The 72089-nt window shown below is 37.4% G+C and overlaps 2 protein-coding genes across 2 annotated transcripts; both read left to right on the top strand.

Annotated features, from left to right (window-relative positions):
- Positions 1-42150: 42150 nt before the first annotated feature.
- LOC141629560 (protein FAR-RED ELONGATED HYPOCOTYL 3-like) lies at positions 42151-46311 on the top strand. Its single transcript, XM_074442540.1, has 6 exons — positions 42151-42377; positions 43007-43141; positions 43720-43990; positions 44096-44818; positions 45420-45681; positions 45763-46311. Exons 1-6 carry the CDS (start codon positions 42221-42223, stop codon positions 46309-46311), a joined length of 2097 nt encoding a protein of 698 aa, XP_074298641.1. The 5' UTR covers positions 42151-42220.
- Positions 46312-49071: 2760 nt separating this feature from the next.
- On the top strand, positions 49072-51746 carry LOC141629558 (protein FAR1-RELATED SEQUENCE 1-like). Its single transcript, XM_074442539.1, has 5 exons — positions 49072-49078; positions 49122-49392; positions 49498-49860; positions 50824-51031; positions 51147-51746. Exons 1-5 carry the CDS (start codon positions 49072-49074, stop codon positions 51744-51746), a joined length of 1449 nt encoding a protein of 482 aa, XP_074298640.1.
- Positions 51747-72089: the final 20343 nt, after the last annotated feature.

Raw genomic sequence — 72089 nt, 5'->3', positions numbered from 1 at the left:
AGTTGCTTGTTATCTCTTTTACACAAAGTGAGGTCAGCTAGCAGAGAGTCACGTTCCTTAGTTAGTGAGGACACATGTTTTGTGAGAGTCTCAATTTCCCTTTTAGACTCAGATGCAACAGTTGCATCATCTGTTGCATGGATTTGTTCAGCCTTTTTCAGAGTTTCAATTTGAACAAGAAGGTCATCGTTTGATTCTTACACTCGATCTAAAGCACTTTTAACATGACTTGACTCGTCGTTCAACATTTCAGCAAATTTGACAAGATCATCTTTTTGAATTTCGCATGTTGCAAGATCAATCAAGAGTTGGTCACGTTCTTTTGTTAGTGAGGACACAGTTTTGACGAGGGACTCATCTCCTTTGTTGGACACAGATGCAACAGTGCAGTGCTCTGTTGCATGCGTTTCATCAACCCTTTTAGCAAGAAACAAATTCTGTTTTCGGAGCTTTTTAATCTCCTTTTCAAGACTCAATGATGTACAAGGTTGATCAACCTCATTTAGACATTCTTTCAAACCAACATTTTCTTCGGCTATGTCTTCAATTTCAGTTTGCATAGCCTCTAATTTATTGTTTTGGACACGACACTTATCAATGAATTGGTCTAAGAGGAGACAAACTTTGTCTTTAGAGAAAGATCGAACTTTTTTCTTGATCTTATTTACCTCATTGTCTGAATCTGAATTCGAGTTCACGGAGTGAGCCATAAGACATTTAACATTTTGTTTCTTTGTTGACTTTGGAGCATCATTGATTGATTGAGAAGAGATGCACATTTTGGCGTCTAATTCTTCCTCAAGGACATCATCCTCATCGGAATCGGACATGCCCCAAATGGCTGTCATTACTTCATTCTTGTATTCTCTTTTAGCAAAATCACGCTATTCTTTAGATTTGATGTCATTCCACTTAGGACGTTCTTTTATTTGGTGACCGTTGTCACCACATTTGAAGCAATCCATAGTGGAACTAGATCATCTTTTGGGAAAACGTCTTTTTCTAGTATAGTTGTTTGACCTTTTTGAGTTTCGACCATTAATCATGCCAACAATGTTTTTAGTGAACATTGCAAACTCGTCATCTTCATCCTCCTCATCACTTGAGAGAGCACTGAGAGCGAGTCCTTTACCTTTAGAGCTTTCACTAGAGCGCTTCATGAGAGTTAACTCATGAGCCATGAGTGAGCCCATAAGTTCATCAAGGGACAGCAAAGAAAGGACTTTAACTTCCTCAATAGCCGTAACTTCGGTTGCCATTTTTCAGATAGGCTACGAAGGATTTTACGGACTAAATCCTCGTATTCAAAGTTTCTACCTAGACTCTTGAGGTCATTAATAATACTAGAGAAGCGTGAAGACAAACTATTAATTGACTCATCTCTTCCCATGTTGAACATCTCATATTGTTGCATGAGAAGATCAACACGGTACTTTTTGACTTGTGACGTTCCCTCATAAGCAAGATTAAGGGTGTCCCAAATTTCCTTTGCCGAGTCATATCCGGATCTCCGGTTAATCTTTTGTTCACCGATGCCATATTGAAGGATGGACATGGCCTTAGAGTTTTTCTCGACTTTCCTATAATCGGCTTCAACATATTTGTCCTCACTTTTGAGGGACTTAGTGCCATCGACATTAGTCACCTCAATTTTGAGGGACCCTTTTGAATGATCAACCAACATTCGTAGTCCGCACTTTTGACATAGTGCTCCATGCGGTGTTTCCACCAAGCATAGTTTTCCCCCTTAAAGATGGGAAACTTAGTATGTTTTGAATCGTCCATAACTATAGGATCAACTCTTTGGTTTTAACCAATATCAAGAGCACGAGGCTCTGATACCAATTGAAGAGTCAAGAACGATTGAACACCTAAGAGGGGGAGGGGGTGAATTAGGTGTACCTTTTAAAAATTTTCTCGTTTACTTGGTTAAAAAGAAACACAAGTAAAAACTATTAAGTACTAACTTGAGAAACTTAATGGATAGTAAATTCACAAGAGGTATAGCAGGTCTATGCAACAGTATGATGGACTATTGCACAGCACTGGCAACTAGATAGGTAGATAAAAATGCAAAGGATAAATGAATGCAAAAGTAAATAAACAAACAAGATGATGTTTAAAAATTGGTTCAGCTCCTGCTCCGGAGCCTACGTCCAACCGTTATTTTATTGCTTGTTTAGAAATTTACTCAAAATTAACTAAACCCCTTACAATGAAAATAACTCGTCAACCTACTCCGGTTGCAATTGCTTAAAGCTACTCCGCTTCAAGACTTTCTCTTGCTCAAAGCTACTCCGCTTCAAGACTTAAAGTTCTATCTCAACGGTTTATAGAGTCAGAATCTCAGTGGTTCACTTAAGAACATGGAGATTACGATTAAGACCTAAACACGAGAATCATTGAACATATTCTTTATGCAACAGTTAAGAGAACTGATACTTGGAGATTTTACAGCTTTGAAAAACAATTGAAGACTTTTGAAAACAGAAAACGGTTTTGCAAATATTTGAAGAACAAAGCTTAAAATGCTGAAATGATTTTGCAAATGTTTTACAATGAGTGTTCTGAAAAGTCTTGCAATAAATGAAAAATGAAGTGGCTATTTATAGAGAAAGGTAGTGTGTAAGAGAATGATCTTAACACTACATTAATCTAATATCCACAAGTTTGTAGTATGCATTTTCATTTAAAAATATAAAAGAACAATCAGGTTTGAGAGGCTCAAGGTGGCTGCATTTTTCCAAAGCAAAGGAGTGTTTCCCATAAAATATGGGAACTCACAATTTTGCCACAAATGGAAAAAGCATAAGACCTATTTTTAGCATGAAAAAGAACTTGCACAAATGGGATTGGCATGTTTTAAATTATTGTGCAAGCATATTCTTTTTGTTCTTTTTGTTCTTCAGTTTTGAAATAATGTTCCTCTTGAACATAGACAAGCTTTTTAAAGGATTTCAAACACTTGTGAATTTTTTGGAAAATTCTCCATACGTTAGTACTAGAAACCTTGGTGCAACAGTCACAGGAACTGTTGCACGGTTTTGCCATAACTTATGCATAAATGGAATATGTTGGACTACCTCGTTTACAACATTTGTTCTAGACTATGGGCATGCTTGACTTGTCCTTCATCTTGATTATCTTTGAACTTCTTTGATCTATCATTGGATGCTTCAATTTGCTAAACATTTAACTAAGAGGCAAACAATTAAATCATAATGAAACTTGACATCATCAACCAAGTGTGTTCTAACAAGTAGTATAAGCTATGGCTCGGAATTCGGCCTCTGTTGACGACCTCGATATAGCACGTTGTTTGCATGAGCTCCATGATATGGGGTTCCTGCCAACATAAATAATGTAACCGGAGGTGGAAACGAGGTCATCTTGATCACCCTAGGTCCGCATCACAAAAGGCATGAAGATCAAAATGTGTATTTTTATAGAGAGTGATACCAAGAGCTAGCGTTCCTTTGAGATAGCGGAGAAGGCATTTGAGTGCAGTCCAGTGATCTTTAGTAGGATGGTTTAAAAATTGAGCAAGCTTATTGACGGGAAAGGAAATGTCGGGACGTGTCATGGAAAGATATTGAAGGCTCCCTATGATTGCATGGTAGGTAGCTTGGCCATGAACGGTTTTTGTGCTATTCTTTACAAGAGCTGGATATGGCGACATTGGAGTGGTGACGGGTTTGGATTCCAGCATGCGATATTTTTCGAGTAGGTCAGTGATATATTTGGTTTGGCTGAGATGTAACCCGAAGGTTGTTGGTACAACTTCGATGCCAAGAAAGTAGGGCAAAGGTCCCAAATATTTCAAGGAGAATCGGTTTGAGAGTTGAGTAATAAAGGTAGTAATTGTCGAAGAGTTTGGTCCCGTGACGATAATATCGTCAACGTAAACAAGCACATAAAGACGGGTTGATTCACGGGTGTGAACAAAAAGAGATGGGTCAGCATTGGAATTAGAGAATCCAGTAGAGAGAAGGTGGTTGCGAAGCTCGGTATACCAGGCTCGAGGAGCTTGCTTGAGCCCATAGATGGCTTTGTTTAGTTTACACACGTAGGTAGGGTGATCGGTGTTAACAAAGCCAGGCGGTTGTTTCATATAGACGGTGTCAGTGAGGGTTCCTTGCAAGAAAGCGTTATTAACATCTAATTGACGAATGGGCCACCCATTGCTCACGGCTAAAGACAAGATGAGGCGAACAGTGGTTGGTTTGATAACGGGGTTGAAGGTATCCTTATAATCGAGACCGGCTTGTTGGTGAAAGCCTTTAGCTACAAGACGGGCTTTGTATTTGTCAAGGGTTCCATCAGAACGATAATTAACACGGTACACCCATTTGCAACCGATAATATTTTGAGTTGGAGTAGGGGGTACGAGTGTCCAAGTGGTGTTCCGGGTAAGTGCTTGGTGTTCGGTCAGCATGGCAGCGCGCCAATTGGGATCATTTAGAGCTTGTTTCATGGTTGTGGGAAGGTCGGTTTTAGTGGCAAGAGAGGCAGTAGGTTTAGTGTATTTGGGATTGGGTTTGACGATATTGCTGGAGAGATGGGTATTATGGTGATGAGCAGGAGGTGGAGGAGGAGGAATAGTGGTGGATAATGGGATGGTGGTGACGGAAGAGGATGGTGAGGGTGGCGAGGCAGGTTCGGGTGTGTCGAGGGTTATGGGTGAGGAGGGAGACGATGGGTCAGGGGTGCGGGTCGAAGTGGTGGCAGTAGTTGGGATTGGAGAGGAGGGTGTCGGGTTGGTGGTGGGAGAGGAAGTATGGGTGGTGGCGGGTGAGGAGGAAGGTGGGGCAAAGGTAAGAATTATGTTGGACCATGAATGGGTGGTTAACTGATTGGGTGCAGTAGGATTAGAGACAAGAGTTTGATATGGGAATGTATGGTCTATGAAACGGACGTGACGAGAGGTAAAAATTTTGGAAGTGCGTGGTTCAAGGCATGAGAATGCACTTTGAGTCGTGGAGTAACCAATGAAAATGCATGGCTGTGAGCGAGGTGCTAATTTATTTGGTGCATAGGGTCGGAGCCAAGGGAAACAAAGGCATCCGAAACTATGAAGTTTATTATAATTAGGTTGTTTGTTAAATAGTTTGAAATACGGACATTCATTTTCTAAGGTTGGTGTTGGCAAGCGATTAATAAGATAGGTGGCAGTGGTGAAGGCGTAAGGCCAGAGGTGTGTAGGAAGATTAGAATGAGTGAGAAGAGCTAAGCTTGTTTCCACGATAAGGCGGTGTCGTCTTTCGGCAAAACCATTGTGCTCGGGAGTGTGTGGAGGAGATGTGAGGTCTTCGATGCCTTGATCGAGTAGGTCGGGATTTAATTTGATCCCTCCATTATCCGAATAAAATTGTTTAATATATTTTTGAAAATAATTTTCAACGAGAGGTTTAATACGGTGGAAGGTTTGAGCTGTGTCAAATTTCTTTTTAAGCGGAAAAAGCCAAATATAATGTGTGTAGTGGTCAAGAAAAATAAGGTAATATTTGAGCCCATCATTCGACAATATGGGTGATGTCCATACGTCGAAAAAAATTAGGTCAAGTGGCGCAGACGAGGTGAGCGTAGTGGTTGCAAACGGTAACTTTGAACTTTTATTAATGAGAAACAAATTACAATGCTGAAAGGAAGAAATATTAAATTTAAAACGATTGTTAAGTAATTTGAGAATTGGTGTTGCAGGATGGCTAAGACGGTGATGCCATAGGGTAGCTTTGGAATCTCGTGTAGTGGTTGTGAGAGCACATAGTTGTTGTGGTTGCCAGACGTATGTGCCAGAGTGGTTGTGGCCTTGAAGAAGGATGAGTCCGTTGGTTTTATCCTTTAAGAAAACGGAATCATGTGAGAATATAGCAATATCATTATTATCAATACAGAATTGCGAAATCGAAAGAAGTTTTCTAGAAATAGAGGGTACGCATTGGACATTATGGAAATGAATACTAGTATGAGAAAGAGAGATAGAAAAAGAACCAGTGTGTGTTATAGGAAGAGCGGAGCCATCTCCTATAACTAGGTCATCGGGTCCTTCATATGGTTGATGGTAGGAGAGTGTATTTAGGTCATCGGTGATATGCTGCGATGCACCGCTATCAAGGGTCCAAGATGAAGAGGTGGGTGGTTCGGGTAGGGTAGCGGCGTGAGCATGGAGTCGGGATCGATTGGAGTTGGATGGTGGAGGAAAGACGACATTAGGGTATAAGGTTAGAAATTGTGGGCATTTGGCAATGACATGGCCAAAGTCACGGCAAAACTGGCACCTGCCTTTGAACGGTGCGGGTGGTTGGGTACCGGTTTGGGTGGGTGGTGGTCGATTACCAGATTAGTGATTGGTGGTGTAATTATTTTGGTAACGATTATTATTGTAGTGACGGTTGGAATTATTGTTGTTGTTGGCTCGATATTGAGCAGCGTGAACTGATGGTGTGAAAACAGTTTGGGTAGGTGTATTTTTGAGTGTAAGTTCATGGTTAATGAGCTTTTCATGAAGTTGCTCAAAAGAGATGGTGGTATCACGGGCATTGATAGTGTCGATAATAGATCGATACTTGGTGGTTGGGAGTCCCTTAAGGACGTGAGAAATGATGTCCTCAAGGTCAAGGGGTTTGCCTAATTGAGCTAACTGGTCGGTGCATAGTCGAATGGCATGCATATACTCAGTTACAGGCATGTCATCAGTTTTGGTGATATGAGACAAGCGATCCTTGATTTGAAGGATACGGCCTCGAGTGGGATTGGCGAAAGTTTGGGCTAGCATTGTCCAAGCATCACGAGATGACTTGGCTTAAAGAATAAGAGAGGCTATGGGAGGTGACAAGGTGCCTGCCAATGATCCGAGAATCAGATTGTCCTGGCAGCACCAGGTTTCGTAGGCTGGGTTGGATGTGGTAGTGGGTGTGGCGTTTTTGGCGTCTGGGGCAGGGTTTGTTGTGATGGTAGCGGGTATTGGTGTGAGGGTTCCATCGACATAACCGATAAGGCCATGTCCACGAAGAAGTGATTTCACTTGGAATTCCCAAGTGAGATAGGTGTCTGATGTGAGTTCGGTGCAATTTCTGAGGTGAATGCGGATGAGGGGTTTTGTGGGTTCGTGGGTGTTGAGAATGGTTGAGTCGGTAGAAGACATGTTAGCCGAGAGCAAAGGTGTTGATTGGGTGTTTTGAGGATCTTAAATGGCTCTAGTATACCATATAAGAATGTGAATGTGATGTTTTTATTATTGGTAAATAAAGATTACAGGAGGAAGTTATATATATATATATACAAATGAAGTTAGGTATGAACACTAAACCTAAAGAGCTATATTTAATCCGAAAAACAAGGGATATTATACTAACAGATGTACATAGAAGAATTGACTATATCACAACAGTTAGTTGCCTAATATCAAGGATTTAGTATCCTTAACAGCTACATGGTGTTGTAGCTCATCATTAAACGACTTTGTAGCCGAAAAGCAGGGTTGCTTGAAAAGCCGAGGTGGAAATCCAAGCCACAAGGTGATGTAGCTATCTAGTGGAGTTGCTCTTACACAATATCCCATTTTCTACTACCACGATTACTACTAGTACTACTATACTACTACTACTCCTCTAATTTACTTTATCAAATACTTTCTCTTAATCATTTTACATCTATATTTATTAATCTTTCTCTATAATTTTACATCTATATTATTTATTTTAAATTTCAGTCACTTTATTTCTCACCGCCACCGTCACCAGGATCAAACCTTGAAGTAAGCACTTTATTTCTCCGGTTGATTCTTATCAACGCAACAAGGTGTGTTTGGTATTCTCAAATTTTGTTAATTCATATACCTAATATTTGATCTCATTCTCGTTGATTCGATTATGATTCACCTTTTTACTTTATTTTATTTAAGATTTGGTTTCATTTTTTATTTTATTTTATTTAAAAATCTTTAATTTACGGTTTAATCAACTGCTCTAGCTTAAGAGAAAGGTAATTACTTCAGTTTGATTAGTTTTAAAATTGTTGATGGGAGTATCTTCCTATCAATACTAGATTTCTATGGTGCTTATAGTATGTATGTGTTTCTGTACAGATCGGTAGAAATTAGTGCTACGGTCAAAGAGAGTTACGCATGTGGACTTTCTTATTACTGACCTATGGTAATTTGCCAGCTATATTTTTTTTATCTTTTTTTTTCGACAATAGTAAACTGATATAAATAAAAGAAAAGTGTACATAACAGTCAGTTATATATTACCCATTGTCAAATGGGCGGGCACCGAAAACTGCTAGACGACTCGACATCCAATTAACCGAACTAAACTCTAAGGTAGAACAACGTGAAACACCAAGACGACTTTTCTTGAATGGTGGGTAGTAATCATCGAACTGAATCGGGTAGTCATCTCGGCTCTTTGTCTTCTTATCTGCAACACTAGTAGTGATGTATCTGCAAGAAGAAGATAAACACGTGACAGAAACCGAAACTCTCTTTTTCAAACTATCATTGGCACGGGCTAGTTGTCCACGAGGAGAGGAACGAAGCCTTTTCTGCCAGACTTGCTCTTTCGAATGCGTCCTAGCTGCTTCAAATTTAAATTGGATTATGGAGACCTTACTAGCACAAGAAATGTCACAAGAAAGGCGTTTCTTTTTATCCGTTTGGACGAGGCATTCATCTTGAACCGACGCTGCATCCGTTGAACCAGAATCAGTTTGCAAAGTTGCATCCGTTGGCGGACATATATCCGGCAAAGGATCAGACATAGGAACTGCTGCATCCCATGACTTATCACCATGGAGAGTTCCCGGCTGGATAGTTTTTGGTGTGAGGGGGCGAACCCTCAAAACTGCCCCAGATCTGGGGTGAAAAAACTCGATATTCTTTCCGAGTAACAAGTTATTGTAGTCTTGAGCAGAAAGATGTAGTTTCTTGTGGGCTTGCTTTTTGTTGGTGAAACCAAATTTGGCTTGTTTCGGGGTACAGGCAGAGGATGGAGTAACAGCCTCAAATGCCGACGACGAGTAGTGTTCATTCATGGACTCAAAGATGACTTGGGTAGGTTCTGAGTTAGTGATTGTGGATGAAGCAGGGTCAGAATGCTCATCACTCTGAACTGACATAGATGATTCAATAAGGAAGTCCATCACTTATGAGCTAGTACCAATCTCGTCTTGAACACAAGGAACATCAGTGGTCAAAGACGATTATGTAGAACTAGAAACTATCCGTGCTTCACAAGGAGGTACACCGTTATCAGCAACACCATAACTCTGAGCTGGTTTCTTAACTTTTTTGGTTGAAGCCAGAGGGTCAAAGGAATAAGAAACACGCTTTCCGTTAATATTTAACGCTAAATCGTCAACAACTGAAAAGAGCTCACGAGTGATATCTTTGTTGCTTGGGTCAATTTTCGTAGCAGACTCAAAATCATGTAGAGCCTCGGTGAGTAAATTCATCTGCTTGAAAGCTAAGCCTCTACGATACAAAGCTTTAACATTGCAGGGTTCAAAATGTAAAACAAAATTGCAGAGAAGACGAGCCTTAGAGAAATTAGAAAGCCGTAATTCACAAAAGGCTAAGTTTAGGATAAGAGAAAATGCAAGAGAGGATGCCAAGGGTTGATCGGATAAGGGTGGTAGACCAAGGAAACACAAAAACTGAAGGCCTAAATTGTAATGAAGGACAGCTAAAGAGAAATTACCTTCCTTAACGAGAGTATTACCCCTATCCTTTAACAAGCTAATGTTTGAGATTGACGGATTTCCCATCTCTAAAATCCACTTGGCAAGAGCATCATCCTCAAAAGCAAGATTAGTAAAAACAACTAAATCACAAAGGTTGAGAAGAAAAATCTGATAATCCATTATTAGAAACCTTAAAGACGAAGAAACAAGAGAAAAGCAGGGTGCTTAACAACGAAGAAAAGAGGAAATAAAATAAACTACAACCAACCCCACCCGCCTCAACAACCGACCATCAACCACCTCCGAAAGAAATTGACCATGGGAGAAGGAACCCAAAAGAAAAGGGAACCACCAAAACACGGGACCTATCAATCTCCGACCAAAGACCGCTGAAAGAGACTCGCACATAGAACCAGAGACCGAGTTAGAAGCAAGAAATTGCAGTGTAAAGAAATAAGAACAACAGAGTGACAGTTGTTGTTTGTTTATCCAAACAGCCAAACCCATAATTCCAGAACCAACTCCTAAAAGTCTTTTCTTTTTTTGGTGACTAAAAACCCCCTCAATTAAATCCGAATCAAATTGAGGGAGGTAAGCCTGACTAAGATCAAAAGCAAATTAATCAAAAACAAAGACAGAGGCATAAGATATGATGAAGGCAGATTTGGACAAATACGCACCTCGGATACTAAGACAAGTCGGAGATTGAAGGAAACATGTGAGATTAAAGGACAGAACCAAATCTACCCATGATCAAGGTAAGGGAAACCGCCGGAGATCAGCCACAAGGGCCAAATTTCCGGCGAAATCGGAGGTGGAGCAGCGGTGATAGGAGGGGATGAGGCGGCGGTAGTTTATAGAAACTTAGGGGTTAGGAAAGGTAGAGAGAGGGTAGAGGATTTTTAGAGAGCTTAGCGGAAATCTGGTTTGTCATGTTGACAATGTTAATAATACAATTGTTTATTAGTTCATTACATATTGCAAGATTTAGTCGTATTTCCTCAAATTTTAAGGAGTAAAGCACTAAGATAATTTATGAAGGATATTTAGACAATCACTCAATCACTAGCACCATCCAAATGAAGCTTCCTAGTCCGTTGCCTTGTCTTTGTTACCTCTCTCTCTTACCTCCATTTTTACTTGCAAATTTTTTTTTATCTGGGTATTTTTTTATCTGGTTACCTTGTCTGTAGCAAATTTAAACTGTTATGGTATTTTTTTTAATTGTTATATATGGAGATATTTTGGTCATTTCGAAAAAAATTAATTGTTAGAAAGTATGATCTTGGTGGCTGCTTGTTAAACTATGTAAAAGGTCATCAATGATTATAAAGTTGTGAACTTGGTGGTTAAGGAAGTGGCAAATAAGCCCTATACGTTTGCCACCACGTGCAAATTAGCCCCATAACTTTCAACATGTGCATATTAACCCCATACCTTTAACTGTTGGTGCAAATTACCCCTATTTAATTAATTTGGCTGATAGTATTTAATTATTCTGTTTTTTTTTATCCATTTAGTTTTCCCATTTAATTAAATTACCCCTATTTAATTAATTTGGTTGATAGTATTTAATTATTCTGTTTTTTTTATCCATTTAGTTTTCCCATTTAATTAAAAAATGGTATTTGGACTAATCTACCCTTCCCACCCTTTACTAATTACCAGTGTTGCTCTTACTCAGGTACTACAACCACGACATGCCTTCAACACCAACACCTATAATATAACCCTCCAGAGCTCCACAGCCCACTACACCACATCCCACAACCACCTGACATGCCTCCACCACCACCCAGATCCGCACTAGGTCGAGGCTATATATTTTGGGGATGAGAACACTCACCCTCACATAACACTCATCCCGTTGAATCCGACACGCCACACGAAACACCACCTCCCTTTCCAAGGTGTCATTGACGGGGGAGGGTAAATTATGAGTTATCGGAGTTTAGGAATTGTGTATGTTGCTGGGTCGGTTTCGATTAGGACGAGATGGTGGTAAGAGTGGTCACAGGTAAAGTGTGATAATTTTTTTGGTCGTTGACGGTGATTTTGAACTAACCTCAGACTTGCGATTCGACTTAATTGTTGTAGATAGTAATTGTGGTGATCAGAGGGGATGTGGTAGTGTAGTTGTTAGTAAAGGGTAAAACTGACTTTTAATAAATTAGCAATAATATATGTGATTGTATAACCTTAATTAATTATGCTAATACAATTTTCATATATAAATAATACAAAAATTTATAATAGAATTGATTTGCACCATAAGGTAAACTTGCGGGGTTAATATTCACATGTTAAAAGTTGTGGGGCTAATTTGCACGTAGTGGCAAACGTATGGGGCTTATTTGCCACTTCTCCGTGTAGCGGCTTAAGGAGTATTATTTGAGAAGAAATAGGCCAGTTGTATGTGAATTTCATTGTTTTTGACTGAAACTATATTGCACAGGAGTTTTTGCATTCTCACACTGTGGAGTCTATTGATCGAATACGAAAGGGGGGGGTGAATTGAGTATTAAAACGATGACCGCTTTTTCGAAATATATGATATAAATTAATTACTTGATTTTATTGATTAAAATCAACTAATTAAATTATTAACAATAAACGCAAAATCGAAATAACAATAATAAAGAGAGAGAGAAAGAGAGACACACAGGATTTTGAAGTGGTTCAGTTTCACAAGTCGAAACCTACGTCCACTATTCTCGATTAATAATTTTTAGTACCTTTCTGGGATTACGTAAATTACCAATCCACTCGTATAATCAACTATATGATTATAACTCAGATTGAGTATCGCTAAATACTCTAGGTTGCTCTTACGTTAATAAGAAAAATACAACGATAAATACTAATCTCACGTTATGCGAGTGAGTATACTATCCTTGTGTATTTAATATCCAATAACGATTTTTCTTCGAGTGATTGACAAATTTGATGCGTGATTTTTGTATAAGCAAATATGAAAATAAGAATTAAAGCTCAAATGATTTTTGCTTAAAATATTTTTCTCTCTTTGAAATTTGTAGATGTGTGTGTCAACAATTAATGTTGAATGAATGAGAGTATTTATAGTAGAGTAAATTAGGGTTTGGAATATTCTGGAACTAGGGCATAGGAATGTTCTGGAAATATAAAACTTGAAGAACAAGAAAGAAACAAAGGAAGGAGTTTGGCTTCCCTAGGGATTCGGCCACCCTAGGGTTTCGGCCTCCTAGAGCTCGGCCCACCTAGGGTTCGGCCACCTAGGGTTTGGCCGGCCTCTAGGCCTCCATCGGTCCATTACTTGCTTCTTTAGCCCGCAACAAATCGAGATAGAATTTAGTTAAAGCCCTAGGTTGCATGACGATATAAATATCGTATTACAAACCAATAGTTTATTTAACTTAAATTCTAATTAATTAATTCCAATCAAATAAATACTCTCTTATTTTTATAAACCATTAAAAATATATTTTCCAAAAATTAACGCATCATTTTTGTCTAGCAATGAAGTTATGTCTATTAGGTCATAACTTCATTAACCTTTAAATCAAACAAAGTAAAACCATTACCGGATGACGACCTATACTAACTAATCTTCAGTACACGAATCGTCTCTTCACAAGTCTCTCATCTTGAGTCTCGTGGTTGATTTCCAATCTTGATCACGCTTGAAAACATCGATCAAGTATATTTGAAGTTGTACCTCCTTGGTCCAAACTTCAAGCTTGCGTCTTGTAATTGTTCCTTTCTAAATTAAAACTTAAGCACACAATTACACGCATATGTTTATATATTAAGTGCACATAACAAATCATTACTGTCATTATCAAAACAATTAATTAGGACTAAAGGTCCAACAAATTCCCCCTTTTTGATGATGACAAGTCTCCTATGATTTGTGTCTAAGTCTAGTTCCCCCTCAATATAATACTTCCCAAATTATAGAACAGTTGAGCGCAGAAACTAATGATCTCTTCAAAGTTATAACTATAGAACGCCATGAGAGAATTAACTTTGAGACGGTCGCAAATCATAAAAACAATTCCCCCTCTTGGCATCATTGAAAAGATAAGAACAAACATAAAACGATTAGAATAATATATTATGAGACAAGAAATAATCATGAAAAACATATTATATTAAACGTAATCTAGTTCTTAATTAGCATAATAATAATAATATAAACTGGAATCACACAAGGAATAATGCGGAAATGAAAAAGCTAATATCCATAAGAATGGATTTTTATTGTGAGCAAGGATTTAAAAGATAAGGCTAAGGTGAATGGATTAGGGCAAATCGATCAAGGGTAGCGAGGGCTCGGTGGGTTCGACCTAGGACGGGTACGGTACTCCAAGTCCTCGAGTCGCGCATGACAATGGTCGAGAAGTGCAGCTTGAGCGGTTAATCGAGTATCAAAGTTACCAATCCTCAAAGTCATTGCTTTAACTGCTTCATAAATAGTTTGCATCTCAGACCTCATCTCCTTCCCAGATTGCAAAAGATCATCACCAAACTTAACCAAACTTGCCATACCTTCCTTTATTTGAACAGACTCAGAGTGAGTTCTTACCGCGGCCTTACAAACACTGTCGAGGCGCGTTTCAAACCGTGACAACACGGTCTTGATGTGAGCATTGCTAACTTCACTTGGTCTACTAGTATCAATTCTCCTTTGCTTTGTAATTAGGTCAAACAATTCTTCCAATTTCTTGTTTTGTTCATTAATCCGTCCAAGAATAGAAGTAAAGTTTGAATCCATCTTTGAATCCAACATATCAAAATTCACATTGCTTTTTCCTTCTTTTTCTCCTTTTTCTCCTTTTGTCTCAAAACCTAATTCGTTGCCATTAATAACGAGCTTCATATAAGATAAATAAAGATTGCTCATCTCGTCATTAGTGATAACTCCATAACTCTGCTTCCCAATTACTCCTTTCTTCTCCAAAATTCGAGATATCCAATTCCCATAAGGCAAACTTAAAGTAGAAGCAAAATCATCCATCTTAGCCGTTACACTAGCTTGTATAATTTTATGAAACACAAGCAAGGGTAGACTAACCTTTTCTCCTTCAAGCCAAGCCTTCATAATAATCATCTCATGTGCCCCAAATTTATCTCTACCTTCTTTTCTAGGGACAATAGTACTCCAAAGAAAGTTCAAAAAGAACCTCAATTTAGGCGGCAACTTGACTAAGATAGTCTCATTTAAGTAGCATCTTGTTTGAAATACCGTTTCACTATCAACTTTTTTTCAGGTAACATACCTCCCCATTCTACGCTTGGATTGATCTCGGTTCCTCCTTCGGGGAACTCGAGCCAAGTCGTAGAAATCACCAGTGAGACTTTTATGGAAGTCTCATTGACCACAAACAAATAAATTTCCTTCCTTAAGATGAACGAAGCATAAAATTGATATACCTCAATAGGAAAGACAGGACCACTTACAGCAACAATATTTTCCCATCCTTGATCCTTGAGAAAATTTCTGAAAAACCCAAGTGCTTTGTATTTCTTTAACCAATCAATCGAATATACTCGTCCTGCGTGAATGCGATATTGAGCAACTTGATTGACATCTCTTCTTTCTCCTTGAGTTAGTCTTAGGTTATTTAGTCCATTGTTGGTGTAATCATCCATATGCTGTGCGTAAAGAATACGTGAAGAACCATCTTGCAGTTTATAGTTCTCAGTCTTAGAACTTACCTCAATTTCCGAAACCGTCTTTCCCTTACCCTTAAACAACTTTCGACGCTTGGTGAGGCTGGCCGGTTGGTCGGCGGCGGTTCGTGGGGAACGAGGGCGGTCGGCCGGTGAGGTGGAGCGAGTTCTTGGCGGTGATTGACTTACTTTCTTTCTAAGAACAACGTGTTTCTTGGATTGAAAACGGGTTGTAGGTTGATTAGTCATTATGAAAATAATAAAAGAAGGTAATTAGGGTTTAGAGATTATAATTGATGAGAATTATGGAGAGATTAAAGGGGTATATATAGCATAAGGAATTTGAGTTTAGGTAAGAATAGGTTTCCTTAAAAGATAGAGAATAATACCAATTTCCTTATTTCTTTAATGCCTTTTTTTTTTCGGCATCTTCTTTTTTTTTTTTTTTTTTTTTTTTTTTTGTTTGTTTCGTGCCCCTTTTTTTTCGGCACTTTCTTTTTTTTTTCGTGCGTTTTTCTTTTTTTTTTTTCGCACTTCCTTTTTTTTTGTTTTTGTTTTTGGCATTATCTCCTAGTTGATATAAGATTAGGAAAGAAAATCTTTGATGGAGTTTAGGCAGGATTTGTGGAGGAATATAATAAGATAGAATTATCTTTATTATATTAAGGCAATTTATTGTAGATTTTGTCGATTTTTGTAAGGAAATGTGATTATGCAGAATATAAAATACTACTATACACATAAGCAAGATATAACACGTAGAATAAATATTATTTAACATAATTAAACTTGCAACAAAAATATACGGACACAATCGTACAATCTTATCTTCCTAGCCAGTCATTCAGGTTCCCAGACATAATTATGACGGATTTAATTATCACTAATTAAACCAATCTCAAGTCTCAATAACTCAAAGCGTTTTCTAGCTAATGCCTTAGTCAAGATATCAGCCCATTGCCTTTCAGTACTACAAAATTCAAGTGAAATGTTGCCTTTCTCTACATGATCCCGTAGAAAATGGTGTCGAATATCTATATGTTTGGTCCTCGAGTCTTTAAGGCGTGGTTCTTAGAAATTACTATAGCACTCGTATTGTCACACATAATAGGCATACGACCTACATTAATACCATAATCACATAGTTGTTGCTTTAACCAAAGTAATTGAGAACATACCAGTCCTGCAGACACATACTCGGCTTCGGCAGTAGACATTGCAACCGAATTTTGCTTCTTTGATCCCCATGTGATAATACAAGGTCCAACAAACGTTGCATACCCAGAAGTGCTTTTCCTATCTAAAGAACATCCTGCATAATCTGCATCTGAATATCCTACTAGATCGAAATTACACTCAAGTGGATACCATAAATATAAATTAGATGTACCAATTAAATATCTCAAGATACGTTTAACTGCAATCATATGTGATTCTTTAGGGCATGATTGAAATCGTGCATGAGACACATACACTAAACATTATATCGGGGACGACTTGCAGTTAAATATAAAAGTGAACCAATCATACCTCGATATGTAGTCTCATCGACACACTTACCATGTTCATCTATAGTCATCTTCTTTTCAGGTACCATAGGTGTATCGTATGATTTTGCATTTTCCATACCGAACTTTCGGATTAGTTCCTTGATATATTTCTGTTGGTGTATCTTTATACCATCCTTTGTTTGTTGAATTTGTAAGCCTAAAAAGTACTTGGTTCTCCCATCATGCTCATTTCAAACTCGAAGTCATTAGATCAGAAAAATACTTGCACAATTTTTCATTTGTAGAACCGAATATAATATCGTCTACATAAATTTGCACAACAAGTAAATTTGAACCCTCGGATTTTAGGAACAAGGTTTTATCGACAGATCCTCTTGTAAAATTATTTTGTAACAAAAACTTGGATAGTCTGTCGTACCATGCCCTTGGAGCTTGTTTCAAACCATATAAAGCTTTGTCTAATTTATAAACGTGGTTTTGAAACTTGCTATCTAAAAATCCAGGAGGTTGTTCTACATAGACTTCTTCCTCCAAATAACCATTAAGAAATGCTGTCTTAACGTCCATTTGGAACAGTTTCATTCCTTTATGAGCAGCAAAGGCAATAATGAGACGTATAGCCTCAAGTCTCGCTACAGGTGCAAAGGTCTCGTCATAATCGATCCCTTCCTGTTGATTGTAGCCTTGGACAACTAGTCGTGCCTTGTTTCTTGTAATAAGTCCTGTATCGTCCAATTTGTTTCTAAACACCCATCTAGTACCAATAACAGTTCGATCACTAGGTCGTGACACTAAGTGCCATACCTTATTGCGTTCGAATTGTTGAAGCTCTTCTTGCATAGCGGTTATCCAATCAGGTTCAGCAAGAGCTTCTTTAATATTGGTAGGTTCAATGGTGGATAGAAACGAAAAGAACGAGCAGAAATTATTCAAGGACCTTCTAGTTTTAATGCCTTGCTTTAGATCCCCTAGGATTTTGTCCAAAGGGTGGGAGCTTTGATGTTTCCACTTTTTGAGAACTCTAGGCTCATTATCATTTGATGGACTAGCATCATCTGCAGACGAAGAATCATGATTTATTCCCCCTGAGTTGGACTCGGGATTCTCTTCAGAAGCATCACTAACTTCATTAGAAATATCATGATTTGGATCGGAAGTTACAACATCATTAGGTATAACTTCAAGATCTTTTTCTTTATCTAAGGAAGGGTCAATAGTATCATTAACTATGGACTCATCACTTCTCTTAGGATCGTTTGCAGAATTCTCTAGTTCATCATTGATACCTTGAATATCTTCTTCTTCATTTAAAGGCTCATTTCTTGCTAAAAAGAAATCGGGCTCATCTGGATCCTCTTCTTCCTGTTCAGCTTTATCAAGCACATTATCTTCGTCAAAGCGAACATGAACACTTTCTTCTATGCGCAAGGTTCTTTTATTGAACACTTTGTAAGCTTTACTATGATCCGAATATCCGGAAAAACGACTTCATCACTTCGGGGTCAAATTTTCCTAAATTTTCTTTTCCATTATTATGAACAAAACATTTGCTCCTGAAGCAACGGAGATGTGATATATTTGGTTTTCTCCTCTTAAAAGTTCATAGGGAGTCTTTTTCAAAACAGGTCGGATCATAGCTCTATTATGCACATAGCATGCGGTACTAACGACTTACGCCCAAAAGCTTCTAGGAAGGCAACTACACAAAAGCATAGTACGAGCCATATCCTCTAGGGTTCGATTCATACGTTCCACGACACCATTTTGTTGTGGGGTACGTGGTGCGGAGAAGTTATGCCCCACACCATTTTCCCGACAATATTCTATAAATAATTGATTGTCAAATTCCGTGCCGTGATCCGTCCGAATCGAAATAAGCTTATTTTCATATCTATTTTGGGCAAGCTTCATTAATACTACAAATTCATCGAAAGTTTCATCTTTAGAAGAAAGAAAGATTGGCTGACATACCTTGAGTAATCATCGACTAGAACAAATACATACTTTGATCCACCACGGCTTCTAACTCTCATAGGTCCACATAAATCCATGTGTACCATCTCAAGTGGTCGTTTAGTGCTAACTATTCTTTTAGGTTTAAAAGAGGATCTAACATGTTTGCAACGGGCACATGAGTCACACATTGTCTCTTGTTCGAAATTAATTGAGGGCAAGCCTTCAACTAAATCCATGGACTTAAGTTTCTTTAAAATAGTTGGACTAACGTGTGCAAACCTCTTGTGCCACAAGCAAGACTCATCGGACGTTACTTTCATACATGCAAAGGAATTTGTATTGACAACATTTAAGTCAATCATATACACATTCCTCATACGGTGACCCTCAAGTAAAACATTACTAGTACCTTCAATTATGATACGACAAACATCGGCATGAAAAACAACTCTATTTCCTTTGTCACATAATTGAGAAATACTAAGTAAATTATGTTTAAGACCACTTACCAGATATACTTTATCGATTGAATGAGAGGTTGAAATTCCAATTTTTCCTACTCCAATAATCATACCCTTCTTGTTATCTCCAAATGTAACCTTGCCACCAAAGAAGGGCTCTAGTGAAAGAAAAAGACTTCTGTCTCCTGTCATGTGTCTCGAGCATCCACTGTCGAGATACCATAAATTATTTTCTTTCACTTCTTCCTACAAATGAATCAAATACAACTTTTAGGTACCCAAGCTAAGTTGGGTCCTTTATGGTTAGTAATTCTATATATTTGATCCTTTCTAACCCATACTTGTCTTATTATTCTTTTGGCTTTGCCATTGGGTTTTCTAACAATCGGAACAAAAGGTACTTTAGGTTTTGCTCTAACAAAAGTAGCTCTAGGTCTAGTACCTTCATGAGACGCTCTAGGTTTAGAGTTTTGAACTTTGGGCTTGAATGCATGCTTTCGATTCTCATTTATTTTGGTTGATTTTGAAGGAATAGATGAGTAATCAAAAGCCATATCATAAGTCCATCTAAACTCATTATTACGCTCTTCGTTGTCGTTAGGTTCATCTATAGTAGAGACATCATCTTCTACTATGAAATCACAAGTCTTAGCAGTTTCGACATTCTTTTTCTTATCCCAAGCAAGTTTGACACAATTGACTTGTATATGTCCAGTAGAGCCACAGTAATTGCAAATCAGGTATTCTGGAAGATTAACGTATTTTCTTTTTCTGAAATCATTTTCAGAAGGATTAGATTTGCATTTATCATGGTCTCTACGACTATAGCATTCATGACCAAGTCCCATCTTCATGTTATTGTCGGATTGTTCAGTAAGGAAGTTTAGAACCTTTGTGCTTCCTTCCCACTTATCATGAACTTTTCGAGCATGTAAAAGTAATTCTTTCAAGGATTCAATTTCTTTTTCACATTTTGAATGATCTACATGTGAATCCTTGGAAGAGCTACCTTTCTCAAAGTTATTACGAAATTTATCAAAACGTTTATTTAAGACACGTTTCTCAATTTCATGTTGTTCCTTAAGTTTGGACATGCTATTACTAGCTTCTTCTAATTGCTTAGAGAGAAATACAATTTCTCTCTTGTGTTCGGAAACCACACTATCTTTGCCATTAAGCTCATCTTTTAAGATCTCATTGACTTTCTTCAACTCAGAAGTTATAGCATCACTAGCTGTAACTTTAGCTTGAAGATGCTTAATGTTGAGTTTAAGCTCTGAAGTTATGACATCACTAGCCGTAACTTTAGCTTGAAGATTCTTAATGTTGAGTTTAAGCTCTGAAGTTATGGCATCACTAGCCTTAACTTTTGATTCAAGAGCGTTCTTCTCAGCATTTGTCATGTCTGAAGTTGTAGCTGGAGTAGCCATAACTTTAGATTTGAGCTTTTTGGCGTTGGCTTTCAGAAGTTGGTTTTCCTCAGCAATATCTAAGATCTGTTCCTTAAGGTCTTTTAACTCTAGACTTTGTTCATGACAATGATCAAGGGAATGTTCACAACACTTAAGTAAATTATCTTTAGAAAGTTTCCTAACACGCTTTTTAGGGTCAAGATAATTTACCTCATCATCCTCTGAATCTGAATCTGAATTTCCAACAAGACATCTCTCAGAATTTGAAGCATTGCTTTCGTTGTCGCTTTCGGAGAATAGGTCAAGACTGACGTTACTTAGACAAACGTTGGCAGTTTCTTCTTCATCTTCGGATTCGCCATCTTCAAAGTCCAAGTCTCCCCAACAATATGCCATCATAACTTGCCTGAATTCTTTCTTTGTTTTGTCACGCAGATTTTTGTCTTTAATTTTCTTCCATGTAGGGCAATCTTTGATCATGTGATCATTATCACCACACTTGAAGCATCCACGATTAGAGAAAGACCCTTTTGACTCAAAATTTTTCTTGGGGGTTTGTTTTGATTTGTTATTTGTTTTATTTTGATTTTGAAAGAAAGCCTTTTTCTTAAAACGTTTAACAAACAAAACGGTTTCATCTTCAATATCTGAAGAATCATTAATCTTGCTAGACTCGGCTTGTAAGGCCATATTTTTGCTTGTGCCAGCTTCCTCCTCATCCTGATTAAGAGTAATCTCGTGAGCCATTAAGGTTCCGAGTAGCTCCTGATAGGACAATGAAGTTAGGTCCTTACATTCTTCTATGACCGATACTTTATGTCTCCATCTGCGAGACATACTTCTGAGTATTTTTCTAGCAATTTCCTCGGAGTCAAAATTTTTTCCTAAATTCTTTAGCTCATTGATGATGCTAGAAAAGCGAGAGGACATGCTATCAACTGACTCGTTTTGCTCCATGGCAAACAGCTCGTATTTTCGCATTAGCAATGCCATACGTTGCTTTTTGACAACAGTGGTTCCCTCATAGGCTAATTCTAGACCATCCCATATTTCTTTGGCAGATGAACTGGTTGAGAAACGATCGAATTCAGTGGCAATCATACCGTTTTGCAATAAGCTTATTGCTTTTGAATTCTTTCTCACCTTTTTATAATCCGCCTCAATATAGTCTTCTTCTTTCTTTTCGACGGTAGTGCCATTCTTTTGGTTGCAAGTAAGATCTTATTAGGACCATTCTTGATAATCAACCAACACTCCCAGTCGTTTCCCTTAATGAAGTGGGTCATCATATTTTTCCATAAACCATAGTTCTTCCCATTGAATATAGGACACTTTAGGTGTTTGGAATCCATTTGATAAAAAATAAATGCAGCGGAAAAAACGATAAATAGACTACAAAAAAAATCGATCAACTCTAGCTGTTAGGCTATCAAGAGCACGAGGCTCTGATACCAATTGTGGAGTCTATTGATCGAATACGAAAGAGGGGGGGGTGAATTGAGTATTAAAAACGATGACCGCTTTTTCGAAATATATGATATAAATTAATTACTTGATTTTATTGATTAAAATCAACTAATTAAATTATTAACAATAAACGCAAAATCGAAATAACAATAATAAAGAGAGAGAGAAAGAGAGACACACAGGATTTTGAAGTGGTTCAGTTTCACAAGTCGAAACCTACGTCCACTATTCTCGATTAATAATTTTTAGTACCTTTCTCCGGATTACAGAAATTACCAATCCACTCGTATAATCAACTATATGATTATAACTCAGATTGAGTATCGCTAAATACTCTAGGTTGCTCTTACGTTAATAAGAAAAATACAACGATAAATACTAATCTCACGTTATGCGAGTGAGTATACTATCCTTGTGTATTTAATATCCAATAACGATTTTTCTTCGAGTAATTGACAAATTTGATGCGTGATTTTTGTATAAGCAAATATGAAAATAAGAATTAAAGCTCAAATGATTTTTGCTTAAAATATTTTCTCTCTTTGAAATTCGTAGATGTGTGTGTCAACAATTAATGTTGAATGAATGAGAGTATTTATAGTAGAGTAAATTAGGGTTTGGAATATTCTGGAACTAGGGCATAGGAATGTTCTGGAAATATAAAACTTGAAGAACAAGAAAGAAACAAAGGAAGGAGTTTGGCTTCCCTAGGGATTCGGCCACCCTAGGGTTTCGGCCTCCTAGAGCTCGGCCCACCTAGGGTTCGGCCACCTAGGGTTTGGCCGGCCTCTAGGCCTCCATCGGTCCATTACTTGCTTCTTTAGCCCGCAACAAATCGAGATAGAATTTAGTTAAAGCCCTAGGTTGCATGACGATATAAATATCGTATTACAAACCAATAGTTTATTTAACTTAAATTCTAATTAATTAATTCCAATCAAATAAATACTCTCTTATTTTTATAAACCATTAAAAATATATTTTTCAAAAATTAACGCATCATTTTTGTCTAGCAATGAAGTTATGTCTATTAGGTCATAACTTCATTAACCTTTAAATCAAACAAAGTAAAACCATTACCGGATGACGACCTATACTAACTAATCTTGTAGATCTTCGCAGACACGAATCGTCTCTTCACAAGTCTCTCATCTTGAGTCTCGTGGTTGATTTCCAATCTTGATCACGCTTGAAAACATCGATCAAGTATATTTGAAGTTGTACCTCCTTGGTCCAAACTTCAAGCTTGCGTCTTGTAATTGTTCCTTTCTAAATTAAAACTTAAGCACACAATTACACGCATATGTTTATATATTAAGTGCACATAACAAATCATTACTGTCATTATCAAAACAATTAATTAGGACTAAAGGTCCAACACACACTATTTTTCCCATTTCATTCTCCAAGTCACTCTCTCAATACCTCTTTTTTTCACCTGTTTCTCTGAGCTTTAATTTGCTTGTTCAGAGTATATTGATTATATGTATTTTAATTAGGATTGTGATTGCAGTTGTTGTTGTCGCACGGGGACTAAGCTAGGACCAAATAGTAAGGGGCCCGCTTTATAAGCATACGAAAGACGAATGACCATATTTCGTACATTTTAGCATTGTCTATTAACATCACACAATCACACCTTCATTACTATAGTTATGATTATATTTGGTAGTGTATAGATTATAAATTGCTTTTTCCGATGTAATAACGAAGTTTCATACACGTAATTTTTTTGTTTTACGATAAGCTTTTTATTGTTGAACACTTGAACCTTTGATCAAAGATTCATAAGATGACACAAAAATTAAGTCACATAAAGTATAAGATAATATAAGGAAAGGAGTATGCACATAAGGAAAGGAGTATGCACAAAATGAAACAAATTTTACTTTATTTTGCTTGAATAGGAATTCTTTTTAATAGGACAATTTATCTAAAATTAAGAATTTTAATAAATATTATGAAAGTTAAAAAAGGGTCAATCAAGATTCAATCTCAAGACCTCCTACACCTAATCAACAACCACACAACAATTACCATCTTTGCCAACTTCATCCAATTAACTTACTACTGATATATAAATATAGATAAGTCGCTCCAAGGCTGCCCGGGCCATGGCCCATCCGGCCAGGCCTGTGTTTCGTCATTGGTCGCACCGTCAATTTAGTTGTATATGTCTTCCTTAATTTACAGATATGGTTTGGTTTGATTTACCTTCAATTATTTTAGGACAATGTCAACTTCGTGTTCTCCTTGAGCTAGTATCTCATCTTCATCACCATTCTATTTCTTTTTTGGGTTTTTCTCTCTTGTACCTCTAAAGTTTTCACTTTTCTAAGTTGTACCCTTAGATTTAACAGAATACTAACTGTACCCTAAGTTTGATTAGTTGTTCCCAAACGTGATCTAAACACTCTAAACCGTCAAATTTCTCCGTTAAGTACCAACATGGCTTTGATCTTTATTTTTTTTTTCCTTTTACACTTTCCCCCTTTTTATTCATTGTTTTTCCTTCAATTCTTCAACCTCCATTTATTCTATACATTACTCCATTTTCCAACCTTATTTATTTCATTTATTACTCCATTCTCCACCCTCCTTTTATTTCATTAATTTCCCTCAAATTTTCGTCTCACCATTCTTCATCCTCCTATTATTTTAAAATGTCTTATTCATCTAGCAATTGGAGAAGGAATATTTAATTAATGAAAAGCGTATTTATAAAGTTTAATGCTTTGTTTGAAGAATTAGCTACAAGTTTATCTCCATGTTTAATAGCAAAATCCTCAAATTAATGAAATAAAAGGAGGGTGAAGAATGAAGTAATGAATGTTATAAATGAAGGTTGAAGAATGGAGTAGAATAAATGCAGGTTGAATAAATGTAGGGAAAACAATGAAACAAAGGGGAAAAGTGTAAATGAAAAAATAAAAATAAAGATCAAAGCCATGTTGGCACTTAACGGAGAAATTTGATGGTTTAGATTGTTTAGGTCACGTTTGGGAACAGCTATAAAACTTAGGGGTATAGTTAATATTTTGTCAAATATAAGGGTACAGTTTGGAAAAGTGAAAACTTCAGGGGTACAAAAGAGAAAAACCCTTCTTTTTATGGGTCTTTTACTAAAATGACCATTTTCAATAAGTATTTCCCATACTAACCATTTTCGAATTTTAATTCCCATTTTAACCATATTTAAGGTTTTAACAATGTAATTAATTTTCACAATTGTTAAATCCTACACACAATTTACTCTACTTCCTACATATTTTGTCACCTTTTTTCCAATAATACCCTTCTTTTTAAAAAAAATTAAAAAAAATGTTCTCTCTCAAAATCTTGCAGCCAGCACTCGTCGGTCGCAACCTTTGGTGCCACCTAGACCACCGGTGACCGATGGATGCATCGGAAGTCAGATAGTCCATGGGTCTCTCTTGTGCACCATCGTGGTCTCGTTCCCAAAATCGCAACCGGCAACCTTATTGTAAATTTGAAACTCAACCATTAATAACACCAAGTCGTCCCCGTCAACATCAAAATCGAGATTTAAGCGTACCAGATATGCAAAAAACGACGTTGTAGGTCACTGATGGGTAGAGTTAGTGTGATCGGAGCGCCGATGTAACACCCCTGTACACCAAGATGCCTTACCAAGGACCATCCCGGTGTATGAAGGTGTTACCATCTCGGTTGTGCGAGGTAGTAGATCAAATAAATAATAGAAGAACATTTAATAAAATACTTTAAGTCTTTACAACATAAATCAATGTAACAAGATACAAAGTGATAATTATGATAACTGCTAAGCTCGTGCGTCAAGTACCTCTACTCCGGTAGCGTGGTGACTCGATTCCCTTCCAAGCCCGTAAGAAACAAGATCAACTGTACTTGCTAAACCAACTGCTCATTATCCCCGAATGGATCACCACAATTTTGAAAACACAACACGGGGTCAGTTACTGTATAATCAAATTAAGAGAAGTACAAAAGGCAACCAGCTGATCATCATCCCTCTCCGAACTCTCGATCTCACACAGTAACTGACCACACACCGAAGTGTGTAGCCCTGCCAGATTACCCATCGCAACAGGTAATCCTCGCCACCAGTGGGGGACCGCAGCCAATCCCCACCTAAGCCCCGCTCATCAACGAGCGATAACCCTGTTCATTAATGTGCACATCCCCTTCTATGGCGGGTTCCACAGAGGGCGAAACTAGGGCGCGAAGCCACTCCCACAAGTGACTCCACTCAACAACCATCACCACAACCACACCAACACCAACGCTCCAACAACGATCAGCAAACAATCAATCGTACACAATACAACACAATCTCAAATCAATTAAACAGGAACTGAGTAGGGAAACCCTACCTTATCGCCAATCCATGAAAGCATCCACATATAGTCAAACAAGACTCCGAGACGCATCCTACAAACGGTAACAACATCCTATTACAAAACTACCCCAGAAGTCTACTGAAATACGACAACAAAACAACGACTTACCTAGCGACGCGAACCGACAACGACAACGATGACATCCTCACTAGCATCCTTCATATGTAACCCAATCCCCTTCCATGGTTAGTGTCTAGGCTAGATGACAGTGTAGAGAAAGGTGGGTGATAGGTGAGAGAGGGATTTATTAGGGTTAGAGAGAAATGGAACCGTCGAAAATGAAATTAGACTTGCGAACATGCGTTTTATAATCACGCGTCAACAGCGACTATACTCGGTCGAGTACTCTCATACTCGGCCGAGTAAGCCATACTCGGTCGAGTGTTCTTACTACTCGGCCGAGTAGCCTCTACTAGGTCGAGTAATCAACTGTATAAGTCACTTATCCTCACTTATCCTCTCACCTATCCCCTCCTAGGGTCTTCCGTGGTCAAAGGGTCCTTAAACATAGCGGGTATTGTAGTCTTCCCCCCTTAAAAGGAACTTCGTCCTCGAAGTTCAACCCATACTTCCCAACCGCAACGACAACAACATAAGAAAGAGCCCATCGTTTCACAACAAGACACCTAAGATGCACAAGACCCCGACCACTACAAAGTGTCACAACCACCCAAGTATAGCATCCAATTCTAGCATCGGTTACAAATATTAAGTTTGTGACAACTCGCAAAATAAAAGTTAAATGAACGAAGGTACAACATAGAAGGAAAAGATGAAACATAGAAAAAGAAGATTAAGCACCACGGAAATTTAGTCAACTTGTTAGGACTTTTAGAACTTTTATATCGCGATGTTATCTACCCCTCTAAAAAGGAACTTCATCCACGAAGTTCGTTCTACCCATTCACCAAGGTCAATCGAAAGCAGGATAACAACAATTATGGAACATGTATTCTAGTACAAAGCAAACACAACACCTTCACACGTATGTAAACAACCACCTTATGAATGCCAGTTAAGGAGATGATACACACGACACACTTAGTGAACTGCACGGAGTATGAAAACGCCATTGCTCTGATTAAAAGGGACTACTACTGCTACCCGCAATCACACTACATATTACCTTTACCGTCACACTTTAGAATTTTCCATATGTCACGATCACATATACAAGGTACTTCACAATAAGGTCCGGAACATTAGCAAAGTGTTGAAGTATATACGGGACAACAGAGTTATCCACTTTAGTCTATAATGATTTCTAACAACGATGGGTGCATTATTCATGTACTCGGCCGAGTATACTAGTGTACTCGGTCGAGTAAGCGATACTCGGCCGAGTCTCCGTTATACTCGGTCGAGTTTTCGAGGTCACCAAGCAAATTTCCGACTTAGACACATAATTACCAAGGGTCATACCTGCAAGTAGCGACCTTATGGCCAGTTACAATCATCCAAAAGAAAGGAGTACGATGAAAGCACAAAAAGTATGCAACGACAAACCGAAAACAAATCCATAATCACATATCCGGACCCTCCTCCATCTCCTCACCACCACCTGTACCGGATGTACCAGCTCCTGATGTATCTGCTCCCTGAAAAGCTCCAGCTGCATAGCCTCCGCCGCCTAGCTGACTGCCAAAGTTGGCTCCCCACGGTCCCGCGAGGCAGACAAACTTGGTCTCCTCTGGTGGCCTCCAAAAGCCGGGATCAACTCCGTAACTGTAGAAGGCACCTGCGTCCACTCCGGGTCCCCTCCACCAAACGGGCTGTGCTAGCTTTGTCCCTATACCCTGGTTATAGGCCATCTCATGCATGTTCCGGAGCACCAAGGTAGTGGAGATCCGCTGAGTCAAGTCACTAACCTGCATCCTGGGGTCATGAACGGTGGGTAGGGCGAGTACTGCGGTGGGTAGAAACTCGGTGTGGAGTATGAGGGCTCAGTCTCAACCTCGTCCACCATAGACGCTCTCACTCTATGGCGCTCACGTGGTGGGGGAGGAACCTGCTGTCTCTCTGACACTGTGGTAGGCTCAAGTAGGTCTAGGAGGATGGTGGGGTCAATCAAGTAATACTGAGGCCCGAGTCTAGGTGCACCACTCCCTGGGTCATACTGAGCCAAATGGTCAATCACGGGTAAGTGCGCGGAATCAGGAAGTACCATCCACGAAGATCCTCTCACTCTCCAAGCATATGACCCATCATCCAACTTCCTAAGCCTTTTTTTTACACCAATACTTCAAGTTCATGGTAGGTACGGTCTCAAACAACTCATCCCCCGATGGAGGTGGAGCCTCAAAGTCGGTCAGTTGCTGGGCTAAACGGGTCACTATGGCCCCACATAAGATGTGACGGTTCTGAGACCGTGTCATATTGTTCAAACTAGAGCATACCACCCCCGGAGCACTATAGTAAAAAAGCTTCCCCCGATGAAGGTTAAGGTAAGACATCAACAACATGACCTCATGAGAATTCAGCTTACTCACATCATCCCTCGCGTACAGAAGGCAAGTCATCATTCTAAGAAACATGTAGAGGGATACATGCTGAACGTCATTGATCAGCATGGCACTAGCGCTAGGAGCGGGTCGGCCAGTCAAGTAGGGTAGGAAAAGGGGTGCCCCACTGTTCTTTGTTACATCACTAAGGTATCCCTCCTCCTCCGCCTTTAGGCCCAGGTGGCCGGCAAACTCGTCAAGGGTTAACTCATGGTCCTCATTCATAAGACGGAAAGAAACAGTCTTCCCTTTCACGTCATACATTAAAGAGCTTAAGAACTCCAAGGTAAGATAGGGGTAGGACTTCTTTCGTAAGTGGTAAAGCCCTTCCATTCCCAAGGTCTCAAAGATATGCACTATATCCGCCTTAACCCTATTATGGGGTTCACACACCGGGTTGGTCTCATAGTTCGACTCATCAGAGCTACAAAGGCATTACGTTGCTTGAAGTCAGAAAAGATTACCGATGGATATTCTTGCACCGGAGGAACGACGGGTTCTTGGCTAGATTGACCCGTTTCCAATTGAACATTGGCACGAGTCCGCTTCTTGGCTGGGGCCTTTGCTTTCGGCATGCTGCAAAAAGATGAATTTTAACAAGGATATTTCCAAAAATTTACTGGACTGTTTTTCAATTCATACACTTTTAAGACGAAGTTTTTAAGACGGATTTTTCTTGCAAACACAAATCATCCTATCCAAAGAAGGCATGTTTATCATCAAGTGATTCTTTAAGGAGCATCCTAAAACAATCTAAGGAACCAAACATCCAACTTAGGGCAAACCCTAGAAAAGTTTTTGTAGCATAGAAGAAGCGATTTTAATCATGAAATCGTTTTCGTGAAAGCATAGGTGATGTTTATGAGTAATAAAACCCAAAATATCAAAAGAGAAACACCAAATTCGGATTATATAGGCTAGGGATTCGAAATTTGAACAAGTTCTACCATAAATTGATAACAAATTGAAGAAATTGATTAAATACTTTACCTTGATTGAGGTTTTGAGCAAGCAAGAGTAAAAATCCACAAGCAATTACCAACAACAATCACCCATGAGTCTTGAGAGAGAAAGAGTTTTGAAGATTTATGAGGAAAAGAAGAGGATATGTGGCGGAAATAAGAAGGAAAAGATGAATTATAGGGTTTTTAGTGCAAACCGGGCTGAGTCTCGATAACCGGGTACTCAGTCGAGTATTGGGTTTACTCGGCCGAGTATGGTCTACTCGGTCGAGTATTCGGTCTGCTCGGTCGAGTATCTAGAGGTCAGTAGCACGTATAAACTGACTTCATGGGTACTCGGTCGAGTGTCACCTTACTCGGCTGAGTGTGGCCTACTCGGTCGAGTATAAACTATACTTGGTCGAGTTGAACAGAACAGGAGCGAAGTTTCAAATTATCAAACATGCAAAAAAAATAACGACGTTCGGGGTTCCATATAATCGAGCTCGTCACCGTTAGACCCTAGTTCTATCACAACAAGACACATTACGCATCATAAACGTTATTAAGTTATTTACGGGTAATCCCTGTTGCTTGCACAAAACCGTAGTAAACAATTTACATCACACTAAGGCACACAACTAACTTGACCACACAACAGGTAAGACCAAGCTATAAACCTACATCAGCACACCTCATTATGCACTCCTACACACGCAACACACTTCATTATTCCCACGGAAGTCACATACAACACATGTCATGCACGAAGCCTTTCATGCTCCATTACGAAAATTTTTGGCCACCCATTACCTTACTCAAATCATGTCATCCTTTTATCATTCATCTAACAACTCACAAACTTAACCATTTACAAGCATTAAGCACACATTACCACACAAGTTACTGCCAATAAATACATATGACACACATACTTAACGTAACTACTCCTATTATCTACCCTTTCACGGTGGCTAGCTTAAGCATGATCGGGGCCGGGATTTTGAGATGAGGGCGCCTTCTCACCCAAACCAACGTAAGGGGGCTCCCGACACACATACACCGGGTTTATTTTAAATTGACACCCGATGTTCATTGGTTCAGGTTCTAAAATCGTCGCTCTGATACCACTTTGTAACACCCCCATACACCAAGATGCCTTACCAAGGACCATCCCAGTGTATGAAGATGTTACCATCTCGGTTGCCTGAGGTACTAGATCAAATAAACAATAGAAGAACATTTATTAAAATACTTTAAGTCTTTACAACATAAATCAATGTAACAAGATATAAAATGATAATTATGATAACTACTAAGCTCGTGCGTCAAGGACCTCTACTCCGGTAGCGTAGTGACTTGATTCCCTTCCAAGCCCGTAAGAGACAAGACCAACTGTACCTGCTAAACCAACTGCTCACCATCCCCGAATGGATCACCACAGTTTTGAAAACACAACACTGGGTTAGTTATTGTATAATCAAAGTAAGACAAGCACAAAAGGCAACCAGCTGATCATCATCCACCTCCGAACTCCCGATCTCACACAGTAACCGACCACACACCGAAGTGTGTAGCCCTTCCAAATTACCCATCACAACAGGTAATCCTCGCCGCCAGTGGGGGACCGCAGCCGATCCCCACCTAAGCCCGCTCACCAACGAGCGATAAACCTGTTCATTAATGTGCACATCCCCTTCTGTGGCGGGTTCCACAGAGGGCAAAACTAGGGCGTGAAGCCACTCCCGCAAGTGACTCCACTCAACAAACATCACCACAACCACAACCACACCAACACCAATGCTCCAACAATGATCAGCAGACAATCAATCGTACACAATACAACACAATCTCAAATCAATTAAACAGGAACTAAGTAGGGAAACTCTACCTTATCGCCAATCCATGAAAAGCATCCACATATAGCCAAGCAAGACTCCGAGACACATCCAACAAACGTTAACCACATTTTATTACAAGACTACCCCAGAAGCATAGTGAAAGACGACAACAAAACAACGACTTACCTAGCGATGCGAACCGACGACAACAACGACGACATCCTCACTAGCATCCTTCATATATAACTGAAAGATCAAAGATCCTAATTAGACTCTCTAATTAAAATTAAAATTATCTCATAATTTGTTTTAGTTGATCTATGTAACATGCATGCAATATAAAAGCATATTTATATAAAAGATGAGAAAAATAATTTTCCTTACATTGAAAAATTGTAGTATTTGGGCACAACCAAGATCACCATCTTGGTTGTTCTTGAGCTATTTATCAATGGTAAGATCCTCCATAAATCCAAGCTTATAAAGAGAAAGCCTCCTCTCAAATTGCACCCAAGAACAAAACCCAAATTCCTAACAAATATTAACTAGATATTATGCTAGAAATACCCTTGATTATATGTAAAATATTACTAACATTCTTAGTAATAATTTTGTTTACTAACTATTAGTAATTTTATGTAATTTATTTTTAGAGAGATGTAAGAACTCTTTTACACTTTCTATCACATGCAACATTGTTCAAGTGTAAGCAAAAATGAACAAAAGAGTAGGTTTAAAAGGAGGGGGAGGCCGGCACATGTAGAGGGAGGTGGAGTGTATTTTTTGTCTTACTTTTATATGCCCAATAGAGCATAGATATGATAAGAACAAAAGTATTATGCGAAGTAAAATTTGTGTAAGTGGATTGATTATGACCAAAGCAACACTCAATCCCACTTACTCAATTTCCATGACCCATTTACGGGTCCATATTGGTTCTTATATTTGTCGCACAAATACGTGTAAATTTTATTTGAACATCATTTTATGTTTAAATGCTTCCCAATTAATTTTGTCTAAAACACTCCGTAAATATACGTGTACAGCTACACATATATTTTACATACCAATACTAATCAAATTAGTCAATTAGTACTAATTTAACAATTAATTGCTTAATCATTAATTCCCGTCTCAAATAATTTATTATTTAATTATCGCATGATTAAATAATAATTTCCCTGCCTCGAGTTCACAATTCGATATCTCTCTAAATTAATCGACTAACTATTAGTCAATTTATCAAGGGGGTAATTAAACTGTATCTCATACAATTAATTAGTTTTCGTGTTGGGGTTCGTTCCTTTAGGTGTGACCGAAAGGGATCAGCTGAACACCGCCGTCTCACGACAATAACGTCAAACCCTAGTTGGCCAACCGTTACCGATATACATTGATCAGCTGACTAGTATTGCCAATGAATATCTCATGCATATTCCTTAATGAGATTTAATAATATTATCACGCACTATTGTGGAGGACAAAACTCTAACAATCTCCCACTTGTCCGAGACAAGTTGTGCGATGATTATAACACAAAATTGTGGATAACTCCTTCTTCCAACATTATCCTGCTTGTACTCTACAAGGGTATGTTACCGATTCTCTTGTCCGTTTTAACAACAATCTCCCACTCAATGCAAGGTGTCTTTTAGGTCGCACTTGCATATGAACATATCATGAGTGGTTTTCTCGATCGAGAGTGTGACTGTAAGACCGGAACAATCTACCATAGATTACTTCCGAGCATGGCCACGCATTTCCCAGTCACAATTCCTCGAGTGGCCTAGAGATGTTTAAACCCAACGTGGGTGGACAATTCCTGTACGCCCTATCTATCCTTTTGCACAATACAGATCACCATGACCCAGTAGATGTCCTTTGGCCTCCTATCACGGCACAACCTAGGGAAAAAATCAAAGTCACTCGGAAACTGCACTTGCTCAGATAATAGTCTCCAGCTTAAAGAATCGACTCATAGGAATATCATAGAAGTCCCTGCCACGACCAGGCGTCTGTAATAGATCTAAGGGACTCTATAAATGTCACTGCCCGGCAAAGTGTCCCACAGTCTGCCTATGTAAATGACTAGTCATCCTTATGACCTTATGGCGCTGAACCTACCACCAATCGTCTTACAATCTAGTCACTCCGAGACGTCACCTCATTAAGTGACTAGGGGGTAATACAATATTCATCCTATTCACTTGAATTGGGGTTCAACATTGTCTCCACAACCAATTCGGATAAACAAGGTATTCATGTTTTCAGTCAAACTGAATAAATGAGTTCTTAAAGAGACTCAAACAATGAATGCGATCATGACTTACGTAAATATTAATACTCTATCCAATATTTACATAACGATCTTCAGCAATTAAGGTATATTCCTCAATCACATTGAGATGACATAACCATCATGTCTACCTTATGCCAACGGCTTTGGTTAGAGGATTAGCAACAGTTGCATCACTCTAATTTCATTGTTATTTTCCTTTGTTATATGCAATCTTTTCATCACATAGAGCCTTTCTAAGTACATGTCTAAACATGTTTTTAGACTTTGGTTCTAAAGCCAGTCAAACACTCCCACTGTTTTCACAGTCTCTCGGCAGACGATATTCGGGTAACAGAATTACTCTAGTTCCATTAAATTCCGGATATCAACTATCTCTTTTACAACATCGGATGTTGTAATGTACTTAGCTTTCGTTCATGATTTGTACGTATAACACTTATTCATACACATCCTTCATATGCCATCTTTTATGTATGACTCCTCATACATATCTGCTTTATACATGTATAACTTCTTATACATATATGTATAACTTCTTATACATATTATTCTTTATGAACATAACACTTTTACATGCTAACCATTCCTTAACGAGGCCCATAACATCTTATAAGCATAGGAATGTAATCGTGTAACCCTTTTACACGAAATTCATTACTTCCTCCAAACTACAAGAGTAAATCCTTAGTGCTTCTCAAGTACTCAAGGATGCTCTTGATAATCATCTAGTGACACTCACTAGGAAATGATTGGTAATGACTTCTCATATTCTCAACATGATAAGTCCCGACGAGAGAAGCTTTTAGCATATTTAATAGATCCTGCAGCTGAAGCACAAGAGATCATATTAATAGTTCAACAACTTGAACGAGTCAAGAATCTTATCACATAAGTCTCTTGACTATAATGCTAATATCCATGGAGATCTATCTCATTAGATCCGGATGTTTAAGATGCGCCATGCTACTCTCAAAAATTCACCCGAGAATATTTCTAGTCACTAATATGCCAAACACATATTTAGACTAAGAAATATCACCTTAGTTACATTTCTAGTCACTAATATGTCAAGCACATATTTAGACTAAGAAACTCACTTTAGCTCCCACTTAACTTCATGTATCATCATGGTACCTCGGCAACTCGAGTAATACCATTATGATTAATGACATAATTTAACTCAAGGTTCTAACTCTTTGACGTATATAAGATCACAAAAGGGATCTTTCAAGCATGCTAGGCTTCTTAGCATTGACAAGATCAACAAAATTTCTCCCAAGGAGAAAGTTTTGTTATTATTTTGCCGAATCTCATCCTCATGAGAGGCTATATTGCTAAGAACATACGAATTGATAAAGGCATTTGGGTTGTCACAAACTCTCTGTAACGAACTCAAAATTGAAACATCTTATGTAACCTTTATAACAAGATCAAGGTAACCTAATTTGGTGCAAAGTATTCGCCCCAAATCAAGTCTCGAAACATCTCATGTTTCCTTCCTTATCACATCTTGTGGAAGAAGACCAATTCGATTTGCATGGTGACACGCCATCACATAGAGTTCATACTATAGAAAAGCCTTTGATGAGGGTTGATGATTCGTTACTTTCAAAAAGTAACGCAATATTATCGAAAAATTATCTCCTTATAACCACTGAGCCACAATAAAGAACGTCTTCTTGCATTGTACTCAGTTTGTGGGTCTTGGACTTCCGTAAGTTCAAAATTTCTCCCATTCTGTCTTCCAGAAAATGAAAATCTTTCTAGAAAGACAGCATTACGAGCCACAAACTCTTTGTTCTCGTTTTGGAGGAGTAAAAACCAAGTGGTTCAATTTTGGATAACCCTTAAAAATACATAAATTTGTTCTGAACATAAACATTTATGGTCCCAAATGTATAAAAATGACAAGTTAGGGACCCTCCCTATCTATATCTCATATGGAGTCATTTAGGCTTTTATAGTCGGATTTTAAACTTTTAGTGAGAAAATAGCTTACAAAATTGCGAAAAACTTCAAACTATATCTCATAAAGTTCGGTTTATCTTCTTGACTACACCATACTCTATGGCTCACAATCTTCTTAGTGATAATCAAGGTCATTACTTGATATTACCCATTTGATCTTCAAAGTCATTACTTTGAAATTTCCGATCAAGATTTTTGAACTTGTCGTACTTTGGTTTACTACTTCATTTTGAAAATATTCCACGTTTCAAAAATCACTTTTATGTCTTATTAAATAGATACGAGGTTTTCATATCTACTTAACATTACGGTAAAAGTAATGAAGTATGTGTATAACCAACTATTGGCCTTACACATCCGTATGTATATGGTCAATTACCTCACTATTGTGTTTCTTTTCTGCAAAAGAAAACATAATACATGCACACATACCATAAGATTCTCAATCAAATGGTTGTTCAATGTGCTTTTCGTTTACTCGTTTTAAACGAATTTACTTCAGGTTTGATCAATTGGGTTCACCGGATTAGAGACTTTAAAATCTACAAGATAGTATAATATTTAGTTTTCGTGAAGAATGTAAAATAGCTCTAACTTGTGTTGTCTAAACTAACCACCAAGATATCATAGGAGTAGGTACAACCTTTTGTTTTAAATCACATGAGTGATGCCTTCTATGTTTAAACATAGATGATTACATTCTTTGAAAACAAAATTTAGGTACATTTGTCCTTATCGAAATTGTTGCTACTTTAGCATCATTTCGATACAAAAATGTCCTATGCTAGACGTCTTACGTTTTATCAATTCATGTAAACTTCTTTACAAAGAAATGGCCCGCACTTGGTATCTCATACCAAGATAGTGGAACTAGCCTATCTTTTGAGTAGATGTCTCCTTCAACTTTGTCCTATCGCATACATCTAGTGTTTCTTCCTCTTAACTCTCACTCACTTTCACATTCCTCTTTGCTTCAACAAGCAAAAATGAATCTTATGAAGACCTCTCTTCAAGTTATTCGTGATATTTTATACACTTAGTAAGAGTGAATTACTATAAAGTGAGTGCAACATGTGGCAAAATCTCAACTTCTTGCGAAATTGGACTACCTAACCGTTCAATTGTCATCATATGCCTAAACTCTTTAGCGCATAAACAATCGATTTGGCCTTTCTCGAAGTGAGCCATTTGGCGGTATCATATTGGAGTATTCTTTGTGTTTTTAAAAACTCTTTTCGCAATCTTTTGATTTACTATTGAATAAGTTAAACTAATATGTCATCATCATGACGGAGGTGTCACTTTCGAAATCAAGACACTCTTGATAATATGTGACTCCTTATTGTTTAACTCATAATAAGAGTTCACAACATTAAACCCCTTTTTTTTAATATGTATGGACGTTAAGTTGTAAAATATTCGCAATAATTGTTGTAAGCTTATGTAGGTGAATTGGTGAATAAAATTTTCATTCATTGCTATCAAATTCCTTCAAAGAAACTGCTTTCTATGAAAGAACTAAATAAGTATAAATAGAGGATGAAATGCGCGATGTCATAGTAAATACATTAATGAAAAAGAACGAAAAATAGGAAAAATTAACATTCATTGTTTTAAAAACTTGATAAACATTTTTAACAAGTCCATTTATATAATGACCTCTCAATAAATTATATAAATGATTCCAAGATCCGTTTTTAGACAAAAATAGGCATCGCTTGGGCGAAACATCCCATAATTGTGTAAATTCGGTAAGTCAACGGTTGACTAATTCTACCTCTAGAACTCTTGGTTCTCGAATTTCCTCAAATCCATCTACTAGCCCCGGAATACAAGACCGTCTTATACCCCGTTGAGTCCAACCAAATTTGGCGCGTGATAACCGTTTACCATCCTACTTACCCAAGGTAAAAAGAGAACACCCCGCTTGGGCGAGCGTGGCTCTAATGTACAAGAGATTCATAGGTGTTACTAATTGGTAAGGCTAATCTCAATTTTAGTTATGTTAGAGATCTTGTCAATTTAGTCATAAATTCCCTATAAGTGAACTAAGTCCGTGAATTTAAATGACGTGAATAGACAACCGCGAAAATAAAATGCGTGTGAATGACGATTTTGGCATGCGAGAAAAACAAAAGCAAGCAAGCATATGAATAATCCTAGTATGGCCTCCTAATTAATAAAAACTAGACTATTACATATCGGAAACCAACTCCTTGATCTCTTGCCTCTTCATTCCAAAAGTGACTTCTTCTTGTGGGATTTGGAACACCTTCCAAAAATAGACTCCGTCTCGATGTAAATCCGTCTTTTGGAAACGCCGGTAAGAATAACTATTACAATTAAATTACATAGCTATTCATATAATATATTAATTAATAAAATAAATAAAACTATTAATTAATTACAAACCGGCGATATGAGATCGTATTTAAATTACAAACAAATCGTTATTCCCATTCATTTCGGGTAATAACGATTAAAATAATCTAGGCCATACTAGGTACAACAAGATATATACTTTAAATAAATGACAATCATTCATTCAACTTAAATAAATATGCTTAAAATGCTGTAAAAAGATGCCAAAATCGCCCTATCTAACAATCGTTGGTATCCATCTCGGTTTTGTGGATTTAATCGATTTTTAACTTGTAAAAATAAATAATTAACTCTTAAATCTCATTTAAGTCCAACTAATTGTCCAAACTGTTTTGGACCTCAAAGTTAGTCCTCACTAATTTGATGATGAATAATTAGTTTGATTTGGTGATATTTGTTAATTTAATCGGTAAGATCATAACTTTTAAGTAATAAATCCAAAATAATTGAAAATATTACCAAAAATTAAAACAAAAAATTTTTAGTATTCTGGAACACTCCCAAGAACATCAAAATGTTAGAAAAATTTCCCAAAATTCGGATAATTTTTTATAAAGAAAAAGATCGATATTTATCGGTTTTTAACCAATAAAACCAATAAACATCAAAACAAGGTGAAAACACATTTTAAATTTTACTTTTCACTTTTAAAATATATTTTTAAATGTACATAAATTTATCAAGGGCAGAAACAAATGTTTCAAGTATATGATTAATTTATTTCACTTTTATCGACTTTTATCTCATAAAATCAATAAACATGCAAAACTTCAAAACAACCTTCGAAATTTTACATACAATCTGTAGAAAATATGCATGAAACACCATAAAAATTTCATGAGCCAAATCAACTTTTAACTATTTTTAGTTAACTCTTAACCAAAATATGGCATTTTTGACTCGGTTTTTTTTACCAAAAATCATTAAAAATAGCAAAATAACTTCACAAATCACCAATTTTACCACAAACCTTTTGAAATCAGTAGGTATGCATGTCCTAAAATTTTGGTGCTAAACCTCTTTTAACACCATTTTTTATTTTTCCAAATTATCTCATAATTTGTTTAATATGCTTCAAATCAACATGCAAATTACAAGCATAAGCTCTGATACCACTTGAAAGATCAAAGATCCTAATTAGACTCTCTAATTAAAATTCAAATTATCTCATAATTTGTTTTAGTTGATCTATGTAACATGCATGCAATATAAAAGCATATTAATATAAAAGATGAGGAAATAATTTTCCTTACATTGAAAAATTGTAGTATTTGGGCACAAGATCACCATCTTGGTTGTTCTTGAGCTATTTATCAATGGCAAGATCCTCCATAAACCCAAGCTTCCAAAGAGAAAGCCTCCTCTCAAATTGCACCCAAGAACAAAACCCAAATTCCTAACAAATATTAACTAGATATTATGCTAGAAATACCCTTGATTATATGTAAAATATTACTAACATTCTTAGTAATAATTTTGTTTACTAACTATTAGTAATTTTATGTGTTTTATTTTTAGAGAGAGGTAAGAACTCTTTTACACTTTCTATCACATGCAACATTGTTCAAGTGTAAGCAAAAATGAACAAAAGAATAGGTGTAAAAGGAGGGGGAGGCCGGAACATGTAGAGGGAGGTGGAGTGTGTTTTTTGTCTTACTTTTATATGCCCAATGAAGCATAGATATGATAAGAACAAAAATATTATGGGAAGTAAAATTTGTGTAAGTGGAATTATTATTACCAAAGCAACACTCAATCCCACTTACACGATTTCCATGACCCATTTACGGGTCCATATTGGTTCTTATATTTGTCGCACAAATACGTGTAAATTTTATTTAAACATCGTTTTATGTTTTAATGCTTCCCAATTAATTTTGTCTAAAACACTCCGTAAATATACGTGTACAACTACACATATATTTTACGTACCAATACTAATCACATTAGTCAATTAGTACTAATTTAACAATTAAATGCTTAATCATTAATTCCCGTCTCAAATAATTTATTATTTAATTATCGCATGATTAAATAATAATTTCCGCGCCTCGAATTCACAACTCGATATCTCTCTAAATTAATCGACTAAATCTTAGTCAATTTATCAAGGGACTAATTAAACTGTATCTCATACAATTAATTAGTTTTCATGTTGGGGTTCGTTCCTTTAGGTGTGACCGAAAGGGATCGGTGAACATTGTCTCACGACAAAGATAACGTCAAACCCTAGTTGGCCAACCGTTACCGATATATGTTGATTAGCTGACTAGTACTGCCAATGAATATCCCATGCATATTCCTTAATGAGATTTAATAATATTATCACGCACTATTGTGGAGGACAAAACTCCAACAGTAACCCAATACCCTTCCATGGTTAGTGTCTAGGCTAAATGAGAGTGTAAGGAAAGGTGGGTGATAGGTGAGAGAGGGATTTATTAGGGTTAGAGAGAAATGGAACCGTCAAAAATGAAATAAGACTTACGAACCTGCATTTTATAATCACGTGTCAACAGCGGCTATACTCGGTCGAGTACTCTCATACTCGGCCGAGTAAGCCCTACTCGGTTGAGTGTTATCACTACTCGGCCGAGTAGCCTCTACTATGTCGAGTAATCAACTGCATAAGTCACTTATCCTCACTTATCCTCTCACCTATCCCCTCCTAGGGTCTTCCGTGGGCAAAGGGTCGGTCAAAGGGTTCTTAAAGATAGCGGGTATTACAGCCAACTTCAGAGTTTTAGTCGGAGCGCATCCGAGTTGTCGTCGGAGGTGCACTTGCGTGAGTCCTCATTAATGTGATCGGAGAAGCACCGATATTTAACCATTGTTAACTTTGACTTGCGTGTTTTAGGGAAGTACCGACGGTGGTTGGGGAAAGGGAGTGGGTATTCTACCGGTGTAGGTGGTGCTCGTCGCGGGGAGGGGTGGCCGGCGCAAGGAGGGTGGTTGAGTGATTGGGACTTGGGACTTGGGACTTGGGAGGGGACGAAGGGAATTGGGGTGTTCTCTCATTTTTCGGTTTTTGATTTCTTTTTCTAGGTGAGAAATGAGAGGGGTATACTCGAAATAAGGAGGAAAATGTGCGGGATTTGAGTACAATTATGTGCGGGATTTAGCAAGTCCCTTAATTTCGACAATAGTAAGTTTGGGAAATAATTTGGGCAAAATGGCTAATTCGGTAAGAGATCTATAATATTTCAAATTTTAATTTCTCATAATGACAACTAATATGTACTCCGTATATATTTTCCAACATCGCATGGATATTGACAGACTAATACTTTTTCTTTTCAATCTTTATTTGTAGTTATCTTATTTTTATAAATGTCACACTTATGTTACAACACTTATATATATAAGTGATGTATGATTATATTCAAAAAATAATGTGACGTGAATTGACTTCTCCCTGCATTTAATAAATCTACCTTAGTCATTTTCCAGTTAGTAGATTATACATCCAGTGGTATAGTGTTATTATACAACCAAGGGTAGTTTAGTCAATTTCTCCCTATTTTTTGTTTCCCTAATTTTTTTTTCCCTAATTTCAATATTCAGTAACTGATTATTCAACGTAGTCAAGAATTTTCTCCCCCTATCTCTCTTTTTCTCCTAATTTCTCTAACTGATTAACAATTTTGCAGTTACTCAATTTGATACTCCTTCAATATTATTTTTTCATCTTCAGTAAACCACAATCTGTAATTAAAATCAAAATTCTATATAAGAATTACAATCTATGGATGATGAAGCTTCTACGGCGACTGTTACAAATTTATCATCAGCAATGGGCGATGGAGTTTCTAAGGGAATTAGGACGTCAATGGAAATTGTTGTATTTAATCCAGTATCTATGAGTTTGGAAAGACAACCAGATGAAAAATCTACTTGTCAAGGTAATTATCATTAATTTTATGTATTACATGACTACATCACTGTATTCGTACTGGAGCATATAATTTTCGTCTTTAAAGTCATCAACTTTGGCAATGTTTTGTAATATAAGATATGTTTTTCGTCTATGTTACAAGGGTTGCTGTTTTCTGACTTTGAATATATGTGGCTCGAGAAGTCTGTTGAATAACTCGTGAAGTTTATGAGTTTTGCTCCATTTCTTTGTTTAACAGTGAAATTCAATTTTGCTCGGAAAATTTTAACGACAGCTCAATAAGTTAGTAGGTGTGCTCTGATTGTTTGATATACAGGTTCATTTTACGTTTGCTCGGTAAATTTAGACGAAAGCTCAATAAGTTACTAGTTGTGCTCTTGTTTTTTTGATATACATGACGATTTTATTGTTGCTCGGAAAATATATATGATAGCTCAATAAGTTACTAGTTGTGCTCCTTTTTTTATATATACATGACGATTTTCCTTTGCTCGGAAAAATTACACGATAACAAAGTGGTTTATTGCAAATGGCTTCATAGTGTTTGCATCGTACTTTGACTTAGATATAGACATTCTCATTGTTTTTGCATCTTGTATCCTCAAGAATCAGTTGTACACGAATATTTTTTGGTAGCTGAAACAATAGATTTATCATCACCTATGGTCGGCGACACTTCTAAGGGAGTTGATAATTCAATGGAAATCGCATTATTGGAGTCAATATCAACGGATCCGGAGAAACAACATGAAGTTATAGCTCCTCATAAAGGTAATAATCAATAAATTGTTTGTTTGCTCAATATTTGTATTGAACAGCTTAATAAGGTATTTGTGTTGCAAGAATTGTTTTGCGTACAAATATATTTATTTTTAACTTTGTTGGGATAATTTAAATAGTAGTTCATTAAATCATTATTTGTTAGTATCGTAAATAGACGATGACCGGTAATTTTATCGAAATGTAATACGTTGTTTTGCTCAGTAGTTTTATTGAACAGCTCAATAAGTTATTTCTCTTGCTAGAATTGTTTTGAGTACAACTTTTTATTTTGAACATTGCTCGGAAATGTAAATGATAGGTCATTAAATAATAATTTGTTAGTATCATAAACAGATGATGAACGGTAATTTTATCAAAATGCAATATGTTGTTTTGCTCAATACTTTTATTGAACTACTCAATAAGTTATTTGTCTTGCTCGAATTGTTTTACGTACAACTATTTATTTTTAACATTGCTCGGAAATTTTAAATGATAGCTCATTAAATCATAATTTGTTAGTATCGTAAATAGACGATGAACGGTAATTTTATTAAAATGTAATGTGTTAGTGATTTTTTTTCCAGGTGCCAACATTTCTTTTTCTTATGTTGAAGCTGAACAATCGGAACTGATTGGGCGTACATTTGATTCAGGGGATGATGCTTATGAAGCTTATCGTAGATATTCGTTTGTTAAGTGTTTTGGTGTAAGACATTCTACTATAAGGAGATCTAGCAAAGGTGATGTTATTGGGAAAGAGTTTTGTTGTTGCAAACAGGGTACTAAGGCTGATAAGGGAGTTGTGGGTAAAATATTTACAAAGTTGGATCGGAGGACTAATTGTAAGGCTATGGTGTACTATTAAATTATTGATGGTAAATATGAGTGTACGCGACATGATATGATTCATAATCATGAGTTTTGTCATCCTAATGAAGTTCATCATTTGAGATGTCATAGGAAGGTCGATCCAAGTACAGTTAAATACCTTTTGGATTTGCAAAAGAGCGGTATTCGTTTAGCCGATGGGATTAGGTCGTTATCAAATCACGCCGAGGGTCCTGCTATTATGGGTTTTGAGTACGGAGATGCTGCTGTTGCTGTTAAAAAGGCGAAAAATAAGAAGTTCGATAGTACAGACTATCACACTCTTATAGAAATTTTGAAACAGAGGGCGGCAAGTGAGGAAGATTTTTACTATGATTTTGAGTTGGACGAAGATAATTCTTTGGTAAGTGTATATATTCGGGACACAATAATGAGGAAGGATTATGAAGCCTTTTATGAGGTTCTCGAAAATGATGGAACGTATTGTACTAACAAGTATGATATGATTTGTGCACCATTTGTTGGTGTGAACAATCATACTCGAATTTGTATGTTCGGTATAGGGTTCATGTTGAATGAGTCTATTGAGTCTTTTGAGTGGTTGTACACTACTTTCTTGACGTCAATGGGTGGTATTCAACCGAAAACTATTATGACAGAACAATCTGCTGCAATGAAAAGAGCTATTGCGAAGTGTTTTCCACAATCTAAGCATAGGTTATGTGTGTGGCATTTGTTCAAGAATGCAGCGACTCATCTTGGAAAATTGAAAGAGAAAGCGGGTTTTAACAAGTTGTTCGGTCGTATCTTGAAAAGATGTCATACTGAAGAGAAATTAAATTATTGTTGGAATAGGTACGTACCTTTTTAAACCAAATATTTTAATTTGTTTCTATAATATCAGGAATTTCGTTTATTTCAGCTTCGATATGTGTCTGTTCGATTTCTTTATAGAAAAACTCGAATACTTTGTGCGGGAGCTCGACATGTTCATATATTAGGTCGTTTTTTTTTTTTTTTAAATAATGTAAGCTTCTTCATGTATTTGCTTGATTTTTATGTATAATAACTCTAAATTCTTTGTTTGGTGAACTTATTATATACTTAAGACTTTGTCTAAAAGAATAGTTTTATAATAACTCTAAATTATTAGGTCGTTTTTTTAAACCAAATATTTTAATTTGTTTCTATAATATCAGGAATTTATTTTAAACGAAATTCAGCTTCGATATGTGTCTGCTCGGTTTCTTTTTAGAAAAACTCGAATACTTTGTGCTGGAGCTCGACATGTTTATATATCAGGTCGTTTTTTTAAAAAAATAATGTAAGCTTCTTCATGTATTTGTTTGATTTTTATTTATAATAACTCTAAATTCTTTGTTTGGTGAACTTATTATTTACTTGCTTAGTAGATCGTTTGTATGCAATACTAATTTTTTTATACTTTTATTGTTAGGATGGTTACGGAATACAATTGTGGTGATCATCAATGGCTGAGTAAACTATATGAGTTGAAGGAAAAGTGGTGTTGTGCATATGGAAAAGATTATTTCTCAGCATGTGTGATCTCGTCTCAAAGGAGTGAGTCAGCAAATAATTCAATTTCTAAGCATCTTAGTAAGACATCTACCCTTTGTGATTGTTATGAGATATTTGGCAGTGTAGTGAGTGATTGGAGGAATCATGAACGCAAGGACAATAGTCTTTGTTGGGAAGGGGTACCTGAGCTTGTTATCCCATGCTCTTTACTTGATTTTGCAGCTAAGAATTATACCATAGGAGCTTTTTAGCGCTTTCAGAAAGAGTTTACGAAAGGCTTGTCCTATAAACATAAATTACAATCCAGCTTCGAGACCACGCTTTCATATTTCGTCTACACTGAACGTAATGACGAGTTTGGACATGTGGTGACATTTGAATCATCATCAAACTACGCATGCTGTACTTGTAAAAGGTTTGAAGAGAGTGGGTTTTTATGTCGTCACATTCTAAGGATATATCATTGTAACTGTGTCGATGAGATACCCATTGTTTATGTTCTCAAGCGTTGGACGAACGATGCAAAGCCTAAAGATCATGTAATTGAAGTGTCAAAAGGGAAGGTTGTAGGGCCCGTGTGGAGATTGGATATGCAGCGCCAGTTTCATAAGCTTATTATTGCTTGTTGTGAAAATGACATCACAAGAGGTATTGTTAATGATTGTTTTGAGAAAGCAAAGTCCGATATTGAGGCTGTAGTTGGGGGCATCCAATGCTCGGATGTTGAAGGGGGCGATGTTGTTGTGCCTTCCACTAATAATCATGCTAATAGCCATGTCGGTCTTCGCGATATTCTGATGTCTTCGTAGGATTATCATTTATTGGTTTTTAAACTTGTAATTTAGCTATGTTGAAACTTATTTAGTAGTAGTTGTAGTCGTTTAATTCAGTGTATTTGTTTCATATGGAGAAAATTCTATTAGTTCATGGTTGAAGTTATAATGAAATTTTAAAGATGTGTCATAGTCTTGGTTTATTGCAATTTAGCGTAAAAACTTACCGAGCTTGAAACCTTTATTACGCAGCTCAAGTTATTTCTTGCGGAGCTCGAAACATAGTTATGCTTTATACAATTTGGCGTATAAAATTAAAAAACTCGTTTTCTTTCTTTAGTAGCTCTAATAGTTACATAGGTAGCTCGAAACCTTTGATATAAAAATTTGTATGTAGTCATGTTTATTTTAATTTAGCATATAAAATTTCAGAGCTCCAAACCTTTCTTTCGTAGCTCTAATAGTTACATATGGAGTGAAGGGTAATATCCGTATAAAACCCCTTAAAATTAAGGACTATAACGTAATTTACCATGTGATTAATTGTCATAAACGAAAAAAACAAGAGAAACGATAAAAGAATAAGAATCAACCTCGGGTCCTATGCAAATCGGCCTAAGAACAGAAATCAACGTAGATTTCCTCCTAATTGTTGCACCCAAGATCGTCTGAGACTATGCCCCTTGTGCTAGAAATTGCTCTCTGATTGCCTTGCAATATTGAGAGAGCTTTTGTGAGGTTTTTGATGTGAGATCTAGAATTTCAGAGAAAAATACTCCAAAACCCTAATTTTTCTTCAAATGAAAAATGATTAGGTCAAAAGGAGAGAAGGACTCTCCTTTTGTTCTTCTCGGCCAACCGTGAGCTCAAGGGGGGAGTGGGCTTTCCACTTTCTCCTTATTTAACTCGTGGTCCGACTCGTTTTGCTAAAATGTATATGACGGGTTTTAATTATAAATCGTCATCCTATATCGGATATTAAAATATCGACTAGTAACATGAATCAGTCGACATATTATTATTTATCCGACAATGACAATATTGTATAATTAATCAATTCAATATACATTAATTAAATATAACCGTTTATATTCAATTTACGAATTAACCGCTTAATTCACCTTAGCCAGTATTATTTAATCCCTATTAAATAAAAATCTCAACATCGCGTTTGACTAATTATTAGTCAATAACTCTGACTAACCGCTTAGTCATATTAGGCATCAACATGACTGTATTTTCATACCGTCACATCTCTCAAACGTATCCTATAGGTGTGACTTTTAGGGACCAGTTGATCACCACCATCTGTATGACAATAACGTCAAACATGTCCTTGCACTAACTGTGGAGGACACCAGCCCCAACAAGCTCCCACTTGTCCGTACAAGTGTACGTGCAATAACGTTATCCGCACTAACTGGAGGACACCGGCTCCAACAAACTCCCACTTGTCCGTATAAGTGTATGTGCGATAACCGATTCTCATATCCATTTAAAATTTCTCCCACTCAATGTAAAACAATTTGCAGATCCGTACCACAAAGGTCGTATTTTACAATCGATCTGTATCAAGAGTGGTTTCCCCGAATAGAGAGTAACTAAACTGATAAAACGAATCCGTATTCGAGCATGGCCATGCATTTCGATTCTGACTCCTCGAGTGGCCCTGAGAAATATCGAGTACCTGATAAAGGCTGAATATTTCCTTCAACTCGACTCCTGCCGATTTAAGCACAGTATGAAATGACCCAGAAAAAATCTACTTGGCCCCTTGTTACGGAAGACCGTGAGAAAGAAACCAAAGTCACCCAAAATCTGCCTTAGTCTCAAGAGACAGTCGATAGTCAAAAGAATCGACTCTTAGGATCACCATGGAGGTCCTATCCACGACCTGGTACCGAATGTTATAAAACATTTAGGACTCCACGTCGTTGTCACGGTGTGTCCTACGAGATATCCGTATAACTCCCTCTCGTGATTGGTCAGTCAACCGTTTGACTTATGGCTCGTTGAACCCACCATCAACCAGCGTCACAAAATAATTGCCAGAGTTATCAGCTCACTTGGGCAATTAAGGACTAAAAATATAATGTTTGTTCAGTTCACTTTGTGGTGTTCAAGATAGTCGTACAACTCCACATGAAAAACAAAATATATAAATATCAAAACGATGATGTCGTATAGAGTACACGAGAAAAAGAATCTAATCCATAAAAGAGTACTACAACTCAGGAACACGTTTAATTCCCATGGAAATAACATGCCCTTCATGTTTATCTTGTCTTAATGGTTTAGTGAGAGGATCTGCTATATTATCATCTGTAGCAATCTTTTCTATCACTACCTCCTTTTGCTCCACGTAATCTCGGATTAGATGAGCTTTCCGTTGTACGTGTCTAGACTTGTTGCTAGACTTAGGCTCCTTAGCCTGGAAGATGGCACCTCTATTGTCGCAATAGATGGTGATCGGGTCATTCGAACTAGGCACTACAAGATAGTCCTTGTAGGAATTGACGCATCCATATCGTTCCTTTTGCAGCTTCAGACGCGGCATAGTACTCGGACTCAGTCGTAGAATCTGCTGTAACACTTTGTTTGGAACTCTTCCAGTGAACTGCAGCGCCATTAAGAGTAAAAACGAATCCAGACTGAGATTTCGAGTCATCTCGATCCGTTTGGAAGCTAGCATCTGCGTAACCGGTTGCGCATAGCTTTTGATCGCCTCCATAAGTCAATGCCCAATTTTAAATGATAGCTCATTAAATCATAATTTGTTAGTATCGTAAATAGACGATGAACGGTAATTTTATTAAAATGTAATGTGTTAGTGATTTTTTTTCCAGGTGCCAACATTTCTTTTTCTTATGTTGAAGCTGAACAATCGGAACTGATTGGGCGTACATTTGATTCAGGGGATGATGCTTATGAAGCTTATCGTAGATATTCGTTTGTTAAGTGTTTTGGTGTAAGACATTCTACTATAAGGAGATCTAGCAAAGGTGATGTTATTGGGAAAGAGTTTTGTTGTTGCAAACAGGGTACTAAGGCTGATAAGGGAGTTGTGGGTAAAATATTTACAAAGTTGGATCGGAGGACTAATTGTAAGGCTATGGTGTACTATTAAATTATTGATGGTAAATATGAGTGTACGCGACATGATATGATTCATAATCATGAGTTTTGTCATCCTAATGAAGTTCATCATTTGAGATGTCATAGGAAGGTCGATCCAAGTACAGTTAAATACCTTTTGGATTTGCAAAAGAGCGGTATTCGTTTAGCCGATGGGATTAGGTCGTTATCAAATCACGCCGAGGGTCCTGCTATTATGGGTTTTGAGTACGGAGATGCTGCTGTTGCTGTTAAAAAGGCGAAAAATAAGAAGTTCGATAGTACAGACTATCACACTCTTATAGAAATTTTGAAACAGAGGGCGGCAAGTGAGGAAGATTTTTACTATGATTTTGAGTTGGACGAAGATAATTCTTTGGTAAGTGTATATATTCGGGACACAATAATGAGGAAGGATTATGAAGCCTTTTATGAGGTTCTCGAAAATGATGGAACGTATTGTACTAACAAGTATGATATGATTTGTGCACCATTTGTTGGTGTGAACAATCATACTCGAATTTGTATGTTCGGTATAGGGTTCATGTTGAATGAGTCTATTGAGTCTTTTGAGTGGTTGTACACTACTTTCTTGACGTCAATGGGTGGTATTCAACCGAAAACTATTATGATGAGAACAATCTCTTTGCAATGAAAAGAGCTATTGCGAAGTGTTTTCCACAATCTAAGCATAGGTTATGTGTGTGGCATTTGTTCAAGAATGCAGCGACTCATCTTGGAAAATTGAAAGAGAAAGCGGGTTTTAACAAGTTGTTCGGTCGTATCTTGAAAAGATGTCATACTGAAGAGAAATTAAATTATTGTTGGAATAGGTACGTACCTTTTTAAACCAAATATTTTAATTTGTTTCTATAATATCAGGAATTTCGTTTATTTCGAAACTTCGATATGTGTCTATTCGATTTCTTTATAGAAAAACTCGAATACTTTGTGCGGGAGCTCGACATGTTCATATATTAGGTCGTTTTTTTTTTTTTAAATAATGTAAGCTTCTTCATGTATTTGCTTGATTTTTATGTATAATAACTCTAAATTCTTTGTTTGGTGAACTTATTATATACTTAAGACTTTGTCTAAAAGAATAGTTTTATAATAACTCTAAATTATTAGGTCGTTTTTTTAAACCAAATATTTTAATTTGTTTCTATAATATCAGGAATTTATTTTAAACGAAATTCAGCTTCGATATGTGTCTGCTCGGTTTCTTTTTAGAAAAACTCGAATACTTTGTGCTGGAGCTCGACATGTTTATATATTAGGTCGTTTTTTTAAAAAAATAATGTAAGCTTCTTCATGTATTTGTTTGATTTTTATTTATAATAACTCTAAATTCTTTGTTTGGTGAACTTATTATTTACTTGCTTAGTAGATCGTTTGTATGCAATACTAATTTTTTTATACTTTTATTGTTAGGATGGTTACGGAATACAATTGTGGTGATCATCAATGGCTGAGTAAACTATATGAGTTGAAGGAAAAGTGGTGTTGTGCATATGGAAAAGATTATTTCTCAGCATGTGTGATCTCGTCTCAAAGGAGTGAGTCAGCAAATAATTCAATTTCTAAGCATCTTAGTAAGACATCTACCCTTTGTGATTGTTATGAGATATTTGGCAGTGTAGTGAGTGATTGGAGGAATCATGAACGCAAGGACAATAGTCTTTGTTGGGAAGGGGTACCTGAGCTTGTTATCCCATGCTCTTTACTTGATTTTGCAGCTAAGAATTATACCATAGGAGCTTTTTAGCGCTTTCGAGAAAGAGTTACGAAAGGCTTGTCCTATAAACATAAATTACAATCCGACTTCGAGACCACGCTTTCATATTTCGTCTACACCTGAACGTAATGACGAGTTTGGACATGTGGTGACATTTGAATCATCATCAAACTACGCATGCTGTACTTGTAAAAGGTTTGAAGAGAGTGGGTTTTTATGTCGTCACATTCTAAGGATATATCATTGTAACTGTGTCGATGAGATACCCATTGTTTATGTTCTCAAGCGTTGGACGAACGATGCAAAGCCTAAAGATCATGTAATTGAAGTGTCAAAAGGGAAGGTTGTAGGGCCCGTGTGGAGATTGGATATGCAGCGCCAGTTTCATAAGCTTATTATTGCTTGTTGTGAAAATGACATCACAAGAGGTATTGTTAATGATTGTTTTGAGAAAGCAAAGTCCGATATTGAGGTCGTAGTTGGGGGCATCCAATGCTCGGATGTTGAAGGGGCGATGTTGTTGTGCCTTCCACTAATAATCATGCTAATAGCCATGTCGGTCTTCGCGATATTACGATGTCTTCGTAGGATTATCATTTATTGGTTTTTAAACTTGTAATTTAGCTATGTTGAAACTTATTTAGTAGTAGTTGTAGTCGTTTAATTCAGTGTATTTGTTTCATATGGAGAAAATTCTATTAGTTCATGGTTGAAGTTATAATGAAATTTTAAAGATGTGTCATAGTCTTGGTTTATTGCAATTTAGCGTAAAAACTTACCGAGCTTGAAACCTTTATTACGCAGCTCAAGTTATTTCTTGCGGAGCTCGAAACATAGTTATGCTTTATACAATTTGGCGTATAAAATTAAACAACTCGTTTTCTTTCTTTAGTAGCTCTAATAGTTACATAGGTAGCTCGAAACCTTTGATATAAAAATTTGTATGTAGTCATGTTTATTTTAATTTAGCATATAAAATTTCAGAGCTCCAAACCTTTCTTTCGTAGCTCTAATAGTTACATATGGAGTGAAGGGTAATATCCGTATAAAACCCCTTAAAATTAAGGACTATAACGTAATTTACCATGTGATTAATTGTCATAAACGAAAAAAACAAGAGAAACGATAAAAGAATAAGAATCAACCTCGGGTCCTATGCAAATCGGCCTAAGAACAGAAATCAACGTAGATTTCCTCCTAATTGTTGCACCCAAGATCGTCTGAGACTATGCCCCTTGTGCTAGAAATTGCTCTCTGATTGCCTTGCAATATTGAGAGAGCTTTTGTGAGGTTTTGATGTGAGATCTAGAATTTCGAGAAAAATACTCCAAAACCCTAATTTTTCTTCAAATGAAAAATGATTAGGTCAAAAGGAGAGAAGGACTCTCCTTTTGTTCTTCTCGGCCAACCGTGAGCTCAAGGGGGGAGTGGGCTTTCCACTTTCTCCTTATTTAACTCGTGGTCCGACTCGTTTTGCTAAAATGTATATGACGGGTTTTAATTATAAATCGTCATCCTATATCGGATATTAAAATATCGACTAGTAACATGAATCAGTCGACATATTATTATTTATCCGACAATGACAATATTGTATAATTAATCAATTCAATATACATTAATTAAATATAACCGTTTATATTCAATTTACGAATTAACCGCTTAATTCACCTTAGCCAGTATTATTTAATCCCTATTAAATAAAAATCTCAACATCGCGTTTGACTAATTATTAGTCAATAACTCTGACTAACCGCTTAGTCATATTAGGCATCAACATGACTGTATTTTCATACCGTCACATCTCTCAAACGTATCCTATAGGTGTGACTTTTAGGGACCAGTTGATCACCACCATCTGTATGACAATAACGTCAAACATGTCCTTGCACTAACTGTGGAGGACACCAGCCCCAACAAGCTCCCACTTGTCCGTACAAGTGTACGTGCAATAACGTTATCCGCACTAACTGGAGGACACCGGCTCCAACAAACTCCCACTTGTCCGTATAAGTGTATGTGCGATAACCGATTCTCATATCCATTTAAAATTTCTCCCACTCAATGTAAAACAATTTGCAGATCCGTACCACAAAGGTCGTATTTTACAATCGATCTGTATCAAGAGTGGTTTCCCCGAATAGAGAGTAACTAAACTGATAAAATGAATCCGTATTCGAGCATGGCCATGCATTTCGATTCTGACTCCTCGAGTGGCCCCGAGAAATATCGAGTACCGATAAAGGCTGAATATTTCCTTCAACTCGACTCTGCCGATTTAAGCACGGTATGAAATGACCCGAGAAAAAATCTACTTGGCCCCTTGTTACGGAAGACCGTGAGAAAGAAACCAAAGTCACCCAAAAACTGCCTTAGTCTCAAGAGACAGTCGATAGTCAAAAGAATCGACTCTTAGGATCACCATGGAGGTCCTATCCACGACCTGGTACCGAATGTTATAAAACATTTAGGACTCCACGTCGTTGTCACAATTGTGTCCTACGAGATATCCGTATAACTCCCCTCTGTGATTGGTCAGTCAACCGTTTGACTTATGGCTCGTTGAACCCACCATCAACCAGCGTCACAAAATAATTGCCAGAGTTATCAGCTCACTTGGGCAATTAAGGACTAAAAATATAATGTTTGTTCAGTTCACTTTGTGGTGTTCAAGATAGTCGTACAACTCCACATGAAAAACAAAATATATAAATATCAAAACGATGATGTCGTATAGAGTACACGAGAAAAAGAATCTAATCCATAAAAGAGTACTACAACTCAGGAACACGTTTAATTCCCATGGAAATAACATGCCCTTCATGTTTATCTTGTCTTAATGGTTTAGTGAGAGGATCTGCTATATTATCATCTGTAGCAATCTTTTCTATCACTACCTCCTTTTGCTCCACGTAATCTCGGATTAGATGAGCTTTCCGTTGTACGTGTCTAGACTTGTTGCTAGACTTAGGCTCCTTAGCCTGGAAGATGGCACCTCTATTGTCGCAATAGATGGTGATCGGGTCATTCGAACTAGGCACTACAGATAGTCCTTGTAGGAATTGACGCATCCATATCGCTTCCTTTTGCAGCTTCAGACGCGGCATAGTACTCGGACTCAGTCGTAAAATCTGCTGTAACACTTTGTTTGGAACTCTTCCAGCTGACTGCAGCGCCATTAAGAGTAAAAACGAATCCAGACTGAGATTTCGAGTCATCTCGATCCGTTTGGAAGCTAGCATCTGCGTAACCGGTTGCGCATAGCTTTTGATCGCCTCCATAAGTCAATGCCCAATCTTTAGTCCTCCGTAGGTACTTAAGAATGTTCTTGTGACCATCCAATGTGATTCACCTGGATGCTGTTGGAATCGAATTGTCATACTCAATGCATATGCCACGTCCGGACGTGTGCATATCATGGCATACATGATTGATCCTATTGCTGAAGCATAAGGAATCCGGGTCATGCGCTCTATCTCTTCTGGTGTCTTTGGTGCCTGAGACTTGCTCAAATGCACCCCTGGAGCCATGGGATGAAACCTCTTTTTGGAGTTAGTCATGCTGAATCTCTCTAGAATCTTGTCTATATAAGACTCCTGACTGAGAGATAACATCCGACGTGATCTATCTCGATAGATACGGATGCCCAAAATTCATTGTGCCTCACCCAGTTCTTTCATCTGGAAATGGTTCTTCAACCATAATTTTACCGAAGTTAAGAGAGGTATGTGATTCCCAATCAGGAGTATGTCATCAACATACAATATTAGGAAGACAATCTTGCTCCCACTCGACTTGATATATAGACATGGGTCCTCGACCGATCGAGTAAATCCATTCTCTTTTATCACTTGGTCGAAACGATGATTCCAACTCCGAGAAGCTTGCTTAAGTCCATAAATGGAACACTTAAGCTTGCATACTTTCTTAGGATGTTTAGGATCGATGAAACCTTCGGGTTGTACCATGTACAACTCTTCCTCCAAATAACCGTTTAAGAAGGCGGTTTTCACATCCATCTGCCAAATTTCATAGTCATGAAAAGCGGCAATCGCTAAGATAATCTGAATGGAACGCAGCATGACTACGGGTGCAAAAATTTCATCGTAGTGCAAACCTGGCACTTGGGTGAAACCTTTAGCAACTAATCGTGCTTTATAGATATCTTGTTGACCTTCCACAGAATGCTTTATCTTGTAAAGCCATTTGCATTGAAGGGGACGAACCTTAGCAGGCAAGTCAACAAGATCTCATATGTTGTTCTCATACATAGAGTCCATCTCGGATTGCATGGCCTCAAGCCATAGCTTTGAGTCGGAACTAGTCATGGCACCTTTATAGGTTGCGGGTTCACTACTCGTTAAGAGCAGAATGTCATCTATGTCATGTTCCTCGACCATACCTATGTATCTCGTTTCCGAGGAATAGAGACTCTTCCCGACCTCCTAGGTTCCTCAGGAATACTAACCGCGGCCGGGATTGAAGGAACTGGTTCCTCCAATGGTTGCTCGGCATTTGGTTTGGAATCTCCGGCGGCTCGAAGGTTCTATTACTCTTCGCGTTCTCGAGAAACTCCTTCTCTAAGAACGTCGCACTAGCCGCAACAAATACACGTTGTTCGGTTGGCGAATAGAAGTAATGACCAAATGTTCCTTTAGGATAACCTATAAAGTATGTCTTGACCGATCGCGGGCCGAGCTTATCCTCGTGTCTCCACTTGACATAAGCCTCGCAGCCCCAAACCCGTATAAAGGACAAGTTGGGGACCGTTCCCTTCCATAGTTCATATGGTGTCTTGTCAACAGCTTTAGACGGACTTCGGTTAAGTATTAGAGCGGTGTGGAAGAGCATAACCCCATAATGAATCGTGCAATACGGTGTGACTCATCATGGATCGAACCATATCAAGTAGTGTTCGATTTCTCCGTTCGGACACACCATTCAAGCGAGGTGTTCAGGTGGAGTTAAGCGTAAGGCAATCCCACGAGTCCTTAAGGTGTTGATCAAACTCGTGTGAAAGATACTCGCCACCACGGTCTGATCGTAGTGTTTTAATCTTTCTACCCGTTGGTTGTACCCGATTCGGTATTCTTTGAATTTCTCAAAGGACTCACTTTTATGCTTCATTAAGTAGACATAGCCATATCTACTTAAATCGTCCGTGAAAGTGATAAAATACCTATAGCCTTCTCGTGCGGTGATTGACATAGGTCCACACACATCCGTATGTATGAGTCCTAATAGGGTCAGCGCGCATTCCAACACCTTTGAAGGAAATTCGAGTCATCTTACCAATGAGACATGATTCACACGTGCCAAATGATTGAAAATCAAAGGCCGAGATAGCTCCATTCTTTATGAGCTGTTTAACGCGTTTCTCATTAATGTGTCCCATATGGCAGTGCCATAGATAAGTTTGATCTTTGTCACCAATCTTTAACTTTTTATTCATTACGTGCAATATTTTAGTGGTCTGATCTAAAATATAAATTCCATTCTTGGAGACTGCCTTGCCATAAATCATATCGTGTAATGAGAAAATGCAGCACTATTATTCTTTATTACAAATGAAAAACCAAGTTTGTCAAGCGCAGAAACTGAAATAATGTTTTTGGATAGACTGGGTACATAATAGCAGTTATATAAAAATAACTCAAATCCGCTAGGAAGCTGGGTCACATATGTTCCCCTCGAGACGGCGACCACTCGTGCTCCATTCCCGACACGCAGGTCCACCTCACCCTTTACGAGGGGTTCGATGTTTCGGAGCCCCTGCACATGATTGCACAGATGAGAACCACAACCAGTATCTAGTACCCAAGTTCCGTAACTTGCGTGGTTAATCTCAATCATATGAATAAAAGAAGAAGAAGTAGACATACCAACAAGAGTAACGCGACCTGCTTTTATGTCCTCATGGTATACAGGACATATACGCCTCCAATGCCCAGTCTTGTGGCAATGATGGCATTCCATGTTACCGGTCTTGCTCTTTGTCGCGCCTAGTGAGGTGCTCGACTCACCAGGCCCACTCTTACCCGATCCCGACTTCTTAAACTTCGGTTTACCTACGCTAGGTCTCTTTGAGCTTTGCCCTTACCCTTGCCCTTGTTTGACACAACGAGAACATCCTGTTTCAGGCTCCCACTAAACTTCATGTCCTTCTCGGTCTGTACGAGAAGGGAGTGTAGTGCATGGGGACTTTTCTTCAAATCATTCATATAGTAATTGGCTCTAAAGAGCGCAAAACCATCGTGGAGTGAATGAGTTTCGCCTCAAAGAAGCGACAGGTATGCTCATAGGTCACGATTCTCGGTGCTTTCGATAATTTCTTAGTGAGCGTGGTGAAAATCTTGTTTGCACCTTGGGCTATGAAGCGTTTCTGCAAATTGGATTCCATTGCAAAAATGAGTACGTTTTTTATCGCACCCGCTTCCTTGACAAAATCGCTATACGTGGCGATATCGTTAGCTCCAGCCGTGGGGCCTGGGTTTGGCGGGATGGGCTCTATCAGATATTTGAGCTTCCGTCGCGATGGCGTATTCCGTAATGCCGCCTCCCGTCCGCGAAGTTTGATCCATCATTCTTGGTCGAGTAGGCGATTCATCCGATTCATGAAGATCCGAAGCCGGGACTCATGGTCCAATGTGGCACTTGGCATTGGGTCGTTCATACGGCAGCCATTTTGTTATTAGCAGTTTAAATGATCGTGTTCTACACTGAAAAAGAAAGAAAAACAAAACGAAATAAGCAACTCATCGAGGTGATTTAAGTCTAATTAAAATTCATTTTAACGTGTAGACTCATTACACTTGTATAATCGATCTACCTCAAGAATTATACAAATGATCCCAAGACTCAATTTCTGTAAATTGATAAGCCAACTGTTTGGCTAGTTCTACCGTTAGAACTCTCGGTCGATAGATTTTCGTAAATCCTATCTGTAGTCCACCATAATCACAGGATCGTACGAGTGACCATAGTGTTGAGATAAAATAGGTCAATCAGTTCCAACTTACCCGACGTAGAAGGGGTCATTTTATGCCTACCGACGAAGAAGGGATTCATTAGAGTTTGACCAATAAAGACTGTTCTCAATTTTTTGGTTATACGAGGAAGATCCCATCAACTTAGTTTTAATTCATTTAAAGTGAACGAAAGTCTAGCATTACGTGAATGAATTAACTTAGGTGATGGCTTATTAAGTCCTTGTGACATCTGTATGTCATAGAAAACTAACGCGTAACCTCTATATGAGTCAGTTTTCATGCGAATATTAGGTGGTTTGGTTTTAGGCGGAATATGATGCAAACTATCGTTACGATGAAAAACATGAAAAATGCAAAACGTAAATAAAAGTCCTAGTGTGGCCTATCCTAGCAAAAAAAATAATACAACTTTGGAATCCACCGTTGGACTCGCGAAGCTTGTCTTGATGTTCCATCTTGATCCATGCAGCGGGAGTGAGCATCCGATCTCCATCTTTGGTCTTCTCAAAATTACAATTTAAAATTTACAAAATATAAACCTATTTACATTCTAAATTAAAACTGTAATTACAATGAAAAATCCAAAACGGAGATGCGAGATCTCAAAATATAACCAAGACCGTGTTCCATCATTACGGTAACACGTTCTACTAAGGCCACACTAAGTTACAACCGTTTGTAAAATTAAATACGTAATAAAAACATTCATGGCATTCAAAAGTAACGATAAATAAAAGATGCATCAACTAAAACAAAAATTTATTCGTGACATAATTCCATAATTATGTTAAATTTATCCAAACCACATTTTAACGCTTAAAATTATATGACAAAACCGCTTTTATCAACTTAATTTTAATTCATTACAATCCGTTACTTTAAACCGCTTTAAAATAACTAAATCGTACGTGTGTGAACTGTTTCACAATCAAGCGAGTGCACAAAATCCGTATTATGTACATATTAGGCCGAGAAAAAAAATAAAACACAATTTTTTTTTTTTTCAGCGCGGCCAGAACAAAAAAGGGCTCGATCGACTGATACTGCCAGTCGATCGAGTGGTTTGCCAAACAGAAAGTGCTCGATCGACTGAACTCGAGGTCGATCGAGTACTTTTATTAGCAACGTTGTTCGATCGAGTACGAGGACTTCTCGATCAAACGAGTTAGGGTTTTAAAAAACGAAACAAAAAACCCTCGTTGAAATCGATTTGTCAAAACAAAAACCAATTGTAATTTAGACCTAATTCGTATAAAATTAAATCTACAATTGACAAAACCTTAACATATTGCTATAATTATCGTTTAAAATAACAATATGCAAAGAACAAATCGAAAAATAAAACCAATCGATCGAGACACTAAAGTCCTCGATCGACTGATCAGCCGTGAGCATACATGACACGGTTTTCAAGACAAAAAAATATCGATTCAAATCGTTTTATGAAAATCACAATGAAAAATATACGTGGCCTCGCTCTGATTATATAAAATTTCAGAGCTCCAAACCTTTCTTTCGTAGCTCTAATAGTTACATATGGAGCTCGAAACTTTTTTTTTGCAAAAAATTGTGCATAGCCATGGTTTATTGGAATTATTAGAGTATGAAATTACGGAGTTCAGAACCTTACTTACGAAGCTCGTTACCTTTCTTACGAAGCTCAAGTTATTTCTTGCGGAGCTCGGGTTGTAGTCATGGTTTATACAATTTGGTGTATAAAATTAAACAACTCTACATCCTTCTTAAGTAGCTCTAATAGTTACTTACGAAGCTCAAAACCTTTGTTACAGAGCTCGAAAAGATAGCTCAAATTGTATCATACAAAACTTGAAATCTTAGAATATGCTCAAAAAATTCTGTCATGTTATTCCAAGCTTGTACCTCGAACATGAAGTAGTTATTGTCTTTAAAAACAACATACATAGTTTGCAATCTGTATAAAAGTTTCATATAAAAAGTCACTTGGAACCTTTTTGAACTAGCTCCTCGACCAAAGAACATGCATTTGATTTAACTTCATTTCCCACATAGTTGACAATCTCGAAGGCGTATTTGATTCTCAAGTTATGCAGCGGCTTGAACTGTTGGGACCACAAAAAAAGAAATACTCAGAAAGGAACTTTAAAATAAGACCAAAAATAAGTATGCATTCTGCAAGAAAAAAACAACGGTGTTACCTTTCCTTTCTCAAGTCCTACGTCCCATCCCTCTAAGACATTTCCTTTGTATGTCTCCATATGCCGCATCGTATATATAGCAGAATCATTATGGTTTGTCTGATCACGCCATTTCATTTGAAGCCTTATAGGTTTGAGGGTACGGACACGGATTGCTTTATGGGGCAACTGTTTACTAGTTAACCACTTCGCAAGGAATTCTTGCTAAATGATCATACACACATGTAAAACAAAAAGATATAAGTTTAATATGAACAACACTAAAGTTTTCCGTAAAGCATCAAAACTAAGTAATTTATTAACATATGTTGCATACCAATTTTGATGGGATACTTCCATATTTTTCCAAAGATGTCCGTCCCTCGGTCTTATTGTCTAAGAATTCGTATCTTTCCATCTTTGCTGAAAGATTGAAGCATGCAACGGAAAAGTGTTCATGTAAGAGTATGGGAAAGAAGAAGAGCTGAATATGGTCTACATTCTTGAAGGCACTCCACGTTTGAAGGTACATGTCCAAGTCACTTTTGAAACTCGAGTACGATTTTTCAGTGGCATCATCATTGAATATTTTGGACTGTTTCAGCAAAAATAGAGTTAGTATTAAAAAAAATATGAATATATATGAATATAGTGTCGTATGTGATGTGTTCATGATAGTTATTGAGATCCTAATAAATTTTAGAGCTCGGTAAATATATGACAGAAGCTCCAAAAACTTTTAGCACAACTGAGTCGTCAGAGCTCGATAAGTATATGACAACAGCTCCAAAAGTTTTAAGCACAACTCAAGTCATTTTCAAGTTGTTTTCAGAGCTCGACAAGTTTATGACAAAAGCTCCATAAGATTTTAGCACAACTCAAGTTGTTTCGTTGAGAAGATTAAATTCAATATCATGGTAAGGTGTGACTTACTACAACTTCTATAGGAAAGAATGCCCTTCCTGGAGATGAAGGAGCTTTATAAATCTCGCGATTGTTCAGGATGAAGGAGAATGTACTTATCACATTGGGTGCTACAAAAGTGCCTTTTGTCACGAGAGTTCTTAATTCATCTTTTGTTGTCGCAACATCCCCGCTTTGGAACAACTTTAACCTATAAAAAAAGATTATTAGTAAGACGACCGTATAGTATTAGTTATAATACAAACCTTAATTAAATTATTACGAATCCAATATATTATGAATTGAACTTTATAATAGAGGGAATAAAAATCAGGGTGATTAAGTAACATTACAGTGAGTGACCGTCCTTTGACATTAGATAAGCTGCCAAATCCATTTGCTTTTTCGTCGGAAAAATGTTTGGGTCCAAGTTCCTCGAAATGTAAGGAGATTTTACATATCTTCCAGGTTGTCGTTTAAATCTTCGTTTTGGTGTTTTCTCGTCTTTTCTTTCTAACTCTCCTTTCTCTAATTCCTCCACAACTTCATTTTCCAGTACATTTTCATCTCCTTTATCATCGTCGTCCTCAGTTTCACTTTCCCCTTCTTCCTCTTCACTATCTTCCTCATCTCCACTTTCTTCCTCTTCACTATCTTCATTATCTCCACTATCTTGTTCTTCCTCTGTTCCCCCTGTTTGTTTTTGTGACACCCTCCTTTATTGCGGAAAAATAAACACGTAATTCTAGAATAAAACTGCATGAATATGTTTGTAATAGGTTCATTATAGTAAAAACCTGTAATTTTTAAAACCTGAACCTGTTATAAAGATATCCAAATGGGAAGGTGTCAAACATGCAAGGTCCAAAATAAATCTCATGAATGAAACATCGCTAAAGTCGCGAAACAAAATTATACAAACCAAATATGAGAAAGGGAGACATATGTCCCTAAAAAGTATGTGACATAAAAATATTTAAGGGTCACAATATAATAAAGTCAATCTAGGTCCCAAGGTTAATTTGCTCGCTAGCTCGTCCATGTACCCCATATATGCATCACCTACCTGTCAATCGCATTTTATACAAATACGAAAGCCACAGTCAGTGGGGAGTAACTCCGAGTTCTCCCAGCCACGAAATGTCATAATTAATATAACATGTAAACATAAGAATATGAATATGAATAACACATAGCCTTAGTATATAGATGCTAGACAATTGTGCTTATCATGTGAACAACAATATAACAACACATAGTCCTAGCATGTGAATACTAGACCGACTCATACTACACTATCATGTGAATCACATAACATCCAGGAATCCAAACTCTATCAACCATAGCCGGCTTGCATCTCACCTTCTATGATTCATAGAATCATCAAACAAGAAAGGGCAATATATCAAAGACAGGCATAAGTTCTTAGTACGGTCAATAGTCACTCTGTAACTCGAGTCTATACCACGAGGTAGGGAAGGTAATCGAACCGGTATCTTGGCTCAGAGGTTCTATCAAAACATGGCCAAGACACAACACAACCCTAGCCTAAAATCACTTGGAGACCTAGACATGCGGATACACACCACCGCACCCAAGACCCACAATTGTATAAAACCATGTGAGTACCTTAAGGAGTCCACCAAAGGGTTGGCTAGTACTTAAGCTGACCACTTACTCTCAAAATAAGTAACGAGGTCATGCCCCAACTTGGATATAAACCCACCAAGTCAGGAACACAGAGGCTATTAAGCAGTGAACATACACTCGTCAAAGACTATAATGACCTATGTATGATGAAGGCCAAAATACTCACCTAGGACCTAGTCCCAGCTAGTCCCAGCTTGAATACTTTAGCCCACACCACACAAGACAAGTAGGACACCCAATTAACCATAAGAGAGGCAAAGAGTCCAACTTACCAACATAAATGCTAACATTCTATCATGTGAAAAGCTATATAAATGTCTATTCAGCAGACAATCCAACAATATCTCCAATGTTATCAATAACCAAATTATAGCTAACCATCAATATCATAGTCCATGAGAATAAACTACAATGGCTAAAGGCAAACAAGACTCAGGCATAAGGCATCCAAAGCATCCAACAACCAACATGTGAAATGATAATTACAAATATCAAGGCATAACATAAAACCTCCAATAACAACCAATCTTACCTCAAAGACAAACCCTCGACCCGAGTCCCGCGACGGGTCATCGGTCAAATCGAGTCTGACTGGTTTAAACCTAGTTTGACCAAACTCGTTCGGTCAATCTGGCCCAGCTCAGAGTCTTTGCCTACTTTGGCCCAAATCATAAAATTTATCACTATATAATTCTCATGCTATTTCTAATTTCTATCATGTGAAAAACGAAAGTAACACATTATCAATCACCTAAACACTTAACAAACAACAGGCACAACATTAACTACTAATGTGACATTAATTCGTCGAGTAACTCGGAATAGTTACCTTACGCTAGCAAAGAGACAAGTAATAACTTGAGAAAGCTTCTAAAACCCAAAATTACTCTTCATCATCAACCACATATGAGCCACCTAAAATAATTATGTGAAAGGACGATATTAACGAATTATCTTTATATAAAATATGAGACGGAAATTAATTTAATTATATTTTAAATAAACCAAACTAGCGTCAAAACAATTTATGGACACGGCTCAAAAGTTATTATGACAACCTCAAACTCGGCCTAACCACCAATTACACATGGCCTCAAACTCGTGACTTAGCTAGGCCACGGCCGGGCCACGGCTAGGCTACGGCCGGGGCCCTTGCCCGGGCCATCGAGACTCGCCTAAAAGCAAGCCACAAAGAGTCCGACACGACCACCACCCGACTACCCATAGCCACCCTTCACCCTACCTCATAACCTGACCCAAAAATCAGTCCAAAACAGAACCCAAAAGATGCCTAAGTTCGACCCCAACTCCAGTCCTCAAATACAAAGTGAAAACCCACGATGACGGCTCTCGTCCGCCCAAAAGCAGTACCAATCGTCCCCTTAAGACTCCATTCTCGCGCCTAAAAAACGTCCTAGGCGAGCCAACTAAGTCGGCATTTAAAACGGTTTTAGAGCGGAAATCCACAAGTATAAAGCAACTCAAAAACAGTCCCTAAAGACTACAAAAATCGCCCAACACGAGTCCAAATTAGTCCAAAACAATCCCTACATGTCAGTATACACCGTCTCAACTATAAAACACACCAATTATCACCCAAAACAATCCATACATGTCAGCATACACCGTCTTAAATATACCACTTACTAGCTAGCATCCCAAATGATCCCTAGAGGTCAGTATACACCGTCTCAATCATCTCCACATATCAGTATACACCGTCTCAACTATACAAGTGACTAATTAACATCCATAAGGATCCCTATATATAATTATACACCGTCTCAATTATAAAACAGACTAACAAACATTCGAAATAAACACATTTTACAAGTAATATCGAGTAATCCATAATTGTTACCTTTTTAGATTGAAATAATCATTTATGACTAACAAATCTTCTACAAGACCGTCTATTTTAGTACCTACAACCGTCTTATAATAAATAAAGATGAAAATATAAATGGGTTTGTAAAAATACATGACGAAAATGAATTTTACTTACAACGGATTGACGAGAACGACGAGAGGAGCGCTATGGAACAAAAATAGTTGAAAACGGATGAGAAACGGACGACCGAAAATCGATTTTACGAAAGAAAAAAAAAATGAAACGTGAAAAAGAAGAAAAAGGAAGGGAGAAGAAGAAAGAGACGTAGGAAATGAAAAATGAGGCGAATTTTTTGACTGCTATTTATTATACGTACGTTTCTTCGTCGTTAAGAAACTTCGATAGTTATTAAAACCGTTTCGAGTTAAATTTAACCGATTTAAGTAAAAGTTTCAGTAATAAAGCGGAATCAATAATAAATAAATTTAATGAGTGAAAATAAAATAAACTCAGCTAGTTAACGTAAATAATAAGAAATCGGCTTGAAACGGAATTATTAGCGATTTTTACGAAACTAACGGATATTAATAAAAAAATTGCTAATTTAGTGAAATAAGCTCAAAATAGCTAATTGGACGGTTTTGTTCCCAAAATCCATCTCGGGTTCACTTAAAACAACTTTCATAAGGACTCGTAAAGAAACGGAAATTATTAAATAAATAAACTCGAACTAACTTCAATAAACTCGAACTAACTTTAAATAAACTTATTAATGATTATTAAAATTAACGTATCGAATTATGATGAAATTAATTAATTAGCTAAGCATATATATATAAATCGTTAAATGATGTAATTAAATTCAAAATAGCAATTAAAAGAATTTTATCCAACTTAATAAAATACGGGGTGTTACAATCACCCCATCTTTTAAAAAGTTTCGTCCTCGAAACTTGGAAGTATAAATGAAAGGTTATAAAAATAAAACTGGAATTGGAATCAGTAACCAAAACATTTAAAAGGTCATTTATCGTAAGAATCAAAATTCTTTCAAGAGCTTCAACTAAAATTTTCTGTCAGAACCAGATTCTCATCAAAGGAACGGAAGTGTTCTCGTTGCGCATTCAAGAACATCACATTCCAAATCAAAGATAAGGTTAAAAGGTAAATCATTTGTATATATCAAAAATCAAAATACCTTCAAAAACATTAATGAAGAGTTTTCAAAAATATAAGTCTCATTCATGGAACGGAATTGCTCTTGTCGTGCACACAAGAACGCTAACTTTCCAAGTCGGAGACAAATTTAAAACAAAAACTATTCGCCGACAAGCGTAGAACAAGTTATCAAACGCCTCCAATAACTAGTTCTAACATCCGATCAACGTTAAAATCAAAATAAGAGAAAGGTAATCTACTCAAATTTTCTTTTGCAAAAAGCCAAAATAGAAATAAAGGTTTCACCTTTAAACTAAAAGGGGAGTTAAATTCCTGAAATATAATATTAAACTTTGACAAAGGCATCATGATTAGATCAAGGTGAATAGAAATTGGATAAAATTTACAAAAATCTCAGGTTTAGCAACTCAAAAACATGATAAAGAAGTCTATACTCAAAGAACAATTAGAGAATTAAATCGAATTTTTGTTTTCCAAATCTTTACAGGTAGGGAAAATTTTGTAATAGTAACATAAATTTTTAACATTGAACCAAAAATGGTAGCTTGAAATATTTAGAAATTGTGCGAAATGAAAAGTAAGTTAGACATCATAGATACAAGTATGCTAAGAGGGTTCAAGCTTAACCAACAAAAGAGGTATGATGAACTTCCTAGGGATAAGGATTGAAGTCAAATTTACAAGGATGTCAAAGATAGAGTTTCACAAGATACGAGTGTCAAACTTAAAGGAGGAGCAAGATGAAGCGATGAAATGAGATATGAACGGTAACGCTTATGATCAAGGAGAAAGGAAAATTAGACAACAAGGAAACGCCAGATACTCAAATCTCAAACAACAATGTCATCACTCCACTAAGGAAACAAAGGGTAATAACCAGGTCAGGAAATGATAGGAAATTTAAAAAGGGATATATGAACATGTCAAGATGTGATACTAAAAGAGTCGAATCATAAAGATAACTAGTTAACAACTTGATAAGAGATATTAGAATTAGGGAGGTATTCAAGACAAGGAAATAATCGAGTAAACTTTTATACTTAAGAATCAAATCCAACCAATGTATGAACGAAAGGGAGGAAAACGATTAATGGTACGAAAGAGGATTTTAAGGCTTAATCCATACGCTTCCTAAAACTTAAGGTTCTCTCTAACAAGGTCACGCCTATTAGGGTATTGTACCTTCATGACAAAACGACCAAATCCCAAACAAGGGTCAAGGTAAAATAAACGCTCGCTTAAGGGGTGATAAATCGGTTAGATACTTCTTCCACCTATCTTATCACATATTAGGATTTCCCTAAAGCAAATCTACCACTCAAGTATAAAAGCATCTCTTTATCTCAAGCACTCGACACAACCTCAATGTTTTAAAAACCAAAGAATCAATTGACAAAGACTTCTCAACAAAGTTCTTAAGAAACAACTAATATCAAATCACATCCCCAATCTATACGGGATTGTTAACATCTAAAAATGGGTTTTCTTCCAAATTCATATTCTAAACTTATCTCATGTTTACTCCTAAGGTGACGACGCTCAACCTACTAAGCTTTCAAATCCCAAACATAAACAATAAAGCCAAGTTCTATAACTTTAATCACATAGGAAACTCATTCCTAACACAAAGAATCCACCAATCGATTATACTTACTTTGTCAAGGAACTAGGTATAAGAATCACTAAGTATGTCTCATCACATTACCTAAGTCTTTCTAACATCACATCCTCTCAAAACCAGGATTAAGGGTCAGACACAAACAATCTCCTCAAAAGTCGAATTTTCCAACCCAGGTCAACATTCCTCATAAGAAGGGGTACTATCAAATGGCGTTAAGGGGGAATAAGCAAAGAACAAAGGACAAGTTAGGAGTACAAGCGTAGCTTTTAAAGTAAAACAGAAGGAAGTTTAGAAGGAGGATAAGCACCAAGAGATTAAGAATAAGGCGAGATACAAAAAGAACGAGAAACATCTTCAAGGAAGTAGAAGCATTCTTCAAAGATTGAACAAATCTTCAATCCTCAGCAATCGGCACTAACTCTTAATCTTCGTAAAATATAAGTGTCCTTTCAATGGAACGGAGATACTCTTGGCGATCACTCAAGAACATCAATATTCCAATTCAAAGACATAAAAATACATTTTTACACCAACAAATGATAAAACTAATTATCGGACGTCTCCAATAACAAGCTTTAACACTAATTGACGTTAAAACCAGTGAAAAACATTAAAATATTTTCAAAACCTTTAGTTCAAAATTTTTTTTTTATAATAAGGGTAATAACTCAATTAGCTATAGATAAGCTCACGGTCATTGATCCAAGAACGCAACAATTATTAAATGACAATCAACAAACAGGTTAGTACCTAACAAAGAGCAAACACAAAGAGACTACAACATAAGGTCCTAAGTCTACCCATCTTACCCATCTCTCAAGTTTATTATTTTAAGGTCAAGTTATTTATATTGGGGTGCACAAACGTGCGTCGGGAGCAAATATGCTCTGATACCAACTGTGACACCCTCATTTATTGCGGAAAAATAAACACGTAATTCTAGAATAAAACTGCATGGATATGTTTGTAATAGGTTCATTATAGTAAAACCTGTAATTTTTAAAACCTGAACCTGTTATAAAGATATCCAAATGGGAAGGTGTCAAACATGCAAGGTCCAAAATAAATCTCATGAATGAAACATCGCTAAAGTCGCGAAACAAAATTATACAAACCAAATATGAGAAAGGGAGACATATGTCCCTAAAAAGTATGTGACATAAAAATATTTAAGGGTCACAATATAATAAAGTCAATCTAGGTCCCAAGGTTACTTTGCTCGCTAGCTCGTCCATGTACCCCATATATGCATCACCTACCTGTCAATCGCATTTTATACAAGTACGAAAGCCACAGTCAGTGGGGAGTAACTCCGAGTTCTCCCAGCCACGAAATGTCATAATTAATATAACATGTAAACATAAGAATATGAATATGAATAACACATAGCCTTAGCATATAGATGTAACACCCCCTCATACCAAGGTACCTTACCAAGGACTACCCTAGCATGAAAGGCTGTTACCATCTCGGTTTCCCGAGGTTAGTATATCAAAGTTACAAATTCCAAACAACATTTATTAAAGTATAAAAGTAAAAGATTACATTATCTCAGACCAACTCAAACTAAAAGTACAAGGTCTCAATACAAATGAAATCCAAGACATCTAAACTCATAACAACGGAAGCTAGACTTGACGTGATGACTCCCCATGACTGTCCCATAGCTAAACATCTGCATTACCTGTCACAATCTGCTCACCATCCCCGAATGGATCACCGCAGGTTTTACAAAACCACAACACGGGGTCAGTACTACTCAATCAATATAAGACAACAACAATACAACCAGCTGATCATCGATCTCACACGATGAACCGACTACACACCGAAGTATGTAGCCTGCCCGGATTACCCATCGCAACAGGTAATCCTCGCCGCCGATGGGTGACCGCATGCCCATCCCACCTAGTCCGGCTCATCAACGAGCGACTAACAATCCCTGTCCCTTAATGTGCACATCCCCTCCGTGACGGGTTCCACGGAGGGCGAACTAGGGTGTGAAGCCACTCCCGCAAGTGACTCCACCACAATCACACACAGCATCACGGTGTCACAACACCACAATCGTCACGGCACTACAACACCAATACCGTCACCACAACACCCAACCTCCGATGATCGTGAGATAACAACAATTATAAAACATATGCAATCTCAATCAATTAACGATCGAGTAGGAGAAACCCTACCTTTTTCGCAATCCGCTACGCTGCAATCAATTATACAAATGCACAACTAGTAACACATCAACACCTACTGGCGATAATCAACAATCAACGACATATGATGACCAAAACCCTAAATCCCCAAATTAACCAAGTCAGGGTTTGTTAACTTATAAGAATGACAATAGATGAACAAGTATAAGACACTTACTACGGCGATTGACACGGAATGAGATGCTAGAACCCACAATCGACAACCTTTGACTTGGAATTGATGAAGATGATTAGAGGATAATGAATGTAGTTTATGTTTTTGGGGAGAAATGATTTTAGAAAGCGATTAACGATGATATATAACCTCTAATCATTATAACCAAAATCGCGGAAATAATACCCGTCAGGCCGGATACTCGGTCGAGTAAGGTGTATACTCGGCCGAGTATCCTCTACTCGGTCGAGTATTCACCATACTCGGCCGAGTATTCCTCAAAGAGAACCCAAACAAACTACACTCCGACACTACTCGGCCGAGTAGGCTCTACTCGGTCGAGTATTTAGCTTATAAAAATCCGTAGTGTTACAATCTTCCCCCCTTAAAAAGAACTTCGTCCCCGAAGTTCCAACTCAACCTATAAAACATGGACACCTAACACCAGCTCCACTAACCACGCTTACTGGATAACATATCCTCTCGATATTGACTCCATAACATTATCGAATAACCACAAAATAATGTTTCCAATCTTGTCTCACTTCCATAACACTCAATAGCACTCAATACCTAGACAATCCACAAAAGAAGATCAACCATCAAAACGGAATGTTACATTCTACCACTCTAAAAAGGAACTTCGTCCTCGAAGTTTACTCACACTCATCAACATCATCATCCAGCCGCCAAAACTCTCGAACTCATAAATATCATCATCCACTTTTATCAACACTATCGAAAAAAATTCTCACACTCCTAAACATCGAACTACTACAAGCACAGCCATGGCCTTTTAACACTATCAAAAACTATATGTACCCATCTATTCCTTATGCTACACCACACTCTACGTCCAATAATATTACGACATGCACAACCCTCAAACGCTCTTTGCCGCATCCTACTCCTATTAAGACATATGTTACGTCCCCGTAACTCACTAATACTAGATCCTTAGCTATACCTCTCATTATCTTCATCACCACCACATGTGAAAGCTACCCGCCTATAATCTAAACACTTACTATTCCTATATCCAAGGCTCTCTTACTTAAACAGTTCTCATACCTCAACTCATTCTGCACTCCATCTAACCAATACCACACAATCCTGATCATAACAAACACTCTAACTCTTCAACATTACCGCAACACGACATACCTCTCTATATAAGCTATATAAAACTCTTATCGCCGAAAGCATAACTCACGATCCACACTTGTTACGTACACTCATACTAGATCCTCAAGTTCCTTTCTTTCATTACCGCAAGACTCATACATAACTTAACACGACACTAATTACCCAACACCCTACACTCACTGTCTCAACAAAGGATTATGAACCACCTGCATATATCAGATCATTACCATACATGTTCTACGAATCACTTGCCATTACCCTGTCTACCAATGCCTCATCTAGAACAAGATAAAATTTACTGTAACAACCTATCACAACTGTGTCCCATCAACAGAATATCACTATACCATGATAACAACGAAAACATATACAACTCTCTTTCATATCATATTCTACCCTCATTCCCAAACTGAAACTGGTAAGAAACATCAACAAACAAAAAACAACAGTCTTTATGTTCAACCAAAACTCACAAGGAACAGCAGCAAACAAAACAACAATCTATGTTTAACTGGTATGCACTTTCGAAAACTCGTATCATAGTCATCTCACCTACTCCACACAACCGGTGACGGCATCGCAACACCGCCATAACAACCGCACCTGATCGAAAATAACCGCATCACAAGAGTAAGTACCGTGCCCGGATCACCACCCGAGGCACAACAACCACATCGATAAACATCACGCCCACATATAATTCCCACAAACACTGACTCAGTATAACTCTCCGGACAAGAGAACTTACTCAAAACTGCCTTACCAGATCACAACACCATATATCATACGGAATAAATAGACAAGAATCTCATGCATACCATCCATACTTTTTCATGGAATAAACATATATCATGAATACACATGCAAGTATAACAAGTCTTGTCAGACCACCCAAACTATCACTTTTGATCATCATTCCATTAAGTTACCGTATCTAACATATATTACAGAACATTCAGATAACAACATTATAACTATCACACCATACCACTTCTCGTGAGGTCACAACCTCACACAAACATTTATATACATCTTAGACCCATAATCACATTCAACTAGTCAATCCTGATCACGTAAGTTACCACTTGACAATGAATATCTCTTATCCGGA

This window comes from Silene latifolia, chromosome Y (assembly GCF_048544455.1).
Source record: "Silene latifolia isolate original U9 population chromosome Y, ASM4854445v1, whole genome shotgun sequence".
NCBI classification, from domain to species: domain Eukaryota; kingdom Viridiplantae; phylum Streptophyta; class Magnoliopsida; order Caryophyllales; family Caryophyllaceae; genus Silene; species Silene latifolia.
Note: the sequence above shows the minus strand (reverse complement) of the source record. Positions and strands in the feature narration are given on the sequence as shown.

Bases quoted from the DNA above. Each gene is read 5' to 3' on its own strand.
- LOC141629560 (XM_074442540.1), top strand. From the start codon at position 42,221: ATGGATGATGAAGCTTCTACGGCGACTGTTACAAATTTATCATCAGCA. The intron at 43,991-44,095 runs GTACTATTAAAT...GAGATGTCATAG, and splicing joins ACTAATTGTAAGGCTATGGT to GAAGGTCGATCCAAGTACAG. The intron at 45,682-45,762 runs GTACCTGAGCTT...TAGCGCTTTCAG, and splicing joins ATAGTCTTTGTTGGGAAGGG to AAAGAGTTTACGAAAGGCTT.
- LOC141629558 (XM_074442539.1), top strand. The intron at 49,393-49,497 runs GTACTATTAAAT...GAGATGTCATAG, and splicing joins ACTAATTGTAAGGCTATGGT to GAAGGTCGATCCAAGTACAG. The intron at 51,032-51,146 runs GTGAGTGATTGG...ATTATACCATAG, and splicing joins ATGAGATATTTGGCAGTGTA to GAGCTTTTTAGCGCTTTCGA.